The following is a 71,166-nucleotide window of genomic DNA, read 5'->3' on the forward strand; positions in this document are numbered from 1 at the left end:
CCTCTCCAACATGCGAACATATCCTTCAACTCCCTGCCTTCAACTTTCTCTCCGACAAATACATACCAACCGAATAAAAAAAATTAAATGCTTAATTACACTGGGTCACAACAACCCAGTTCTACCCGAGCTCAACAAATCACCACCGTATGTTTACGATCCACACGCAAGATGCGTTTTTAACGTCAGCACCTTAAAAACACCCATATATATTTGATGGTTGTGGCCTTGGGGAATTTGGATTTATTATTATTATCATTATTTTTACGAAAAGTGAATTAATTCATAACCAGTCCAAATTAGTTGTCTACACCACACACATGACAAGAGTCACATCATATCCACTTCATTCCAATCATAACCTACCTTATATAACAAAGTCCAATCTCATCCGATCCAACACATGAGTACTTCATAAAACAATGCATTAAGGTACACACTGCAGGCTATTGGCAATAATTTGATCATTGTTTGGTTGTAGTCATGACGGCAGTAGTGGCATACAATGATGGTAATGAGTAGGTGGATTTTTTGCCAATCCAATTGCTAACCGCACCATACCGATTTTATGACAATTGGTAAGGGCACAGTATTGTACTGAACCCACCCGTAGAGATGAGGGCGGCAGTGGGGGCAACAAAGAAGGTAGGGGCGGTTGCTCTTGGGTCGCTACCGTGGTTGCAATTTATTTGTTCGCATACCATGAACGGAAAACATGAACAGTCGGTGGTTTCTTGAACCTCAAGTTCATCCTACTGGTAGAAATAAACTCTAGCTTACCATTCACTTCCACATCTGCTAAACCTAATTGCAAAGGAAACAACATTTTTACCCTTACAGCAGCATTATATTTGGATCATCTCAATAGTTCCATACGTTCATATGTTGCAACTTCCGTTCTAGCCTAATCTTTCGAGACAACTTACAATACCGCAGAATTAGTGATGGACACTTGCCAATTAGTTACCAATGTCATTAGAACATATCAGTATCTCCTCCTTGGACTTCGAGAACGGTTGAATTCCGGTGACCTACAAAGAAGACGAGAGGAGCAATCAGTTAATGTATGGATAGCTAAAGCCCATAAGCCTAACAATTGCATGCTTGGAGATTAGCTAGTGCAGGAAACTAAAATATTCTGAAAGATTAAGTATGTATATAAATCATTCTTCTCTGACCAACAATTTTTTTAATCAGCGCAGAAGGTGGATTCAAATTTGGGTTCTCTTCCCAATATTAGGAAGAGAAAAGTCATTAGCCCAAGAATCGGTCGGTCATCTGACTAATAATTGCTAAGAACGGCACGAGCTTCCATTACAAGTGATAAGATAGAAGTTCTTCTGTTCACAGAGATGAGGTAAGAAACTAGATGTGGCAGAGATCAGGAATTAAAACTCGAAACTAAAGAATCATGTCATATTGATCTACAATTTTAGTTTTATTTAGCAAACATGACAAATTAATCTAATTATAAACAAACAATCGAAAAGAAAAACCAAGGCCGTGAATGACATAGCACAAAATACTCAACGGAAAACAGACCTTAAATTGCCTCCAAAGGAACCAGTACTGAAGGCCCAATCACCAGATATGGTTTGACCAAAAAGTTTGGCACCATTCATTCCCGATATTGCTGCCTTAGCTTCCTCAAACTTCTCATATTCAATCAGCACATAACCCTGAAACCTTTTAGCATCAGTAAGCAAAATACAAGTATCATACATTTCCTTGCCTTTTTTATTTATTTTTCAAGAGGTATGTATGTTAATCACCAAAAAGAAGTGCCGTTGGGGATATAGAGTCCACCTCAACAATGCATGTATAAAAAGCAAAAAAGATATACAAACGATAACAACGAACAACAAAAGAGTAAGCCCAAATCTGACCCTTCCCCACATATTTGACATGAATGAGTGAGCAGCATCATGCACGAACGAAGTATACAATTCATCCAAATAATTCAACATTTGGATACGAGAAAAAAATTAATCCCTAAACCAAATCGACAATTACACAAAAGATTCACAGGAAGCAATTAAATATACAATTGCAGATCACATATTTGAAAACATAATGTTGGTAACTTACGTAACTGACTCAAGGCAGATGTTGTTTACAGATTTAGATGACCAATATATCCAACAGGATCAACAAAAACAATTAACTTTTTGATAGGCACATACATCAACTTTCCCTGTTCAATTCCCTGTCCATGTTCCAGCAGGCACAAGATGAAAAGGGCAAAGAGAATCACTCTATCTCCCAACATAAACCAGTTTCAGATCGCAATAAGAGCTTATATTAGCTATATTTCGAACAATACATAAATAAACATATATGATATAACTGAAGAATCAAAGAGCAGATTGTTAAATCTAAGAGACCTTACCACAATCTCGATCATTTTTATACAGCCAATAAGAACAGGATACAGGCATACACCAACCCGTTTCATTAGGTGTCAAATCTAAAAAAGGGAAAAGAACTGCACACACAGGTGGTGAACTGTTTGACTATTCTATCCATGCTGGGATAAGGAAAACAAATCAGTTTCAACTAATTTCTGTCTATATACTTATTTTATTGTATTACTCCCTGACACAATCTACTAAGTACCACAAAAATCCTCAAAAGCAGCTCTCTAAATTACCTAAACAACTATTATAACAAGAATAAACCCTTTTATCATTCTTTATATGCAATAATAAGTGGGCAACTTCTCCAAAGGCTGTCTAATTGTATGAACTCCAGTTCATATTTAATGAATCTTAAAAGACACTAATGAGTCTGGAAAGAAGTTAATTTGAATACCATCTGAAGGGCAATGAAAATATAAAGTAAACAAACACACCTCTTAAGGCTTCAATCATATACAATACAGCTCGTTATGCTCGAACAGAAGCATCATTTAGGTTTTGTATGCAAGAAAAGTAATTAAACAACTTACCTTAACAAATCCAGTGCGACGGTCAAGATTCAGATGCAAATCCTTGATTGCTCCATAGTCGCCAAATACATTAAAAATATCATCTTCCTGTACCTCTTCATGTATTCCAGTGATCAATATGATCCATCCTTCAATAGCTGCACACATAATAACCCCAATGTCACCAAGACATAAATCCAACCTATTTACTAAGTGAAAGAAAAGGACAAACAAATCTGCCGAATGCCAAAAAAGTACACTACCTCTCTTCTTGTTAATCACCATCAAGAAGGAAGAGACAAACACAATTAATATTCGAAGAACATAGAGGTCCTGATTGGGTCCTTAAGCATTCTTTTTTGTGCACCCTGCCTTTTCGAATCATATGAAGCACTCTTTTTCCTCTTTGTAGAGTTGCATAACAACCTTCAACCATAGTTGTATAGGACACAGTGATAGTTCTGATCTCCTTGGAACTTAACTAACGATATGTTATTATATGGTTTTTGCAGTGAATGAAACTAACTTTTTTCTTAATAAACAAGTGGCTTTCAACAATTATTAACATCCACTTGATTACAAACGATATTACTACTCTAAGCTAGACGAGGGGAGGGGATAGGATCTTAACCTGGGACGCAGTGGGTTAAAGAGGAAGACCCTATGCCATGGGGCAATCCACCACTTGCTAGTCAAACCCACTTACTTACGAGCGCGCGCGCACACACTAACTCTTTCAAAAGAAAATGCAGCATAAACATATGCCCTAGTTTATTCAATGTTGTTACTAGAATATGCATTACTTAATTACCGTCATTGATCACTTTCTGAGCAGCCAAACAGATCATCAAGCACTCGCACACAAAGAAAATGCATTACACAAAATGAAATAAATAAACGCCAGAGAGAGAGGAACTGACAGCGTTGAGGAGCGTAACTCGGAGATTGGGAGGCATTGCAACGGGGGAAAGAAGGAGGGTTGTTTGGGTGGTCTAGGTCTAGGGTTTTGGACGGGGCCCTTAAACCTCCTCTGCCTTTGATTCTCCTAGGCATCGCCTCAACCACTTCCTCCTCCATTGGATCGTCCTCGCAGTGGCCTTCCATGACTCTCTCTCTCTCTCTCTCTCCCTCCTCTCCTCTCACTCTCACTCGTCACTCTCAGAGCTGAATGCTTTGCTCGAGTGTAAATGTGGCAACTTATTCAATTTTTACTTACTAACCCCTCAAGTTTTGAAAACTACACGAACGCGCCTCAAAGTTTAAATTAATAAAGTTCCATCCTTTTATCCACACATTCTACCTCGCCCTTTCGCTCACCGTGAAGCTAATGGGCACCGTATCTCGGCCACCGTTTTTCAACCCGACCCGCCCCAAGAACCAAATTGTCTGCGGAAAACCCAACAACGGCGACTCATCCGCCTTCCAAGAGAAGAAGCAGGTCTCCGTGGACTACGACCACGGCACTCACCACCTCTCCACCCGAATCACCGGCCTCACCAAAAAACACATCCCCAAACGCCACCGTTTACGAGTCGAAACTGAGCGTTTCCAGAAGGACTGGGCCGTCTCCGACGTCGTCGACCGCCTCTACAAGCTCCGCCACTGGGAGGACATCGAGGGCTTGCTCAATCGATGGGTCGGGCGCTTTGCTCGTAAGAACTTCCCTGTTCTCATCAAGGTAAAAATTTCAATTCCGTTTCGGAGCTGTTTATGTTATTGATTTAGGGTTTAGAGTTTGGGGTTTGCATTTGTGTGTGAAATTTGGGTTGCTTGCTTTGTTTGTTTAGGAAATGACAGAGAGGGGTTCGGTGGAGCACTGTGTGCGAGTGTTCGGGTGGATGAAGAACCAGAAGAACTATTGTGCTCGCACTGACATGTATAATATGATGATCAGATTGCACGCTCGGCATAATCTTGTCGATAAAGCTCGCGGCTTGTTTTTCGAAATGCAAGAGTGGAGGTACTTCTTTTTGTTTCTGTACTTTTTACTTTCGGCCTCTCCCATTTGGTTAGAGTTTAGGTGAAGACTAGCACAGTTAAGACAGAGGAGGAAGGATAGCAGTTCAGATAAAAACCGAGTATAATGTTCAAAAGTCGAAACCCATTGTGAATTAGTGAATTACAACTAAGTGAGCAACGGCGACATTGGCTCCATATAATCAACAAAGACATTCAACTTCTTAGTTTTATCAAATTTGTTGTCTTTATTCACAATAACTAGAAAGTTTGCGATAATGAATTTTTGGTAGGTGCAAGCCTGATGCTGAGTCCTACAATGCTCTTATCAATGCACATGGTCGAGCAGGTCAATGGCGTTGGGCCATGAATCTTATGGATGACATGTTGCGTGCAGCTGTGTGTATTTTCTGTATTCTTCTTTCTAATCTTAGCGTGTCTGATTTGATGTCAGCAACTTTTATCTTGTCTTTGATTTCTCAAATGATGCATGGGGAGAAAAGTGTGCAATATTACATATCATAGTCATAGCCTATGTTCCTTTTCTTGGCAGGGCAAGGGAGGGGGTAGGGAGGAAGAGGGAGAGAAAGCATTGTACTGATTTGTCTATGACTCTTGAGTCTTTGGACTTTCATTTTGCTGTCCATTTAAAGCCTTCATGTTGTTTTGAGTCACATATGTCTTTTAGTGCTTTAAATTCAGACGGACTTTGAGTGTTGATTGAGTTACGTCTTCGCATGTTCAATTTTTTTCTGGAGTGAATTTTCTTTACCTGTTACACCCTGCAGCTTAATAGCTCTTGTCGATATAAATTAAAAACCAAGGTTCTTCTGGAACACCTTAACTTTATAGGTCAAACCATCGCATCTTGTTGGGCTAGTTAGATGACATGGTTCTTGTTGCATTCCAAATTTATTTGTAATGTTAATCTACAGATTAAGGTTATGAAACAATATATCATTCCCGAATCAGAATCAATAACCTTCCCTTCATCCAATGTACAGTAGATTTGATCCTTGTTAGTTGATATCATATCGTCATTGATTTTCATGAACTTATCTTATGGGCAGATCCCTCCTAGTAGATCAACATATAACAACTTGATCAATGCTTGCGGATCTAGTGGAAATTGGAGGGAAGCTTTGAAAGTATGCAAGAAAATGACAGATAATGGAGTTGGGCCTGATCTTGTGACTCACAATATTGTTTTATCTGCATACAAAACTGGGGCTCAGTATTCAAAGGCTTTATCTTATTTTGAACTTATGAAGGGAACTAATATTCGTCCAGACACAACCACCCTTAATATTGTTATATATTGCCTTGTAAAGCTTGGACAATATGGGAAAGCCATTGATATTTTCAGCTCTATGAGAGATAAGAGAGTTGAATGCCGTCCTGACATTGTGACATTCACCAGCATCATTCATCTGTATTCTATGTCCGGGCAGATAGAATATTGTACCGCTGTATTCAGTACAATACTTGCAGAAGGCCTAAAACCTAATATTGTTTCATACAATGCACTATTGGGTGCATATGCTTCACATGGGATGAGCGAAGAGGCGTTGTCAGTTTTTAATGAGATAAAGAAAAGTAGTTTCCGGCCAGATGTTGTGTCGTATACATCTCTACTCAATTCATACGGAAGATCCCAACAACCTCAAAAGGCCAGGGAAGTTTTTGACATGATGAAGAGAAACAACTTGAAGCCAAATCTTGTGAGCTATAACGTGCTGATTAATGCCTATGGATCTAATAGTTTATTAGCTGAAGCGGTAGAAGTCTTGCGTGAGATGGAGCGAGATGGAATTCATCCAAACATTGTCTCAATATGCACACTTTTGGCAGCTTGTGGACAATGCGGTCAGAAGGTGAAAATTGATGCCGTGCTTTCAGCAGCGAAGCTGCGAGGCATTGAATTGAACACAATTGCATATAATTCAGCTATTGGAAGCTATATGAATTTGGGAGAACATGAGAAAGCTATAAACTTGTATCAATCTATGAGAAAGAAGAAAGTTAAACCGGATTCTGTTACATACACTGTGTTGATAAGTGGCTGTTGTAAGATTTCAAAACACAGTGAGGCACTAACATTTTTTGATGAAATGGTGGATTTGAAAATTCCTGTTTCCAAAGAGGTCTACTCATCTGTTATCTCTGCCTACAGCAAGATGGCAAGTTTTTGTTTAGCCAAAGTTACCCCTTATTATATTGTTGGTTACTTGAGAGCAACATCATTAATTCTTTTCTTTTTATTCATTACAATAACTCAGGGACAACTTACGGAAGCAGAATCTATATTCAACTTGATGAAAATGGCTGGTTGTGCGCCTGATGTAGTTACATATACTACAATGATGCATGCGTATAGTGCCACTGGTAAGATTGTATGTTAAACCTCTGGCATTCTTGGACACTAGTAGGATGAAGCACCCATGGAACTAAATCTTTTAGTGGTCTTTGTATAACAGAGAATTGGGAAAAGGCTTGTGTTCTATTCCAAGAAATGGAAACTAATGGCATCCAACTAGATGTCATTGCATGCTCAGCTTTAATGAGAGCTTTTAACAAAGGAGGCGACCCATCCAGGGTTCTTATTCTGGCTGAAATCATGCGAGAAAAAGAAATTCCTTTCAGTGATGCCATTTTCTTTGAAATGGTATCGGCCTGTAGCTTGTGAGTCGCTTCTTCTTCTTCCTTTACTTTCTCTATGAGTAGTCGTCTGCACATTTCCTTGTCCTTCTCTATTTTTTAGTCTTATTAATAGATTTATCTGTTCTCAATTTGAAGACTTGTCTTATTCGTTCACTGGACTGATACAAGTTATACAACATTAGCTTACATAAAATGGAATTGTTCGTTACGAAAATTTCCCATCTAAGTTGAATTTACATTACGAATACAAATACATTCATCTCTATGATACATCCTGGAAAAATTGCTTATTTATGTAAATTAGGAAAAGTATCTTGTGTCCATGTTTTGTATTACTATTTTGATGAGTAACTTGCCTGAGCATCATATCTGTCCATTTTCTATCCTTGCCATATTTTAACTTCATCTCTGTTCCCAATTATTAAATTTGCTTCAATGAGGCATTATAGTTTCTATGCTTTTGTCATAAATTCTTTTTTCGTATTAGGTTTCTTTTACCTTTTTTTTTTTTTGGACAAATTTTTGTGTTAGTTAAGAAACTGAAAATTTGAACTTTGAATGAAGATTACAAGATTGGAGAACAACAATGGAATTGATTAAGTTGATTGAGCCCTCACTACCTAGAGTTTCAATCGGACTTGTGAATCAACTTCTGCGTATTCTTGGAAGAAGTGGAAAGATTGAAACTATGATGAAGGTACCTAGAATTTCTCTAGTATTTGATAGATAAATGTTACAAAGCACACTACATTTATGCAAGCACCGATTTGCTTTCATCTATCCTTTTTCTTTTAAACTGAAGTTATTGGAAGTTAAATATGCACTATTCTGTAAACTCTGATTATGAATAGGTTTTTTTTCTTTTATCACGGTCAACCGTACAGTTATTCTACAAGATAGTGGCATCCAGTGGTGATATCAATTTTGATACTTATTCAATTTTGTTGAAGAATCTCTTGTCTGTCGGAAATTGGAGAAAATATTTTGAGGTAATCTACACATCAAACTTCCATTTATGCACTTGTTTTAGTCAAGGTGAATGCTGTAATAGTTTGCATCATGCTATTTGTTGGTTACACACACATGATACGAAGGCCAAAAGTCCAATTACATTGGCATCATATTGAGACAGTACTTGTTCTTACTTTATGGTGCTCTAGCAAAAGTTCTGCATGTTATACATTGAGTCTCGAAGATAAGAAATATAAGAAATTACGTAGTGAATCCATGTGTAAGAGTTGGGTGGAGCACTGTCTTAGAACAAAGATTTGAACTTCGTCAAACTGAAACCACAAATGTGCCGTGTTTGCATGCAAAATTTAATTTTTGCTTGCTTCTATAGGCTGTAAGCTATATGTGCTATATGTGGCCATTCAACAGTGTAATGCAAGATTCACCTTACACTATCTCATGCTTATGTCAAACTCAAAGTCCAAACAATATATTTGCGCAGGTACTACAATGGATGGTGGATGCTGGAATTCGACCGTCAAGCCAAATGTACCTTGATATATCATCTTTTGCACACAAAAGCGCTGGAGCCGAATATGCTACTCTTATAAAAGAAAGAATTGGTATGCACATGAATATATCCTTTTACCGAATTTTGTTATCTTGAAGCCTATACTTTGTTTATGCCAGTTGAAATATTTGGAGGAATTGGTGTTCCCTTTGGGATGTGGTTGGGTAGGTAGGTATGATATATATGGGTTTAGTTAAAACATGAGCAATTCGATTGCGTGAGAATTTTTTTGTGTACCTGTTTTTCATAGTACTAGTTTTCTGGTTCTGTGATCAGAAAACAAAAGTTGTGCGGTAGCTGTTCAGTTTGTTGAGCGTGCCAATGATGAATATGTTTACAACAAGCTGTGTCATAACTGCTGCTTTCACATTGTCGAAGTAACTAATTTTACATTCCGCTGCAATATCTTTATCTGCAGCTGCTGCTTTCAGTCTAAGTGGTCTACATTTTTCCTTTTGCTCTTTATCTTCGCAAAGTCCTTCACGTCACTTATTGAATGATTAGATAACTAAAATCGGGTTATGAACTTCTGCAGAACTTTTAAAAAGAAAATCTGGTTACCAAGATTCGACAAGCGAGCCCTGCGATACACAGTCCACCTCTTCGCTGATAAGTAGAACGAAGGAAGAGAACCACAGGCTGCTGGAGTCAACAATGGCTGGTACGTATGCAGTTGCCGAGTACCATCTGTAACATATTTGATAGGCAGAAATGCAATATAGGAGATGATGTGTAAGTTTTGTAGAGCTCGTCCGAGATGAGAATGGTAGGAATGTTAGTAATTGCCTGATGTACAGCCTGTAAATGAATTCTTGTTCCACATTCATGTGTATCTGTTTGGACAGAACCAAATTGCAGTCTCTCCAACCGTTTCGATGTAAACAGATTCAAGTTAAAGTGGCATAATTTGTAATCTCAAAGACTCAAGGTGATGTAGCATGATTAATGGTACCGTAGATTTCTCGTTACAAACGCTTTGAAATTTTAACAATCAGAATGCTCGTTGGATGTCATTACAGCGTATTTGAGACCGTCAGTCAGTGATCATACCAAGTAGAGTGTATTATGGCCAAGAAATTCGGATCCGTAATACTCAAAGGTCAATCTAGTGAGGAACGAAACACATTAAAAGGAAACTTCAAACAATTAGTCTGGCCTTGCCGATTGACTCGGTTGGCTCTCCGGTGGCGCCTCCTATGAACCATGTGGCGTCCGCGGTTAACGCCGCTGCTACACAGCATACACTTTGAAAAGCATCCTAAATTACGCAACTACCCCGCTTCTCATCCTAGCCGTTACAACCTTTTCAACAATTACTTGCCGAAACATCATGACTGCCATCAAGAAAACAAAACAGGGGTACATTCGTAATTGCACCTCCCCTTCATCTTCTCTCACTGTAGCTTTTCCCCTCCACGGTGATTCACTGAAACGAACACAAACAAAACCCAAACAACTCACTCACACTCAGGCACTCATCTCTCTCTCCATTTCTCTCTCTTTAAGGTTTTAGTTTGGGTTAAACTGGAGTGGTCCCAAGACCGAAAGCGGCGGCAGTGGCGGTGGGGAAGCAGAGGCGTCGGAGGAGGTGATGGCGACCGATCAGCTAATGGTGTACAGAGGGGTGAAGAAAGCGAAGAAAGAGAGAGGATGTACGGCAAAAGAGCGCATCAGCAAAATTCCTCCGTGTGCTGCTGGAAAACGCAGCTCCATTTACCGTGGAGTCACTCTGTAAGTAAGCTCCTCTTTCTCTTTCTGTTTGGTTGCTGAGAAAAAAAAGAGAGGAATTTTGATTAGATTTGATTGGGAATTTGGGTATGAAAATGTAGGCACAGGTGGACAGGTCGTTATGAGGCTCATCTCTGGGATAAATATTGTATACATGTGTAATTTCTGACAAGCATTTGATTTCTTGGATTGTGCATGCAAATGTTGGCGCATGATGATTCGATATATATTCCAGTTTACTCGGGTAAGTTGGGGGTTCAGTTTGTCATAGATTACTCAAGAAAGTGGCAATTTCTCGTGTAAGCTATCGGTTTAATTATTAATCCTTGAGTAGCGTAAGGAATTTACAGGGGCCTATGACGATGAAGAGGCTGCAGCTAGAGCTTATGATCTTGCTGCCTTGAAATATTGGGGTCCTGGCACTCTCATCAATTTTCCTGTGAGATTAATGCCATTGATTTGCTGATTTCATTTTATTGTTTTTATTCACTTGAAATTTCGTCCCTTTTTGGTATTTGGGTTAGCATTTGTTTTACTGTTGAGTATACCGTAAGTAAGAGAACACACTTAAGTTTTTCAAATCAGCATCTCTGTTCTTCATGCCAATAAGTAAATATTTTCGAGTTGTCAACTAAAATATTATATTTGTTCAAGTTAGCTCTTCCTTCAATTATTACACAAGGGATCTTGAAGAGATGCAGAATGCCAGAAGGTGTCAAGGGAGGAATACCTTGCATCTCTTCAGAGGTGTGTATATAGATTTTGAGTACACATTTTTTTAAAAGAAAATTTGAAAGTACATATTTGAATCTGAAAGCTTTGCATATTTCTAATTGTAATTCTCCTCCTGCAGAAAAAGCAGTGGTTTCTCAAGAGGAATTTCTAAATATCGTGGGCTTTCTAGGTATGCTTTACCTTTAAATGTTACTTTTATGCCCAATATATTAGACTCGTTTCTCATAGGACTTCTTGGCACATTATGTTATTCCTAAAGGATGCTCATTTATAAGTTTTGAGATTGAGCTTTGTTTCTTTTTCTTCTCTTTTTTCGGCGTCAACCATCCCAAACTGGGTTGTGGACAGAAGTAAAAAGCTTGTTGTATTTAATAGTTTGTCACAAGAATTCTACATAGAAAATTATACATCATTCAAACTCATTGAGTGATACAAGAAAAACTCAATCCACGAGTGGTTTAAATAATGTTTGTTATTTGTATTTTCTTCCATATCGTGTTCTTGGTTGTTAATGTTTATAGCCCCCATTTTGAACCAAACAAACCGTAGAGAACCTATCCATCTGGTGCATTGCATCAATACAGTATCAATTTTTTGTGTTGCTGATTTTCAGCTTTTAGAGAGGCAAAAATGTCTCCAAATTTGTGCAAAGCCAGTAATTTATATTGTGTTTCTTCATTCCGTTCTGAATTTTTATTCTTTGTACACATAACAGTCGTTGGGAGCCGTCATTGTGTCATATGGGTGGATCTGAGTACTTCAATAGCATACATTATGGTAAGTCCTAAACGGATGCTGAACTGAAGCCATATTTTGGATAAGAGGGCTCTGAAAAATCTGTTTCCTTGATCTGAATCTTCTGCAAAACAAAGTCGCATATGGAGGCTTTCGAATATATTATATTCCTTTCATCTGGATTACTACCTGAATCAGTGCCACTTTGCATGTGTCTTAACTCTTATATGACTTAAAGGTACAGGCATTGATCCAGCAACAGAAAGTGAACTTTTGGGAGCTTTTTGCATTGAAAGAAAGATTGGCCTAACGAGTTACATCAAGTGGTGGGGACCCAACAGATCTCGTCAAGCTGAAACTGGCATGGAATCGTCAGAAGAAACAAAAAATGGTTGTGTTGGAGATATTGGAGTTGAACTTAAAACATTAGAATGGGGAATCCAGCCTACTGAACCATACCAGATGCCCCGTTTGGGCATCTCTCATGTAAGTAAAAAGCATAAAGGTACCAGAGTCTCTGCCATGAGCATCCTCTCATGGTCAGCTGCCTATAAGAACTTGCAAGAGAAAGCATCACAAATGGAGGAAAACAATGCAGATAATGATGAGAATGAAAACAAAAATACCTTCCACAAGATGGATTATGGCAAGGCAGTTGAGAAATCCACAAGTCATGACGAGAGACTTAGTTCTGTATTAGGAATGAGTGGTGGAATGTCTCTCCAAACAGATGTGTTCCCGTTGGCTCCCTTCTTGTCTGCACACTTCTGACCAACTAAAATGCCATCGATCCCTTGGTAGATGGCATTCTTTGGAAGTCGCTTGCTCATGTTCTTCCTTCTGGAATTTCTTGTACGACTGAAGTTGGTATTTTCAGTTCAAGAATCTCTCTCCTTTTGTTTTCTTGTGTTCTGATTCCATGAGAAATAATAAGCCAATACTTTGCTTGCTCCATATGGTAATGCAGATTACAAAGACGGAGACAAGTTCAACTTTCACTTTATTTCAGCCCGAAGAATGATGTTGCATTTCCTTTTGCTCTAAAAGTTGGTGAAGTGCATGTTAACAGTTTCTTGACAACCTCTATTCAGAAGGTTTTACCTACGCATGACATGCTATAAACGCAGGGAAAAAAGTGCGCAAACATTTGATGTGGCCTTGATAACGAAGAGGTTTGTACTACATGGGGTGTATCTTTTTATAATGAAAAACTTTATTGTATGCTGACAAGCTGGTTTCATAGAATGGGTGCGTTTCTTGTTCTTGATTTGAATAATTTGTACAGAAAGCATGGTTATTTGTAAAAATGCATATATTTGAATCACTCTGGTTTCAAATGAATGATGGTAATGGAAAAGGTATGAAACCGTTGCACCGTAATCTGATCGAGTTAAGCTTACCATTCACGATCGATATGATCCTTGCAAGACTCTGAGGGTATGAATTGAATTGAAGCTACAATATTCAAATTTTTCATTCCTACTTTCGTAACCAAACAACCAGATACAATTAGTTAATCAATAGCTAGCGACCCGTCAGTCGTAACTACTATATAGTGTGCATTGAACAAAAGAATCAAAGCGTTCATCACATGATGGGGACCACAGAGTTTTGCATCAAGGAAGAAGAGCATTCACATTCTCACTTACAAACAAACCAAGAATCTTCAATCAACAAAAAGGAAACCATCTAGAACTACTGTGACTAACATCAATTTCAAGTTGAATTGATGCTCCATCGCATGTGAGTATGTCACATTTAGATTGAAGGGGAATCGATCCAGTGGAAATTATGGTGTGTTCGCCAACTTGAAGTCACAGTCCTCCCAAATCAAAAGGGAATCAGTATAGCCATTTGGTGAATTTGGAGTCTTGCAAGGAGGTGGAGAGTCAAGGTTGTCAGACTGCCAGGGGTTTCGATACTCAGGTATCTCTTCCAAATCCATATACTTCGAGGGACTCTGGGGCTGAAACAAAGAAAAACATGAGGGTTAAGAAAAGTCGAACCCAACAAGAGTAAATGCAGAAAAAAGTAATCTTCTTGGCAATGAAATGCAAAACTTACCTCAGATTTACTTGGCAGTGAAGATGCACATGAAGATGTAAGCTTCTCGGAAGAATCTGAACAAAAAAATGAATGATCTGATAAGTTGAAATGCCCAGGAAAATAACCAATTTCAAGAAACTCAACTATTTTTTAAAAGATGTAATACCGCCATGTACTCCAAGTGCCATCAGAAACTGACGAAACTGATGAATCTCATCAATGTCCTGTGCTTTCATGCACTCTTGATGATTGTGCAGAAACCCTTCCTCTGCAATATTATCAGGACAAACAGGCTGCTTTGGCATTACCCTCTGCTTTGTGTTGTTCTTCACCGGTGCAGCCCGTGTGTTTGAAATATCACGTAACGCGTTCCTGGTACTGGTCTGAACTTTATCTGAGGCTTTAGACAAGCCCTTGTTATTGCTTGCATCACCACAAATGATTACCTTGGAAGACTGCTTTTTTGATGCCTGAGTCAGAGCAGCAGGCTTCCCTGAATTCGATAAATCACCAAGCGGTTTCCTTCCACCAAGCCCGCCTTTCTTTTTTGTTTTCAAGGCATCACCCTTCCCCACAAGAGAAGCTCCTGCCATACATATTACAAGGGTTAAACTAAAACAGCCCAGCAAGAATTTCAGACACTAAAAGCATAACTAGACTCGATAATTACCCTTAGAGTGAACACTCAGATTCTGATCTTGAAACAAAGCACCGAGTGTTGATGCCATTGCCGCTTTTTTTTTTTTTTTGCAGCCAATTCAGTTTAATCTTCTGCTAACTGTAGAAACAATCCGAAAAGAGAGAAAAATAAAGGAAGGTAAGCATTAGATATAATTCAGAATACGGAACCGAAGAGAAAAGATACAATGCAGAAACACCTGTTTAGCATATTCCTTCTCACAGACAACTTAACGTGCAGAATGACCACTGATTATAACATGGCCAAAAGTAGGGCTTGAAAATGAAAAATCACCCGAAATCAAAATTAGGGCTTGAAAATGAAAAATCACCCGAAATTAATCTACAAGATTTTTACAAAAGACTCAAGAATTAGGCACCCAAGAACAAGGAATCCATACCCCCATGACCCAAAACAAAAATACAATTCTGGGTTACCTTGTTCATACTATTCAACTGCCAATTCAGCTACAAATCACCACCGAATCCCTAAAATCCTCCCTAACTCAGGATTAGGCATTCGCCCCCAACATTGGGGGTTTTTAACAGTTAAATATAGATAAATGAAGAAAGACTCGACTGAATTCATATATAAAATGAACCCTAATTCGAACCCAATACGATTACAGAAACCCTAAATTAGTTTTAATTGAACCCTAATTAAACCCAAATTAATGACAAGGAATCGGAAATTGAAAGACGAGGAAGTAATTACCAGTGAAAACAGACGAACTGAAAGAAAAAGTGAGAGTGGAATTTCAAGTGACTTCGTAGAATAGCGTCGGAGGGAGAGACAGATGAGAATTACAGAGGTGCGGGAAGATTTTCAAATTTGGGAATTGAGGGGGTTTGGGTTTGGCCATCTAAGTGTAGATGTTAGGGGTTCCAACGGTAACTTAGTGTGCTTTCACAATGTTACCCCTCATTTGGAAGCCTATCTACATAAATGACATAACCATGTTTATCCGTCGGATAATAGACACTTTGAATCCCTACCGTCCTTTCCAAATTTTGACATCGTCGCTACGTCTAATTTTCGTCCAAAATAGTTCTCCTTCCAATTTAGTACCTTATTTTTTTTCATTTGCCCTAAAAAAAAATTTCTTCTTTCCTTTTTAATGATATAATAAACTATAGAATTGAACTCTATGTTTTTTACCTTCGTTTACAATTGGTCTACAAGTTAAAAATCTGTTAAATGAAGTTTTTGAATTAACAAAGTGTGCACTATTAGATCATGTCATTAAGGTCTTTTATAATAAGTCGGAAAAAAGTAAGTGTGACACTAATATATTGAGCTTCTTTAGGAAGCACGTTCCTACAGTGGGATGTAAAAGGCCTACAAATCTAAAGTATGACTATCACAGTTATTGAACTCATATTAATGTAGCAGTAGTGTTATAGGTATCAAACTCAAGTTGTCTAATTCCTATATATAAGTATCACACTCACTCAAACTACTATGAAAAGCCTACTTCTGCCAAAAAGTTTGTTCGTCTTAACTCTTATGTGGCACACATGAATGAAGAAGAATGATGGGAGAGGCTGGAAGACATAAGGAAAAACGAGTGAAAACAACTTAATAAATTTTAGTTTTGGTTTTGTAGTTTTCATTTTATCTATATTTCTTCTACATCTCTCCACCATCCACTCTTTCATCCATTTGTTTTTACTCTTTTTCATCCCTCATTTTCTCATGTGTTTCCTCTCTACCATTAACAAAAAAAGTGAAAGACCAAAAACAAAACAAGAAAAGGTTAATTGCATATTTGCTGCCTTTGCGACCAATTAATTCCTTTCTATTAATGAAGCTTCCATTAGAAAAAAAAAAAAAAAAAAAACAAAACAAAAGAACAAAACCGTCCTAAAGTACGTAGAAAGGTCCTTTAATTGCTATGTTTTATGCATAAAGAAATATGATTTTTAGATTAAAATCATGAGTAAGATCAAAATCTAATTTTAATCCCTTGATATATTAATAATCTCATTTATTAATTATATTTTTATTTTTTTAATTATTTCTCTTTTCTTTCTAATTTTTAATGTATTAATTTTATTTTATTATAATTTTCATTTTCATTTCATTTATCCTACTATATTTTATTGTAAACATTTAGATAAACTAATTTTTGTTATACAATATATTTCAATGTACTTTGTCTTCTTCATTTAGGTACATTAAATTCATTACAATAAATTTATGTGCATACATTTAGGTACACACATTTCGATACATACATTTCGATACAAACATTTAGGCATTAATTCAATATAATACATTTTGATACTAACATTTTGATGCATACATTCCGGTATACACATTTATGTGACAACCCGTCCCTAATTTTACGTTTTTATTAATTTTAAAAGCGTGAATTTACAAAAATTCCCTAGAGGCAAGGACTTTGATTTCCGTTGAGACGGGTTGTCACATTTAGGTACATTAATTTAATACATTACATTTCGGTGCATATATTTCGGTACATACCGGTACTAACATTTAAATACATTAGTTCAATATAATACATTTTGGTACACAAATTTCTGGTACTAACATTTAGCTACATTAATTGAATCCTTTCAAGTTTGAAGAATGTTAAATAAAATTAATAAATTAAAAAACTCCTTTTTGGTCAAAAAATAAATTAAAATTTGTATATTAATAAATTTAAATATTTAACGGGAGACATTAAATAAAATGCACATTAATTATTTTGAATTAAAGGTACATCAAGGGATTATAATCAATATGTAATCTAACACTAGGTTTATTTTAAATTTCAATTTTCTTGAATGATTAAAGTTAAAAATAAAAAATAAAAACCCTTAAAATAATGTATAGTTGTAATATTCTGAGATAAGTCTTGAGAGGAAGCCCATAAAAGACCTCAAGGTCCAAAGATCAAGTTACCAAGCTCATTAATCAGCCCAAGAGTTTTTGTAGACCGAGCACCGTCACCTCCATGCGCCAATTGATGAGTCGAATTTATAATTTTTACTTTACCCTATTATTATAATGTTTTGGTAATTATTTTGGTAAGATTTTGATAGTTTGAATTATATTTTCAATGTAAGACTTCTGAGTCTTTATTGAGCAAAAAATAATCAAACGGGTGAATTTTGGAGTGATTCCAGTTGGAGGACGTTTGTGAGTTTTTCAACTTATTTGTGTCAAAGTTTTAGATTTTTTTTTGCCAAGCACTTAATTTATGGCAATGGAAATAAAGGATCAGTGCACAAAGTCATCAATGTGACGTTTTGGGCTTATTTGGGCTTTTTGTCATCCAAGATGGTGGCTTTTGGCGATGTGCCCTTATGCAAATATGTTCAGGACATCTCAAACTTAAAAATGAGTCACGATGTGCCTGTTTTTGAAGGTATCTAAGGCCTTGAATGTGGGAAATCTTTGAAGGGGCAGATTCTCCACATTAGTGTAGGATTATGTTTTCTAGTTTATCGTAACTTATTTTGTTTCCTAGTTTCATTTTATGACATTTTCTAGGAAGGATTTTTCTATTATAAATAAGGCTTATTTAGCCATTAGGGTTCTTAACGCACTACTTCAGAAAACTTGGCTTAGAGAGCTTTTGACGATTCAACTTTATTTTACAAGGTATTTTCTATCCATGCTTTTATGTAGTCTTTATTTAATTGTTTATGATATTATGCATGTCTACTTTGAATTAGTGTTTGAAACTATCTATTTGTCTTAATACTTTGCGACCATTAGGATGTTTAATTAAGTAGTTTGATGCAATTCGGTCAGAATACCACTGGAGGACTGAGTATGGCTTCTTGTGGTTGATAATTGTAATTTCACTTAAGGTGAATATCACGCTCTTAAGGGTTGCTTGGTTTTTTAAGAGCAACTCCACCCCTAAAGACTTTGCGCCAGCACCCAACTCATTTATCCACTTCAGTGAACAGTAATAGGCCAAAGCATCTCCATCCCGAAAAAAATGTGCTGGCACCCAGTCTAAAAATGCACTGGCACAAATGATATCCACCCCTACAAAATGCGCTGGCACCCAGTCCATTTAAAATATTAAATAATTTTTTTATAAAATAATAAATTAACAAAATAGTTTTAATTTCGGATAGGATTTTTAATCAATCTCGTCACGCCACGTGTCATTATCCGAACGTACTATTTTGTGAATAGATTTCCGTTAAGATTTTCAACCAATCCCGACAATTCACGTGTCACTTCCTATTTACAATAATTTAGGCAAGATTTCGATAAGATTTTCAACCAATCTTGTCACGCCACGTGTCATTATCCGAACGTACTATTTTGTAGATAGATTTCTGATAAGATTTTCAACCAATCCTGACATGCCACGTGTCACTTCCTGTTTACAATAATTTACCCAAGATTTCGATAAGATTTTCAACCAATCACGTAGTGCCACGTGACATTGTCCAAAACCTCATCTTCTCTTTTTTTGTCCATATAAACCCTACATCCCTACATCCATCCTCACACTAAACTCAATCCTTTTTTTTAGCTCAGAATTCTTCTTTATCGTTTTCAAATCTTGAGTTCTTACAATGTCTTCTTCAAGGAGAGTGTATAAACAGTTGCAAGAGCAGCAGAAAAGGTTGTTGGCACAATAGGAAGAATTGGTCAATCTTGACGAAGGTGGAGGTGGAGATGAGGCCTTCGCAATGGAGGAGGATGAGGATGATCACCATAGAAGGCGGAGGGCCTCACATTCCCGCCGTATCATGGAAACTGTGGGTCAGATAGCCAAACCCAGACGTGCGGCAAACATCGATAGAAGAAGGGAAAAATGAGGTAAATATCTCTTGGAAGATTATTTTATTCCCAACAGCGTTTTCCCTGATCATGTTTTTAGACGTTGTTTTAGAATGCAACGAAGTTTGTTTGATAAAATCATGAGTGCTGTTTGCAACCATGATCCATATTTTGTGCAAAAAGATGATGCTTTTCATGTTCTAGGTCTTCTTCCTGAACAAAAAATTACGGCTGCCTTGTGAATGCTTGCATATGGAGCATCTACAGATCAAGTGGATGAGATCACAAGGATGGGAAAAACAACAGTTCTGGAGTCCTTGATGCAGTTTTGCTCTGCAATTGAAGCCCTTTACACCAATGAGTACCTTCGAAAACCCACGCCAAGGGACATGCGGAGGCTTCTGAGGAAGGGTGAGATGCGAGGCTTCCTTGGCATGATTGGAAGCATCGACTGCATGCACTGGACATGGAAAAACTGTCCAAGTGCGTGGCAATGAGCTTATGGCGACAGAAAAGGAGCCAAAAGCATCATTTTGGAAGCGGTGGCTTCTTTTGATACATGGATTTGGCATGCTTTTTTTGGTGTTCCAGGAGCTCAAAATGACCTAAATGTCCTTGCCCAATCTCCAGTGTTTGACGAACTACTACAAGGAAATAGGCCGAGATGCACATATTGGGTTAATGGTAATAAATACGAGGGACCATACTACCTTGCAGATGATATTTACCCAAGGTGGTCAACATTTGTCAAAACAGTGCCACATCCATAGAGTGAAAAAAGAAAAACACTTCGCAAAGTGTTAAGAAGGGTGTAGAAAGGATGTCGAGCGTTGTTTTGGTATCCTGCAAGCTCGTTGGGCAATTGTCAGGGCTGCAGCTAGAATGTTTGATGTCGAGGCTCTTCGATCCATCATGATGACATGTATTATTCTCCACAACATCATTGTTGAAGACGAGTATGATTATGATATCGTCGATGAATAGGAGCCGGATCCGATGAACAACTCAAGAACACAAATCTACTATGCTCATGACCGGACCGAAGATCCCGTGCAACGCGAGCCGTTGGAACTGGATGGACGTTACAATGAATTGGTCATTCAGCGGTACACTTCATTGCAAGAGCCATACTAGCACACAACCCGCCAGAATGACTTGATTGACCACCAGTGGGGATTGCATGAAGGCGAAGATAATTAAAATAAGGCTTGTGGTTGAAGAATAAAGTGTATTGTTTTTTAAGTAATCTTATTTAGTGTGTTTTTTTTTTTTTTTTTTTTAAGTTTATATGGTGAGGTTATGTAATTTTATTTTGTGTTTTTTTTTAAATGTTTATTTGGTGAGTTTATGTAATCTTATTCAAATATTTAAATAAAGTACAAAAATTACATAAGAAATAAAATAAAGTTCTAAAAATAAATAAGAAATTACATAAGAAATTAAATAAAGTTCTAAAAATGTTAAGAAATTGCATAAACAAATAAATACAAAATTATACAAAGTCTGTGGAGTTAGGATATGTGGTGCTAGGATCTTGGTTGCTAGGATTTCTGTAGCTGGAACCCCCTTGACTTGTTTCGGCATCTCTTGCACGCCTCCTTTGCACGACATCTCTTTTTTCTGATGTCCAAAAATATTTTGAATTCGGAGACAGTCCTACTAGAGACTTGTTCATAGTGTCACGATCTGCTTGAGTCATCCTTTCTTCTCTAAGCATCTCATTCTCTCGATGAAGTGCTTCTCTAATAATCTCGTTCTCTCGATTAACTATTTCTCTTTGTCTCTCAGCCGCCGCATCACGAGCCTCAGTAGCTGCTATTATTGCTGCCATAACAGTAGCTTTTTCCTCATCTCTAGCCTTTTCCCATGCCATGTTCAGTTCACCTTGGCGAGCAAGTTCCTCCATATATTTAGTGTAGTCATTTTTGGAAGAACTACCTTTTTTCTTTGATGCTTTTTTACCTTGAGGCCTGAGGGACTGACAAGTCGGTTGGGTCTCCGGCACTTCTTCAGGTGTCCCTTCCGTGTCTTCAAATGTGTTGGCTTCTTGTTCAGCCGTGTCTGCTTTTGGCGAACTGTGTAGACCCATACCGTGTATGACAACTTCTGTATCAGTTGCCACAATTTTGTATCTAGGGCAATCTTTGACAATTTGCCAACATTCCCATTTGTTGAATGATTTGTTACGATTCTTTGCATTGTAGAATGCTTGTGCTTGTAGTGTCTATAAAAATGTGGGATAAGATAGTATTAAAAAATACGGGTGTAACACAAATAAATAAATTAAAATATTGATGGGCGTGGAATGCATATAAATTACATAAGAAATTACATAAAAATAACATAAGAAATTAAATAAATTAAAATATTGATGTGGGTGGAATGCATATAAATAAATAAAAATATTGTTACCTGATCCGCTAAACTTGTCCCACTACGCAGATTACCAGAAGCATGAGAGATGGCATTTTTCCAACAAGTAAAGGATGCGTTGAGTTTTTTCCAACGACCTTGAAGACCTTGACTAGATCTGGCATCTTTTCTATGTACTGTAAAGCAACATATTATATTGCAAAGATGTATTGATGCAGAAAGATTATTAAGGTGTTAGAGAAATAAGGAAGAAATGTAGAGAGAAAGAGAAATGTATTATTGTAATGTTTTTTCAATATTACTCAATTACACTCACTACATTTGTTATATACTAACTCTACAAGCTTGTTCAGTAAGACTTGTTATAACTGCCTTAACCTCCTTATAACAAACCTACTAATCCATTGACACATGGCACACTATCTAACCATTCATTATATATTGTTAACATCCTCCCTCAAGCTCAGGAGGAGGATCACGAAGGCTGAGATTGCAACAATGAGCACGAAACAATGGTGCAGAAAATCCTTTAGTCAGAATATCAGCGAACTGCTCAGTAGACGAAACAAACTGCATATGAAGTAACTGTTTAGCAACCCTTTCCCGAACAAAATGAATATCAATCTCAATATGTTTGGTTCTTTGATGCATCACTGGATTGCAGGTAAGAGCAATGGCAGACAGATTATCACAGAACATTGTTGAAGGAGTCGATATGGCAATCTGCAGAAATGCAAGAATCTGCTTTATCCAATCGATCTCAGTAGCTGTTGTAGCAATAGCGCGATATTCTGCTTCAGTAGATGATCGAGAAACTGTTTGTTGCTTCTTGGATGACCACGATATGGGATTATGCCCTAAGAAAGCAACAAAACCAGTTGTGGAGCGTCTGTCATTGGGATCCCCTACCCAGTCAGCATCACTAAATGTATTCAGCTCCATCTCACCTTTGACATATTGAAGACCATAGTGTTGAGTCCCTTTAAGATAACGTAATATCCGTTTGACAGCCAAGTAATGGGACTCCATAGGGCAATGCATGAACTGACAGACTTGATGCACAGAAAATGCAATGTCAGGGCGTGTGAAAGTGAGATATTGTAAAGCACCCACGATACTTCTGTATAATGCAGGATTAACAAATGGTGTTCCATCATCCTTGAGGAGCTGATGATGAGGCAAGCAAGGAGTGGCACAGGGCTTTAACAGATGCATCTCTGTCCTTGTCAATAGATCATTAACATACTTGTGCTGGGAAAGAAATAACCCTTCTGCAGTTTTTGTAATTTGAATGCCAAGAAAGTAGTGGAGTGATCCCAGATCCTTTATATCAAACTCTGTTGCCAATGCAGCAATGACTGCTGGAATGAAAGTTGTTGCACTCCCTGTGATGATTATATCATCTACATAAAGAAGGAGGATGACAACCCCAGATTCAGTGTGTTTGACAAACAAAGAAGTATCTGCATAAGTTGTTTGAAACCCCAGAGAAGGCAGAAAATTAGTAAACCTCTCATTCCATGCCCTTGGGGCTTGTTTGAGACCATATAGAGACTTGTGAAGTTTGCATACTGAGGAGGAATAGATAGAATCCACAAACCCAGGAGGTTGGGCCATGTATACCTCTTCGTGCAGGATTCCATGCAGAAAAGCGTTTTTGACATCAAGCTGTCTTAAATCCCAACCAAACTGTGCAGCTAAAGTAAGAACAAGCCTCACTGTAGTAGGCTTAACTACAGGGCTGAATGTTTCACCATAATCTATCCCTGCCTCTTGATTGAACCCCTTGGCTACAAGCCTAGCCTTGTATCTTGAGATAGTTCCATTGGCATGCCTCTTGATCTTGAAAACCCACTTACACCCCACAAGATTTCGATTTGATGGTAAGGGTACCAAAGACCAAGTGTGCTGGGAATGTAAGGCTTCAATTTCCTCCTCCATAGCCTTAACCCATACAGGAGATTTCAGAGCAAATTTGTAAGACACTGGTTCAATCTGGGATAAATCCACTTCTGTAGGCTCAGAGACCAGGGCAAGAAATGCTTTCTTCTTGATAATGCCACTCTTTGGTCTTGTTTGCATAGGATGTAAGTTTAATGGAGGAATAGGAAGAATGACTTGTAAAGATTCTGGGGAACACTCAGGAGCCACAGGGATAGCAGAGGAAGTACACTGAGGTGAAGTGTCAGTAATGGGGTAGCTTGTGTCTTCTGGTGATGGGGACTGAGTTGGATCCAGTAGATATGGAGACTAGAGAAATCTGGCAGTGGCAGAGTTAGGGGTAGCATGAGGACTATACACAGAAGTGGGTGATGGTGCTCCAACAATAGTATTGTTATTAGTAATAGACACTGAACTCACTGGAATTGGAGAACTAGACCTCTGGGAATTGAGATATGACTTAGAGCCAAGAGAGGAATATGGGAAATCACATTCATCAAATAGCACATGTCTAGAGATATAAGATCGCTTGGAGGTAACATCAAAGCAAATATAGCCCTTGTACTTAGATGCATATCCCAGAAAAATGCATAAGTTGGTTTTAGGTTGCAGTTTGTTCCTAGTATAAGGTTTTAAGAGTGGAAAACATGCACAACCAAAAATCTTTAGGTGTTGAACATCTGGAACAGATTGAAAGAGAACCTCAAATGGGGATTGGTTATTTATAGTTGAGGAAGGCATCCTGTTTATAAGGTAGACTGCAGTTTGACAAGCAAAAGACCAGAAGAATGCAGGTAGAGATGTAGTCTGTAACAATGTGATTGAGGTTTCAACAATATGTCGATGCTTTCTTTCTGCCAGGCCATTTTGCTCTGGAGTATAAGGACATGAGATGTGGTGAGTGATTCCCTTGGCTATCAAAAAAGATTGAAACACAGTACTTGTATACTCCCCACCCCCATCACTTTGTAAGGTTTTAATACTGACTGCAAAGTGATTAAAGATGAATTGATATAATCGAATAAACACAGAACATACTTCACTTTTATTATGCAAGGGAAACAGCCAACAATATCTAGTGCATTCATCAATGAATGTCACATAGTATTTGTATCCATCAATAGAAATACAGGGAGCAGGGCCCCATACATCACTATGCAGTATTTCAAAGGGAATTACAGATTTTGACACAGACGGGGAAAAAGGTAACTTGCTGAATTTGCCTTGTAAGCAAGAGTGACACAAAGAAGGTAATAGATCAGAAGAAACTGGAATATTTGATTTTCTAAGTATAGTGGAGACAATAGAATTGGAGGGGTGACCTAGTCTGCTATGCCAGAAACTGGAATGCACTTGCTGGCCAAGAAATGCAGCTTTAAACCCTTGTTGCTGAAGCACAGCTGGTCTGGATATTGGTATTGGATATAACCCATTACTACACTTCCCCTTGTACAGAATCCTCCCTGTGGCTTTGTCCTGAATCCAGAAATAAAAAGCATCAAAAATTAGTGAACAATTGTTATCAAGACAGATTCTGTGCACAGATAACAGATTCTGAGTAATTCTCGGAACATATAACACTGAATTAAGCTTCAACTTTTGAGTAGGTGTATGAATGACAGATGAACCAGTATGTGAAATTGATAAACCTGCACCATTGGCAGTTTGAATGGTCTCTGTGGATGGGAAAGACGTAGCCAATGAGAGATTCTGCAAGTCTGCAGTGAGATGATTTGTTGCTCCTGAATCTGTAAGCCAAAACTGCTGAGAAGAAGCATTTGATGTTGGAGTGGATAATGAGGAGTTGACATGCATTGCAGACATTTGAGGGGTGGTGCCAGACACATTTGCATTACGAAAATGGAAAAATTGGGCAGTGTGGTTCTTTTTGCCACAAATCTGGCATCCTTCAGCTATAACAGCCTCAGTGTTCCGGAATCGACATGTATCAGCAAGATGACCAAGTTTTCCACATATTTGACAGGCTGACTGTGAGGGAGACACACCAAGAATACCAGAAGTAGAAGTAGTGTAGACATTTCTAAAGTTCCCAGATCGAGAATTAGGATTATAGTTGAATTTACCTCTGCCCTTATGCTTGTTGTAATTGTTCTTGAAGTAGATATGTGGAGGATTTGTACCAGAAAACCCCGAAGACTGAGTGCTCAAATACCCTTGACTCAAATTTGCAGGACTCCCTTGATGAGAACTACCAGTATACCTGTTGGATGAAAAAGACGAGTTCTTGGAACCAGATTTAGAATTCTTGGCCATCATTGCAGAAAGGAATGGTGTAACAGCAATATTCTCAACCATTGCTTCTTCAGCAAGCAACTGAGATCTCAAGTCTTTGAGAGAGATTACACTGTCTCGACCTCGAATGATGGATCTGATAGTATTATATTCCCCTGACAAGCCATTGAGAGTTAAGATGACAATATCATCATCTTCGAAATGCACTCCTGCATCAGTCAAATAATCGCGAGCTTCCTTAATGCGCTGCAAGTACTGGGATATGGAATCAGGGCCTTTCTTGATATTCTGTAACTCAGACTTCATTTGGAATATGGTGGCACGAGAAACAATGGAAAATTGTTCCTTGAGTCGAATCCACAATTCTCGAGCACTTGTGCTGCCAATGACACAAGATACCGCCGATGGGGAAAGTGTGACAGTGATGAGCTGCATCAAGGCGCGATCATGCATTTTCCATACCTTGTATTCATCTGTATCAGTTCTGGATGAAGAATCCCCAGAATCAACATTAGACTCCCCAGACCCCGAAGATAAAAACCGTGCAGGACAGGGAAGAGAACCATCCAAGAACCCCATAATTCCATGGCCTTCAAGGAGCGATTGCATCTGAAAGTGCCAGGTGAGATAGTTAGACTCATCAAGTTTGACAATAACCGACGTAGGAACAGTAGAAATAAGAGAGGTGATTGGCGATTGCACAATTTGTAGTTGAGTGGCAGTCACCATTGCAGCTTGTGAAGGAAGAAATTCACACAGGAAATATATCGAACACTTGGCGGGCACAATTGTAAAGAGGAACAATCGCGAGATAGGGAAACTTGTAGAGGCCCGAAATCAGAGAAAAACACACAACACAATACCAGAGAAGAAGAAGAAGAAGATCTAGAGCAGCGGAATGAAGAAAACCAAGATCGAGATAACCGTGCAAGCAAGAATTGCTCAACCGGCGAATGATACCATGTAAAGCAACATATTATATTGCAAAGATGTATTGATGCAGAAAGATTATTAAGGTGTTAGAGAAATAAGGAAGAAATGTAGAGAGAAAGAGAAATGTATTATTGTAATGTTTTTTCAATATTACTCAATTACACTCACTACATTTGTTATATACTAACTCTACAAGCTTGTTCACTAAGACTTGTTATAACTGCCTTAACCTCCTTATAACAAACCTACTAATCCATTGACACATGGCACACTATCTAACCATTCATTATATATTGTTAACATGTACATCGCAAAACGATTTCGTAATTTTACTCCACATTTCTCGCTTATCCATCTCATTACCCGTAATCGGGTCATGAGTAGTGTGAACCCAACATTCACACAACGTAACATCTTCAATGAGCTTCCACGAAGTCATTTTTTTCTCTCAAAGTGTACAAAATATTCAAATGTAGAAAGTGTAGAAAATATTGAAATGTGGTGTAAGGTGGAAGATGAGGGTTAGGTATTTATAAAAAAAAATAAAAAAAATAATTTTTTAAAATTTTTCTGTATTTTTTAAAAAAAAATTCACAATTTTTAATTAATTTTTAATAAATTTTAATGTTGTAATTAATCTAGACCGTTGGATTTGAAAAATAATCAAATCCAACAGCCAACCAGCTGCCACGTGGCCAACGGTCAAAATTATGACCATTGGGCCTTTTTTTTTGTTTTTTTTTTTTTGGTGAAAAAAACGTGGACCGTTGATCTGTGATCGGACGGTCCATTTTAAAAGTCAAATTTAAATTTTTTTTACTGTTGGAAATCCAATGACTCTGAGGAGGGCCACGTAGCCCTCATCCGAGTAAACGCAAGTGGCCTGAGAAGCGGGCCCCGCCGCCTGCAACTTTGTCTCCTACTCCAGTCGCGAGTGTTGTGCACGCGCTAGCCAAATAGGCCGGCTTCTGGGTCTGTCCGAAATGGGCTGGTCTGTTGCCTGGCTTGGGCTGGGTGCCAGGCTGTTTTGCGGGCTGGAGGTTTTGGACAGGGTGCTGGGCAAGTCCACCTCCGGTGGAACTGCTCTAAAAGGTTTTTAAAAAACTTAATGAGTCTTGCATGTTCATATTTGATCTAATTATCACAGACGGATTACATGTTTAATATTGATTGAATATCACGAGGATAATATGCATAAAGAAAACCTAACATTCAAAGTTACATCTGTAATTCATAAGTAATTGATAAAATTACATATGATTGTTAAGGTGACGGGAACTTTAGTGTCATTCTACCATTGTTTTGTCAAAACTGTGTGTTTTCAATTTGGTTTCCTTAAAATTATTTTCTTACCAATTTCTTTAATTGTTTTTATTAAAATTCGTTTTTATTATTTTAAATTTCAATATCTACCTTTTCTAAATTTTATTTTAAAAAATTAATTAAGATTTAGTTTCAACATAAATTATTGTAAATAATTTCTATAAAGAACGATCTTGTATAAGCATTCTTACAAATATTTTTATCCATACTTTTACAAATAATAATAAATAAATAAACTAATAAAAAGGGCTTGAAAATTTTGAATTTTAACGATAAGGACAAAATAAAGGATAAAATAAATAGTACCAGAATTAATTTTTTAATATAAAAATATAATTTTTCATTAAAATTCCTTAATAAAAATCCAATCACCGATTATCAACATGCAAGGAAAGCCTAAGGTGGGACCTCTGTCAAACCTAGTGCTCGGTCTGGTTACGTTCCAATCACTCAAGGACGAGTGTTGTGCTCGATAGGTTTTCGACGTGGAAAACCAAGCAAGTATGTCTGTTTAAAAGTTACTTTTTCCACACGTGTCAGCCAAAGTAAAAGAGAGAGTTAACCTGCGACAAGTTCCACTCATACAACTCATCGACCAATTAGGACGGTCCAAAACTTAAAGGCCCAAAGACTATATAAAAGGAACGAATACTCCAAAGTAGAGGTCAAATCCAAGAGAGAATTTTAATTACTTTATGAAAAGCATCCTGGTAACACAACAAGATTTATAGCATACTTCTTTAGTGGAACCACTTAAATTTGTTCATGTTCGTATCAGTTGCACTTCTACACCCATCAAAGATTGACGATACTAGTTTTTTGTTGAACTCCTAGTTTTAAGCGTTAAAAGAGACCTATTTAATGATTTTATGTGTTTAAGTTCAACTGATTGTTATTTCTCTGGACTTGTTTTTGTAACAATTATATTGTTTTAGTTTTCATTTTTTAAGTAATGAAAACTTGTTTAATAGTGTTTTAAGCTTTTAGAAAATGAAAACTGAAAATCAAGATTTGAAAAACTCGCAAGTACCTTTCAGTTTATATATTTTTGAAAACTGAAAAACAATTAACAAATACAAAAATTATAAAAAGTTGAAAGCTGAAAATTAAAAATAAAATAATTATCAAATAACACCTAAACATGAAAGTGTAAATCACATGCTACTCACCTTCTTTTATCAACTGGTTGAATGGCAGGTTTTGCTAATTTTTTGTTTTGTAGGTATTACAATGTTAATCATTAATTATTTGAAAGTGTAAATCACATCCTATTCACTTTTTTGATCATCTGGTTGAATGGCAGGTTCTGCTAGTCTTTTGCTTGGTAGGTACGACCATTAGTTATAAAAAAAGTTATAGCAATGGGGGACTTTCAACCGTGGATTTGATGTTTACGTCCCCATCACCGCACTTCATTGTTGGTTAAAATCTCACTTATAAAGAATTTCTCAAGAGTCACTCAGTACTGCGATCGGATGATATTCTTTTCTACTTGAAAGTAAGAGGTCTTAGGTTCAAATCTAATGGATGACGAATTTGACACTAAATTAAACTACTTATTGTGTGGCTTAGCCGAACTCTCTCTTCTCTTAATGTAAAAATATCGGTGTACTTAACAAAAGAAAAAGAATTTCTCTGGAAATTGGGTACAATCAAACTTCATATTCTTTTAATGTTTTATTTATGAGGGAAGGGAGGAAAAAAAAGCGCTGTAGATAAGGCAAAAAATTTAAAATAAAAGAAATGTTAAGCGGACTTTCTTAAAGTGAGATTGTTCATTGACGCTCTGTCACTTTACATTTTAATGTCAATTTTCATACCAACATTACACAACATTATGCCCAAAGCATGATATGACAAATAGTCCATGGAGAGACCCACTTTAGAGAGAGTCCCTAAGCATTTCTCTTAAAATAATGTGTCGAAATCTTACCCTATAATTATGAAAGACTGAAAAATGAACATTGGTTATGGAATTCATGTACTTAGTAGAGTCACTCATTTAACTGTGATGTATGTTGTAATGAGAGTGATCATACAATAATCAATGTACTTAATATAATCACTCATTCAACAACCATAATTGACAATAAATAGGTGACTGTACTAAATACATGGATTTACGATAGCCAAATCCTAAAAAAAAAAAAAAATGTTAATCCTAATAAAGGAATAATACATAGAAAATTGTATAGGTACTCTAAAAATCTAATTGTGCACTCCAAACTTTCGATATTTAGAAGAAAAAAAAATATTCTTACGAGGAGTACACAATTAAATTTTTAAAGTGACCAATAACAGTTCCCAATACATATTGTTGAGAATAACAATTACCTCAAAATAATAATTAATAATATGAATTTGAAAGAGAATTAAACAATAACATTGCATGGGTCATCAACTAATTAATATCAATACTACAATTAATATGTAGACGCTCCATGATTCATACTTTGGAGCCAACTGTAATTTGCAAGTCATAAACACAGTAAGATTTTTTATGTACTCGAAACATAAGTAGGTACATTATATGTCATAATACAACTGGAAAGATAATACATTTTTCAATGTCATCCACTTATTATAATACTTTATGTATCGCCTTTGTATTATATTCCGAAAACCCTGAAAATCTCTCATAGACACCTTTATACGTTCAGATGCATATGATATGGCTTTATCGTGCTTATTTAAACTTCACTTTGTCGTACTTTTCTAAAATTCGACCCAAGTTTCCTTGAAACTCTACTCAAATACTAGGAAAATGAGTGTCCAACAAAAATGAAAAATGAGTGTTAAGAGAAAAATAATTTATAAAAAGTAATAAATAAAAAAAAGTATTCTTAGACCTACTCCAACTCTTGGAGTAAAACTCAAATTTTAGGTTCTAAACCTACCCAAACTTGCTCCAACCCTGTTGGACCAAATTTGAGTTCTAACCCAAAATTCATTTTTGGGACAAATTTAGGCCAAAATTCCTGTTTGGGTTAGTGGGCCAGTATGTGTGTTTTTTTTAGTTTTATATTTATAAATTCATTAAATCCAATGACCAATATCTAATATGATCAAATCCAAGGGTAGAAAAAAAAAAGACCTAATGGTCCAAATGCAAATCCAACCGCTAGAATAATTAAAAAAACATTCTTTCATATGTTTTATATTCTTTCATAGTGTTATAGTGTTCATAAAATTTAATTAAGATAGTCTACATAAATTTTCTTTTAAAAAAAATTACCTTAAGAAAAAAATTATCCTAAATTCATTATTTAATAATTTCGGGCTAAAATTTAACCCGTAAGGGTTGGAGCAGAAAATTTTTTTTTGGTTAAAACCTATTTTTTTAGGTTAAAATTTTCATGTTTTAACCAAGAGTTGGAGATGGTGTTAGAAGTTCAGTAAATTATTTAACATGTACAAAGAAATAAAATATGAGAAAATAAATTAAATATCTATAGAAACAAAGGTGTTGGTTCTTTTTTTTTTTTTTTTTTTGAGCAAATGAAACAAAGGGGTTAGAAAAACACAAAATCACTCTTGATCATAGAATAGATGAATTGAATTTGCAAACACGCACCCACATCATCTTTCTGTCACAATTGGGCCTACTAAACAGGGACCCGCACACTTGGGCTGGGTGGGAAACTGGGCCCTACAAGGAAGCTTCCTTCTTGAAGGTCCCTTACACGTGTACATTGACCCGATGTAGTCTACATTGAGAGAATCTTGATTCTTGAGTGGGAATGTTATGTGATCCGGCAAAGCCACGTTGCCATGTTCATACCAGGGAAGTCGGAACACTGGAAAGAGTAATGCTAGGTTGACTTTTTTTAGGTTAAATTTGTAAATTATGATGTGTTAATAATAATAAATAAGCTCATTAAATAATACGTACGTAATAATTTAATCATCAATAACAATCACATCTTATGGTTTATAAAAACCTCAACCTCTTATATTAGTACCATAAAAATCTCAACAGCTTATGGTCAATAACAACCACATTTTTATGGTACTAACATTCTAAAAACTATATTTACATTGAGGATTTGAGTTTATTATTTATCATATAACATACAAAGATATTATATTTTTGCATTAGTATTCTAGTGAATTTGATGGTATGAGATGAAAGGTCAAGCGATTACGGATTCCTAGTACTTTACAAATATTTTTTAGAGGTCGTATGAATATATAGTGAATTTTTAAAGAAATAACAGTGTCAAACATATGGTATAAAAAGTATTGGTTGAGTAATACACAATCTCTTTATTTATTAAATGCTAAGTGGCACAACCAAGCTCCAAGAACAGATGGTCTTTCTTCTTGGTTTAGAGCTTATGTTGTACAACATTTGCATAATGATGGTGGTCTTCTCTCCTTCATCACCTGCCCATACCGTTGGGTGGTCCTCAGAAGTCCTCACATGCGTTTCTTTGAACTTCTAGATGGTCTTGGGACCACCTTGGTCCATACATGCATCCATTTATGCCCATCGGTATTAATAAAATAAAAATGTGTATACATTTTGGTTCAAATTTCTTTGTTTTACTGTGAAATGATGTGTAGTGGTTATCAATGTTAAATAAATTGTTCTCATATTAGAGGTTGACACAAATATGATTTTTACATGTGTTCTCTCTAATATTTTTTTGATAAAGAAATACGAAAAGTTTGTATGAGATTGTGTAAAATGACTTTTGTAATACAATATATTGCATTGTGATATATCATAGTTAGTGTTTAAAATATCGGTATCGAAGGAAATATCAATATGAAAATTTGCGTAATACTGACAAATGAAATGATGAAAATTTAAAATGAAACTTCAGGAATTGTCAAACATTGTTTTGAATGAAATATAAGAGATTATCCTATATTTAACAAATGTGTCAAAAATATCGACGATATCTGTCGATTTTAGCATAAACTAAAAGTTTATCTGATATGAGGTGAAGTTAGACTTCACACCCCATTTCCTCATCTTTCTATGATTTATTTGAATATTTACATGAAAATATCGACAGTATCAAATAAATTTTAAATACTTATAGTAACCAATGATATATAGAAATACCATCATAATTATATATATTTACGTCACAATGAAAACCAATGAGGCCCACAGCCCTAGTGACAATGAAGCTTAGAATTTGAAAGACCTAATATTTTGTCTTCGAGATTATCATCCTACAACTACTGCCTACAACGTCATCTTTTATGTTCATGGTTTTTTATAGTTAATTATGCATTTGGATACTTTGATTAATTTATTGCTTTATCTTCTTCGCTGGGACTGGGAGATGTGTTTACTACTTTTGGCGGTGGGTTGTACCCAAGTGGTCAAACATGACGCTAATAACTACATATGTTAAGATGTTGAGTTATATATATTATCTATTGATTTAGGTTTGAATTTTATAAACAAGCATCAATTGAAATGCGTCTTGAAACTGTTATTTAGTCTTTATTTATCGTTTGAAACAAGTTTTGTCTCATTTGCTATTAAAAATGACATTTTCAACTTTTTTAAGTCTTATTTTACCTGATTCCGCTAAAGGATTGTTAAATTTAAGGGTATTTTAGACTTTTTGCACATATATTTACCTCCAATTCACATACTAAACCAATCTCAATTCCATGTTTGACAACTCTAATTCAAAACCTCATGAGTTAGGCCCTTTTAAAAATAAATTATTTAATCAACAGAAAAATTTTGAGCAACAATGTGAAAATTTTAGTTGCAAATTGTGCACATTTGCTTTAGATGATTTTTTTGGTTTGAAAAGTATTTTGGCATGATAGCTTAATAGTGTTGTGTGTGTGTGTGTGTTTATTTTTTTATTTTTTATTTTAATTTTATTTTTTCAGATCATATTTTGTGCAATTGATAGATTTTTTTTTATATGGGTGAAACTTGTGGTTAGTCCAGTTTCGATTAGAAAAATATCTTGAAATAAGCTGACCATGTTTCCTTTATGTTGTAATGAGTATTTTTCAAGTGCAAGGTTTCGAGCCAATACATGAATGTCTTGCAAGTGAAATAATGGTAAGAACAAAAATGTTACCTTATTTTGTTTGATATAATGATTTTGTTGTTCGAGATTTTGTTGATTTAATAACTTATTTTAAAAAATGCCCAAAACTCATGGGTATATAATAGAGTCGTCACAAAATGGAATTGAGATTGGTTTAGTGTGTATGTTAGAGATAAATGTGTAAAAAATATCCTTGAATTTAACAGTTCTTTAATGGAATGGGGTGAAGTGAGACCAAAATAGTTGAAAATGTTAGTTTCAGGGAGCAAAATGAAACAAAACTAATTTCAAGGATCATTTCAACTAATAAGCCAACAATTTATAAGGTATACAAATTTTTGGTTTCTCTCACTAGTCTCTTGTAATCTAAAGCAAAATTTTATATAACAATACAATATGAATACATTCACCACACACCATGATATTTGGTATAATAATACAATATTACATGTAAATCTTTATGTACATAACATTACATGTTAAACTAAAATATTATGATAACGATAAAACCGTATCACGTAAGTTACTATTGGGACAACGTATCCTTATTCATCTTGCGGGTGGGTAAACGTCACTCTCAACCCTCAGCGGGTATTATACGTTTTTTCAACGACAGAACTGACCGGGAACGGGAAGGTGCCTCCGCCGCCCGCCCAATCCAAAAGCACTCAACTCAGCCAAACGCAAACGTACAATTTTTCCACCAAGTCCACTTTAATATTCCCACCCCTCGAAACAAACACTTAATTTTAATTAATTATTTCTAAAAACTACAAAAATTCCTTGCTTTTGTCGTTACGATTTCTTTTTCATATTTTCATATTTGATATTTTCTTTACTTTTCCTTCGTCTCTTTCACCAACCCTCCAGAGAGAGAGAGAGAGAGGATAGAGAAAGAGAGGAGAGAGAGAGAGAGAGAGAGAGAGAGCTGCTCCTGACACTAAACAGATGTCTAATTTGGACTTTTACTCAAGCATTTCCCAGTTGCCACCTCCTCCCTCGTAGTCAGCACCCCCTCTCTACTTTTGTCTCTCCGTCTCTCTCTAAATTCTGAAACGCAGAGAGAGAAAGCAGAAAACGAAGAGGAAAACCGGACTCTGTACGGTTGCGAGCTGCTAGGGTTTGAACATTGCATCGGAGATGGGGACCGGACGGAGGCAGTTGAAGATTATGCTATGGAAGAATTGGCTTCTCAAAGTTCGTCACCCTTTCGTCACCTGCGCTGAGGTCTCTCTCTCCCTCCGCATTCCGTCTACTTTTTGTTTCAGTTTTTGAATTTGTTGTAGTTTTGATCTTGATTTATTTGCTAATGTTTCCAGTCTTGATTTTTCTTCTATGCTTTTACGTGATCATCAGAAATTGGGAGTTCTTTTTGTCTGTTTTTGTTTGATTTTAGTGTGTAATTCGGTCAGGAATTCGTAAAATTTTAATAATCGCTCAGCAGTTATAGCCCCATTTGTTCTGTAATTCATTTCAATTTTTGTAATTTTTGTTTTGGGTGACATTTGTTTTCCTATTTTTAGGATAATTTCTAAATTAGAGTTGTGGAGAAAAGCTCGAGTTATCCGACCGACGACTTTAAAAGAACTACATCTTAGAACGATTATATGTAATGTTCCGTAGAAATAGAAGAGTAGGTAGGCGGTGAAATTCAAGGGTCAAGTGATTCCAGAGAGTGAAATTCTCTCTATCAGATCAATCATGAGGGTTGAGAAATTCAAGATGATGCGGTTCATAAAATGAGAGTGAATGAGTACTCTAAGAAGTTCATGTACTTATAGGCACTGCTACGTTTGGACGAAATGATATACGAATGTAGCATATGCGAACATATTTACAAAAGCTTTGCATCGATATCTACTAAGAACCTATCCAACTGATCAAGATGCACAATTAGAATCACATCCATACTATTTTATGCCTTTTGGAAAATATAATTTTTTTTGTTGTTTTATGTGGTTGTTTTGTAAATGCCAGATCATGAATCAGTAACTGCATCCCGTCTAGATAGCTAAATTGTGGAGTGTGCATATTCATTGGATACTTTTAGGATAGAAGGGTAAATTTTACAGAAGAACTGATAGACACTATGCCATATGGAACCAGAATGCTGGACAAGATGTGAGCATGTTGTATTGGATGTATGGGAAGACATGAAAGGATAGGATTTGAAATGAATTTAGAAGGTTAATTAGCACATATTCCGGGTTGTCTGTGTTCATCAAAGTTCAATGGATGCACCATTTAGCAGAGTGACTTAATGAGCAGAGAGGCTAGTGCTAGGGGAAAAGGAAGACAAGAAAGAACATGGGTAGTGGTAATTAAGAATGATAAGGTAGAGTGTGACTTAAAAAAATATAGCGTAAGGTTGGAGAACTAGGATTCATGTACTATTTGACCTCAAATAGTTGGGATCAAGCTATGTTGTAGTAAGTTGTTGTCATCGAATTTTTTTTGTTTACTTTATTCTTCTATGCTTCCTTAATTTTAATTTCAAAACTAAATGATGAAAATCTACCATTTTCCTTCTGAGTTTTGGTTACAAAGTGGCAGTTTTTCTGGCTGTGTTATCATGATTGTTCCAACTAGAATAATTTTTCTGCTTATATATCTCATTTCTTAATTTTTTTTGGATAAAATTTGTGTATAACAGTTGATAAAATCTATCTAAAAATTTCTAATGATTTTCTGCCAGATATTACTTCCTACAGTGGTGATGTTGTTGTTAATAGCTGTGAGGATGCATGTTGATACACAGATTCATCCAGCGCAGCCGTAAGTGTTGACAAACTTTGGCTAATTCTTGTATTGTGTTTATGTTTGTAGTGTCCATGCATGCATGTCGTGTGTGTGCTGCATGCAGTTATGTGCTTGTTACCTGATTTAGTACTATGTATATTTTAAGGGATGTTTTACTTTGAGCAATACTCTCTCAAAAACCTATATGGATGTTTCACAAAATTTCTTATTTTGTTAGAAGTATTACTGCTAAGTTTTACAATGCTTAACCAGGTATATCCGGAATGGGATGTTTGTGGAAGTGGGCAAAGGAATGTCACCTAATTTTGAACAAGTATTGGAATTACTGTTGAATAAGGAAGAGTTTCTGGCTTTTGCACCAGATACGGAAGAAACAAGGTCAATGATTAACATAATGTCGGTTAAATTTCCCCTCTTGAAGGTAACAATTTTTAACATTCTTTTGCATGCTACTTCCAGATTTTGTAATGTGTGAATGTGTTTCTGTGCTAATGTTTAATTGGATGCATTATTTTCTTTAATGCATCCAATTTTTTACACCTCTTCTCTATTTCACAATTTATTTTCAAAATATTGACATTGAATTCTTTGCCTTGTATGAATTTTATTTTACAACTCTAGATAGATTGGATATTATTGGTTCAGACTTTATTTTACCCACAGTTAAGTATCAACGCTATACTGATTTCAATCAAGCAAAATAATATTGCTAAACAAACATCTTGGGTACTATACCATCCTGCTCTAGTTTTTAAAATGGTGTTTTCATGTAGAGGAATGCTTCATCTTCAGAAAAATAATTTTGGGGCTAATATGACATATGGTTCTTTTTTTTTGTTTTTTTGTTTTTTGATAAAGAACGATTGTATTAAGATCAAAGGTAACAGGTAAAGAGGTTGGTCAAGAAGATCAAACCAAAACAGAAAACAAAATACTGTTGACATATGGTTCATTCATCAACAAACTAATGCAGGCAATTCTTGATTATGTTTTATCTCAAATTCTAAATCATAGCATTGGTTCAGACACACTGGAAACTACTTGGACACACATGATGGTGAAAACTAGGTTTTCTGTCACAACTCACAAGTGCATTATATATTCTTATTAGTAGTTTCCAATGATTGATCCACTGTTAAATAGTTGTGAATTCTACTGTTTTTCATTTGTTAGAAGAATCTCATTTTCTTCCACTTTTTAACTGTACATTTAAATGTAAAATTCTGGCTTTTTATTGCCATATAGCTTTCTTGGTCATTTTAAGTGAGGCCTTTGCATAGATTTAGTGTTCTTATATCAAATAGAGAAATGAAATAACAGCTTTTACAATGTGTCCTCCTTTAATTTCCTTGGCAAAGTTTTCATGGCTCAAGTTAATTAACGCACATTTCATACAGCGTGTTTCTAGAGTTTACAAAGATGAACAGGAGCTGGAAACCTACATACGCTCAGATCTCTATGGTACCTGCAATCAAATCTTGTAAGTCATACTTTTGTATCACAGTACAGATGAAATTTTCTTAAAATGTTCTGTTATAATTGGGACTGACGGACTATAAAAGACTAGTGAAGAACTACAAATTTCAAAAATTATTTTTTTGCTTACTTTCTAGTCCGGCTCAAATGTTTCCTTCTTAATCTCTTACATATTTTGGTCACTTGGACTGCATGACTGTAGCTTTTCCTGCATGCTTGATTGATGTGAATAAGCTTTCATTCTTGTAGATATTGTTACTAACTTGGTGCATTATAGTTTTCCTCTTCTGAATTTGCTTTTGGTTTCCTGGATATGATGCACACATCTTCATGGATTTAGATGTGAGGTCTATCATACATGCTTGATTTTGAAATGATTTATATGATGCACAAATTAAATCCTGTTATGGTATTCTTTTTTGTGCACCAATATCCCCCTTAAAAGGACCTAGCCATCTGACTTATGCTTATAGTTTGAAACATCTTTTATTGCTGTACTGTTTCGCTTAATTGCTGACCATTATTAGCTGGATGGCTTTTTGGTTTAATGAATTCGGCCTGTTTGTTCTATGAGAATTGCATTATTGAATTTGGCTGTGTGAGTAAATTCCACTCTTTGTTTAGGAATTGCTCGAATCCAAAAATCAAGGGAGCAGTTGTATTTCATGATCAAGGTCCTCAATCATTTGATTATAGCATACGTCTTAATCACACATGGGCTTTCTCGGGATTTCCTGATGTCAAATCCATCATGGACACGAATGGCCCCTACCTGAATGACTTGGAACTTGGTGTAAATGCTGTTCCGACCATGCAATACAGCGCTAGTGGATTTTTAACTGTAATGTTGCTTCATTCATTGTTCAGTTATTGATTTTTGTTTTCTTAATTTCACTGGTTCCTTTAGTTGTTAAATGGAGCTTCTTCCTAACTATATGTCAGTAGCAGGCTTTTAATGTTCTACAAAACTTTTTGTAAATCAAAATATACGAAGAAGCTCGTTTACAAGTTTAACGATTATTATTCAATGATAGTTGCATCTTCTAAATTTCTTCCATAATAAATATGTTTACTATTTTTCTTCACAACTTATTTTCCGATTCAGCTTTGAGGAATCCCTTTTCTTCAATTAAATTATTGGTGAAACTGCATCAACTGTATTTGTGAAAAAACCGCATCCATTTTTCTAATGCCTTTGTACAACTGCAGCTCCAGCAAGTACTGGATTCATTTATTATTTTTGCGGCCCAACAATCTGACACCAAAGATATAGAACTTCCTTCATCGCTGTCATTTGGTGAACCTTCCTTTCTAAACGTTCCATGGATGCATTACAGCCCATCAAACATTCGAATAGTCCCATTTCCAACTCGTGAATACACTGATGATGAGTTCCAGTCCATCATAAAAAGTGTGATGGGTGTATTGTACGTATAGCTTGAGTTTTGTATATCTACATTTCTTTTATAATTTTGTATTATCTGTGTTGGGACTTGGGAGTCAATATTTGTTAGCTCAGATGTTCTGACAAGCTCTATTTGGTTGATCTGGAACTTGGATGATCAGGTATCTTCTGGGATTCCTCTACCCAATTTCTCGGCTGATCAGCTATTCGGTGTTTGAGAAGGTTTGGTAACTGTTATTATAACTTTAATTGGTACAAAGTTGATGATTTTCTTAGTCACCATATTGTTTCCATTTATTTATATATTCTACCTTTGTTAATGTATTGGGCCAGTGTCGTTTTTCATCCTCTATGTTGATTTGTATGTTTTGGATTGAAATCTTTGGACTGCAACCCTTTTTTGTCGTTGCAATGTTTCAGGAACAGAAGATAAAAGAAGGTCTTTATATGATGGGTCTAAAAGACGGGATATTCCATCTCTCATGGTTCATTACATATGCTTTGCAGGTTGGTTCTCTGTTCTTTTGTATTTTTGTTGAATTTCCACTTTGCATGCTCTTTGCATTTGTAGTAGAATTTTTTAATGCACTTCAATTTCGAACTTTCAGTTCTTTGGCTTTTCATAGAAATCTAACTATTTTTGCATGGCTCTACTATTTGCCGTGTCACACAATGATAGGGTCTTAGCATTGATCAATTTACAAGGCAAGGAAGTGTGTCCTTAGATTGCTTAAGCACATAGTGTTAATGTAGCATATCAGTAGTGGGTTGGGTTAGATCGTGAATATAATTAGGTACACTAGACCAGAAGATGGAGAAATTAGGATTACTTTTTTTTCTTCTCAACTTTGAGCCCATTTGCGGGCTCTAAGGATTGGGAAACTGCATTCGATGGTCAACTATAAGTTATATTCCTTCCTTAATCTAGTTTAAGTTCCATTGGCGAAAGAGTAAAATAAAAGAACTTTGGACTTTCCACTGCTTTCTGATTGTTTGATTTCTTCTGCAGTTCGCTATTTCTTCTGCAATCATTACAGTCTCCACTATGGATAACCTTTTCAAATATAGTGATAAGTCAGTTGTGTTCATTTACTTCTTCTTCTTCGGACTGAGCGCGATTATGCTGTCATTTTTAATCTCGACATGCTTCACACGAGCAAAGACAGCTGTTGCTGTTGGGACGCTTGCTTTTCTGGGTGCTTTTTTCCCTTACTACTCTGTCAATGATGAGGCTGTCCCTATGTAAGTACTGAGCTTTGTACATTTCTGTGGTGCCTCTCTCTCCTTCCCCTTCCCCCTCCCCCTTCTTAATGGTCTGCAAATCCTGTAGTGCAGATGGGTTTCATATACATTTTCTCTTTCAGGATATTAAAGGTTGTTGCTTCTCTGCTTTCGCCCACGGCATTTGCTCTAGGGTCAATTAACTTTGCTGATTATGAGCGTGCTCATGTTGGCCTTCGTTGGAGCAACATATGGCGGGTAGGTTGTGTATTTGTGTCATTTCCTACCAAAATTATTTTAACCTCTATCAATGTGTTCTAATTTTGAGTACTATTATCGTTGTAGGCATCGTCTGAAGTGAATTTTCTGGTCTGTCTACTGATGATGTTGCTTGATGCATTGCTCTACTGTTTAATTGGTCTTTATCTGGACAAGGTATATATTTTGGAATCCCATATTTTACTAGAGTTTCCTAAATATTCAAACAGATGGATCTATAACATGTCAATATGCCTTATAGGCTAGAAATGTGGATGTGATCAGCTTCTAGAATATTTTATTGTTCAAGGAAGTTAAAAATAGGGAAAAAACTACCAACATTGTGATCTAATATTGGCTTCATCTGGAGAACGAGGTTAAATCACCCTTGTTAGTTTTAAAAATAGATCGTTGTTCCATTCCTTGATAGCTTAATCTTTTGAGAATCCACTGGTTGTCTAAGAATCTTGAACCACCAAATGTCCATTAGTTATTAATTTTCAACGTATTATGTTCAATTATATTTTAGATGGTAAAGATTGAATGTAAACTGTAGAATCCTCTTGAATTCAAAATTTGCTTATGTGATCAGGTCCTTCCGAGGGAGAATGGAATTAGATATCCATGGAACTTCATTTTTCAGAAGTGCTTCTGGAAAAATTCAAGCATTAAGGAACTTCATAATCGCAATTCCAGTCTAGAAGTTAATAGCCATGACAAGGACTGCAAGAAGGCAAGTATTTCTGGGAAAGATAATGCCAGAGCATCTGTGGAAGCGATAACCTTTGACATGAAACAACAAGAGCTTGACCATAGGTAGGTCTGTTTAATTTTTGAATTCTTGGGAATTTATTTTTTGACAAATTCATTATTCTGTTCTTTACGTTTTGTTGTTTACTTGTAGATGCATCCAAATAAGAAATCTGCATAAGGTTTATGCCAGTAAAAAGGGGAAATGCTGTGCTGTTAACTCATTAGAGCTCACCATGTATGAAAATCAGATTCTTGCTCTTCTGGGTGAGTGTTTTCAATATGCTACTTACCATTATATTGACATTTTAGGTCTATCCATGCAATCTGGGTGTGCACAAACATATTAAGCAGAAGCTGTGGTACATACCAATTACCAAATGAGACATAAATAGTCATTTCATAACTGTCATTGACTAGAAAATGAAAACAAATAAATAGAGTTTTATAGTCCTTGATGCATCATTTTGTTTGTATTGATTTCAAATTTTGTCAATGAAAGGACACAACGGGGCTGGTAAAAGCACAACGATATCAATGCTTGTTGGCCTTCTTCGCCCTACTTCAGGGGATGCTTTGGTTTTCGGGAAGAATATTGTTACAGACATGGTAATCTTTCTTTAACAAGCATCACTAAAGCATTAAGCAGTGGTAAAATAAGGGATTAAAGTTCTGAGGTGTCCTCATTCTTACTCAACCCTAATTGACTCTCGTACAACATGATTGAAGAAGATTACTGTCTCTGTGATAAGAATATGACATGAGAAGCTGGCCGATCATTAGCCAACACGTTGTAGGGTTCAGGCCAGGAGGAGGCTGTTGGGCCTTGTAGTGTTTGCACATTAAATGTCCACTTTGGAAGACTATTGGATATCCATTTTTTTCAGAAAAGAGGACGACATTGACTCTTTTCAATCCCCAAAGAAACACAAGCCAAACTTGAAATCTTTTAACTATTTGATTATTGTCATAGATTCATAAATCATTTCACTAATATTTGGATACACTCCGTTCTTTATTTTCCTTGATCTATTAATTGATTCCATAGTTTCCAGTTTAGCTAATCTTTTGCAAGGATGATCCATCAGTGGGATGTAAAAACTGGACAGTTTGGTCCACTTTGAAGTATCTTCCTGTATATATGTCTATGTGATACCAAAGGCTTTCTTTTATATCTTTCTTATCAAACACCTTCTGCTTGCTTTTGTTAATAGTTGGGAACAGTTCAAAGGTGTGTGATATTTTATGTTTAATATGAATGTGTAGGATGAGATACGAAAGGAATTGGGGGTGTGTCCTCAAAATGATATCCTTTTTCCAGAATTGACAGTAAGTGAGAAGCATGCTCCGTTGTCCATTTTTGAATCTGATAATTCCTTTGAAGCTACTAGCAAGATTATGCTTTATCTTCTACATGCTAAAAAAATTTGCTGTAAGATATCTTATGGGTACTTTAATGTATTTTATGTGAAGTAGGTGGAGTTCATCAAATGATTAGATGCTTAAGAACTCTAACTCAATCTCCCAACCATTTGATTTTGTTTCATAAGGAAAAAGTAACCATCTCCAAGTAGTTATATTGTATTTATTGGATGCTGATTGTTGCAAAAAATGGTTTTCCGGGTGCTTAGAGAATCAGTTCGTGTTGTAATTATGTTTTGATGAGTAAATCAAAATATTAAGTCGTGAACAACAAAACTCTATAAGCTACCTAAATTTCACACTAGGGGTAAAAAGATCAGATTTCTAGCCAAAAAAAAAATCTGACAAGGAAGACTTCCTTATTTCTACAGTGACCGAGGCTGCAGGGGCTGACCAAAAATTAACTTGATCCTATAGTTCATCCACAACCCTGAATAATCCAAAAGAATCTATCTATCTCATCTCATTTTTATGACCCTCAAACTGCATCACCCTGCAACCGAAAGAATATGGGGTTGATACTGATAATTTATTGACGCTTCTTTTAATTTTCATATCATATTTCTTTCAGTTGATGCTTTTGATTAATAATGATATTTTGTGATACATAGAAACACACACATGCAGTGATATCTGATTTTAATATTTTGTCCAGGTGAGGGAACATTTGGAAATATTTGCTATACTGAAAGGTGTGCAGCAAGATCTTCTGAATGGCGCTGTTGTTGATATGGTTGATCAAGTAAGTTATTATTGCAGAGCTGTGTTCTTTCATGGTTCTGCTTGCTAGTCTGAGCTACTGGTTCTTCTTGCCACTGAAGCATCACATACAGCACAGTATCTTATGTTTATACATTCTGATTCCAGAATCTTAGGCCCTGTTTGGTATCCTTCTGGGATCCAATTTCTTTGTTTTTGAAGTTTCATGTGCAACAAACATCTGTTTTTTCTTACTATTTGAGTTTACATGTTTATCCTGTGACAGAAGTCACAGTACTAAATTTTTGGTCCCAGTATTTTCAGAATATTTGATTTTATCAATGCCATTATAATGCCATGCTACCTTTATTTTATTGTTCTATAACATTCTTATGGGGACAATTTTTTGTTTCATAATCAATTTAAGAGATTTGTTTTATCGTATGTGATTATATCAGGTAGGTTTGGCTGATAAAATGAACTCTGCTGTGAGGGCTCTATCTGGAGGCATGAAGAGGAAGTTGTCTCTTGGAATTGCACTGATAGGAAACAGTAAGGTGGTGCAAAATTTCAATGGCACTATCTTGTTACTTTCCCATGTTGGAATGAATCGGAAAGTTTTATTGTTTCCATTTTCAGGTTATAATTTTGGATGAACCTACTAGTGGAATGGATCCATACTCCATGCGCTTGACATGGCAGCTAATAAAAAAAATCAGAAAGGGAAGGATAGTGTTACTGACAACGCACTCAATGGATGAAGCTGAAGTACTTGGAGATCGTATAGCCATCATGGCTAATGGTTCCTTGAAATGTTGCGGAAGGTTTCACTCGTTCAAACACAGCCTATAGTGTTAGAGTTTGTTATTGAGTTATTTTTTTGACTTAGTTCTTATCTGAATCCTTGTTCTGATCAAGTTACATATTCTCTGTGAGTTAAGAAGCATGGTTTTGGTATTGGGTTGAAATGTGCCTTTTTAATATTTGGGATATGTATTCTGTCCGCTTAAAAGCTCGACTATATGTACGTATAGAACTCACTATCTGGAATGTTCCTCTGTACTTCACCCATGCATAAAAAATTTAATGCATATTGCTGTGAATATGCTATACAATTTTCTCATGTTGAATTCTCATTTTTCACAGTTCCCTTTTCTTGAAGCGTCAGTATGGGGTTGGTTATACTTTAACCTTGGTGAAAGTAATGCCTCTATTTCTGTTCATCTTTTGCTGGATTCTGTTGATTGGTATCTCTTATCATTGCACCACTCTAAAATGCTATGCGTTGTTATTCTTTTTTATGTCAGTCGACACCTACTGCCTGTGTAGCTTCTGACATTGTTTACCGCCATATCCCATCAGCAACATGTGTGAGCGAGGTACTCATCGCATCTATGACTCAAGCATTCATGCTGATTTAATAAAAGTACTTGACATGCTATTAAATCAGTGATCATTTACAATAATGTCTGTGTAGCTTTACTATTTCTTTATTGACAAAAAATAGTTTTCTTACTTTTGATTGTTCCCCTGCCCTTGGTTGGGAGGGAGGGCAACTGATATAGGTGTTTACTTCATTATAGTTCATTAGTTAACAAATTATTATGCATATCTAAACTGCTAATGGTACTGTAAGTTATATGTGGGGTTTTGTATCCTGTGCAGGTAGGAACGGAGATTTCCTTTAAGCTTCCTTTGGCATCCGCATCATCCTTTGAATGTATGTTTAGGGAAATTGAGAATTGCATGAACCGATCTACGTCAAACTCAGAAACAAGTTCTGGCGAGGAGAAGGACTATTTGGGCATTGAAAGTTATGGAATATCTGTAACAACTTTGGAGGAGGTATTCTTGAGGGTTGCAGGATGCGACTATGCTGAAGCTGCTAGTTTTGAACGGAAGACTGGTCAACGGTGTCTTGATTCTTTGATTTCTCAGTCTTCTCATGATTCTGCTCCCAAAAAGATCTCTGAGTCAAAAAAATCCTTTGGATATTATAAAGAGATTCTTGGGTTCTTATTTAGAATAGTGGGAAGAGCCTGTGGTTTGGTTGTCGCTACAGTTTTAAGTTTCTTAAACTTTGTTGGTGGTCATTGCTGTAGCTGTTGTTTCATTTCGAGGTCAACTTTTTGGCGACATTCTAAAGCATTGCTCACAAAGAGGGCGATATCTGCTCGCAGAGACCGGAAAACAATTGTTTTCCAGCTTGTTATACCTGCAGTTTTCTTATTTTTTGGTCTTCTGTTTCTCAAGCTCAAGCCACATCCTGATCAGCAGTCTGTTACATTTACAACTTCATATTTTAATCCACTATTGCGAGGTGGTGGTGGTGGTGGTCCAATCCCTTTTAATCTGTCCTTGCCTATTGCAAAGGAGGTTTGTCAATCACTTTGACTTTCATTGATCCTTTTTTTTTATTATGCTCATTTTGTACCCTACAGAGTTATGGGGGTACCCCTGTCAAATGTTTTCTCATAGCTTGCAAAACCAATGGTCATTTCTGCTTAAAAGCTATTGTTTGTGCAGGTTGCACAGTATGTTAAAGGGGGTTGGATACAAGAATTCAGACCTAGTGCATATAGATTCCCTAATTCAGATAAGATATTGGATGATGCAGTTGAGGCAGCGGGACCAACCCTGGGACCTGTTTTACTTTCAATGAGCGAATTTTTAATGTCTAGCTTTAACGAATCTTACCAGTCAAGGTGTGTTGAACTGAATTTAAAGTTTTTCCTTCTCACAAATTTATTGCATTCCCCTACCATACCTCCCCTCTTCCCCTTTTTATAGGTCTCTTGAAAATGAGGTTTTCACGAGTCTCCCCTATACTAATTTTTTCTCTAAATTATGTGTCTAATGTAATATGTTTAGAATAAGTACCCTTTACCCTACACAAGAAGCTTGCATCTGTAAGAAAGCATAATATTTGTTCTGGAACTCAATCTAGTGTAGATGAGATATATAGAGCAGAATAGGTGGGCCCTGTGATGGTATAGATATATTTCATCTACCCATCAATCTTGTTAGCATTGCAAGTTGATTGAGGTAGATATTTGGTCATTTATCAAAGATGGGACACAAAATTGTGAAATTAATAGTGCAAGTCATGATCCTTTCGGCTACGCATGTTGGTTTCATTAGCAAATTAGCAATCCTATAATTTCACAAGTTTTGCACATGTTCTCTTCAACTGTAAGTTCCATCTACATTTTTCCACAACAATAATGCTGAATGAATGATTTCTTGTGACAAAATCAGTAGCTGAATTTCTAGTTGACTATAATGAGCTTGGAAATTCTTATTTACGGTCTTTTGCTTCACTGTAATGTGTGCATGATGTAGGTATGGGGCAATTTTGATGGATGATCAGAATGATGATGGAAGTTTAGGGTACACTGTGCTACACAACAGTTCCTGTCAGCATGCTGCCCCAACCTTTATCAATTTAATGAATGCTGCAATTCTTAGGCTTGCTGCTCGTAATAAGAATATGACAATCCAAACGCGTAATCACCCTCTGCCAATGACAAATAGCCAACATCTGCAACGTCATGTATGTTATTTCCATTCAGTAATATTCTTAAGATTTTGTTTTCAAGTTCACCCTTTAAGCACTAAGAAAGTCATTCTCACTCTAGAAATATATATATATATTTTTTTTGGCTTCAGTGTTGATTGAATAACTACTTTAATTTTCATTTTGTAACATTCGGAATAAGTGAGACTTATTTGTGTAATGGAATGTTCAAATTCTCAAAGTTGCTCCTCCTGTCCTTTGTCATAACCAATTTATTTAAGTATGGTGATGCCAGGATTGTTTTCTTCAACTATATGTTATGATTTTGTAGTTTGAATTATGTAACACTGATTGGATTTTCCAATGTTAAATATGGGAAACGTAAACTGTTCAATTTTGTGGCCATTAATGGTGCAGTTGTGGTTTTAAACCTCTTCATTCTTTAGATAGGGTTCAATTCAATTACAGATGGGAGGATCTGTGAATTTTCACATTTACCTGTGTTCATTTTGCAGGATTTGGATGCATTCTCAGCTGCAGTTATTGTTAGTATTGCATTTTCATTCATTCCTGCATCATTTGCCGTTCCTATTGTGAAGGTAATGTGACATACCTTCAACAGTCCACTTCGAATGTGTTTGCTTCATAATTGAGTGATTTACTGTACTATTTAATGCTAGTCGTTAGGACATGGTTAATTGAAGTTACAGCTGTAAGTGAAGATGCCTTAGTATTTACTCCATATTAGTGTTGGCAGGCGTTTAATTGTATATGTAGCGGAAGCGGTAAAAGATAATCCAAATTTCTCCAAGAGAATTCTAGGAATGCAGAGTAGAACTCTAGTTAGGGATACCAATGAAGAGTCTCTTCATAGACGTATTGAATTCATACATATTGAATGCCTTCACCAGGCTACAAAGGGTCTTATTTATAATCTTAATCCACTAGATACATTTATGATGGATTAAGACTATTTGTGCATTTAGGCCAAGCAATAAATGCACATTATGAAGATAAATTGTACCAGCAGATACAATGTACATCACAAAGCAATGACCCTTCATGTACTACATCATTCTAGTACAAGAAAGTAACTTTTTATTGATGACAACTACAATGACCTTGACCACTACAATGACATAAGGGCTATAATAAAGAAACAACCACAACCAACTCCCAGACAGCACTATGCCTACTTGTAGCAAGCAACTGCTAACCTGGCTTCAACTGAAATAGATTCCAATATTGATGACAAAAACTTTATGTCAATTAAACTACGTACCTACCTAAGAGTTGTTCAATGTAAATTTGTATGTTCTATACTGCTCTGAGTATTTCCTTACCCCGGAAAGTTTTTTTGGTTGACTGATGCAGGAGCGTGAAGTAAAAGCCAAACACCAACAACTGATTAGTGGGGTATGTTTCTGTTGGTTAAATAACCATTCGCTTGTACGTTCGTTACTGACTCATAAGATTAACCAAATTGTTTTATATTCATCCTCAGGTTTCTATTCTTTCATATTGGGCTTCTACTTTCATATGGGACTTCATCAGCTTCCTTTTTCCTTCATCGTTTGCAATAATTCTTTTTTACATCTTTGGTATGTCTTTGAACTTGTAGTTCTTCACACTTTATTCTTGTACGAATTTGAACTTCCAACTTCAGTTCATCACTGATATTTTTTGTAAAATAGAATGTCGTCATTTCTTGTGTTAAAATCTGAAAATTGGCAGCATTCAAAATGTTTATTCACAATTTTGTTTGTTTGTTTAGTGTCTGCTGAATAAGAGATTGTTTTGATACAGGATAATATAACATAACATAATCTACACGAACAGAAGACACCAATTAAGGGCATTAAGCTCCATGCTTATTCTATATTTTCTTGAGTTCCATCAAACATTGGTTATATCTTCAGGTTTACTTATTTTACGAGAAAACTTTATATAGGTCTGGAGCAGTTCATTGGAAGCGGATATTTATTGTCAACAGTTGTCATGTTTTTAGCATATGGATTGGCAATTGCATCATCCACATATTGCCTTACATTTTTCTTCTCTGACCACAGTATGGCTCAGGTGGTGTATTTTCCATGTGTCATTCTCTTATTCTCACATTCAGACATTAAGCTTGCAACTTTTGGTTATTAACGTTGTACTTATATGCTTATTCATATCCAGAATGTGGTTCTCTTGGTCCACTTCTTTACGGGACTCATTCTTATGGTTATCTCATTCATCATGGGGCTTATAAAGACAACAGCAAGTGCAAATTCTTTTCTTAAGGTTGTATTCCTAAACACATGTAACTTACCTTTTATTGGTATTCTTCTTAATGCTACTGCTTTTATTACTTTAATACTTTGATTTACACTTACCACGTCTAACTTTCTTGTGAAGTTTTGGGTTTTGTGGAAAACATATGCATATATATAATGAACACTCTGCAGGAAGATTAGCTAGTCCTTTTAAAATTTACTTCAAAATGTTGATTCATTTGGAAAAGTAGGACTAATTGAAATGTTGTACTTGATCTTACTATTGTTTCCAAATTATTCTGTTTTAATTCGTAAAAGCATTTTATTGGTGTGAACCATCTAATATTTTAGGAGCAATGAGTCTAGAATTGTTTATCAACTGATGAGGGATATTCTAGAAATTTGAGCTTGCCTCTTACTAAATGTCGTGATTCAATATAGAAAACTGGGTACTGATGTCGTGTCGATACAATCTTATCTTCCTAACATTTAGATCTATGCTTCCAGAACTTTTTCAGATTATCTCCAGGGTTTTGCTTTGCTGATGGACTTGCGTCACTGGCTCTTCTCCGGCAAGATATGAAAGATAAATCCAGCAATCAGGCCCTTGATTGGAACGTTACTGGTGGCTCAATTTTTTATCTTGGTATTGAGGTATGTATCTTGGCCTTGTGCGGGAAACTCTTCAGCAACTGTCTGCCGGAAAAGTAATATTTCTTGAGAAGTGGACGTTTCAGTAGATATATAATGGTAACAAGGAATAACAATAAATAGAGTTTTGGTTTGCTCAAGTGTTCTTCTATATAGAACCATTCCAATATTTACATGTCAGCAAGATGAAACCCTACACTTGAAACTTTGCAGAGTCACATTGTTTTCCATTATGTCAAAATGTAAGCTGTAAATGGATGTGCCTTGTGGAATGACCAAACAAAGAAATTGAAGCAACACATGTTGTTTATGTATAAGATTATGTTACACTATCCTAACAGCTTAAGCCATTGGGATATGATGGTAATCAAACCTATAATCAGACATCCGGGTCCTAGACATCCTGGATTTGGAGCCTCCCACTACAATCTATATGAAAGTAGGAGATCTTGGGTATACATTCTTGTGGTTGCAGCCTTCTGTACAAATTGAACTCTACTTTTTAATTTTTGTAACTTATTAATTTCTTACTATTTCGATAGAAAGTTGTACAAGGTTGCTGAGTACCTTTAGCATGTGCTGATTCAAATTTCTCACTTGTGGCAGAGCGTTTGTTACTTCCTTTTGACACTTGGGCTTGAACTCTTACTTTCTAACAAGTGGACACTAGCCACACTGAAGGAATGTTGGAACAAAATTAGAAGCATCGAACATGGGACCCCAAGTTATCTAGAACCCCTTCTGAAGAGTTCCTCAGATGTTACTCTTGACCTTGATGAAGATATCGATGTAAAGAGAGAGAGAACTAGGGTGCTTTCAGGTTCCATTGACAATGCCATAATTTATTTGCGGAATCTTTGGAAGGTATTTTTATATATGCTTTAAATGATATTGGTGGTTCTTGGAATTTGATAGTGATGATTTACAACCTTGATGGTATAAGCAATATTTGTAAAATTTCAGGTGTTTCCAGGAGGAAAGCATCATAGTGCAAAAATCGCGGTACATTCATTGACTTTCTCAGTTCAGGAAGGAGAGTGTTTTGGTTTTTTAGGAACAAATGGAGCTGGAAAGACCACAACTCTGTCAATGCTGACTGGTATGTAACCACTGGACACCAGAATATCAGATAATTACTCTTCTGTTGAAACATTTAAAATGCATAATATTGCCTACTGATTTGTTAATTGTTATTTATACTCATTTTTTGTGTCATAAATTTGTAATTAGTGTTTAGTTTTCAACCAAAGCTGAGGGAACCATGTCTTGAGGGAAATAATTTCTGCACACCCTTTTTTATTTTTCTTTGCACCCGTCCTTTTATGTCCCTTGATTCTTCTTTGCTTTATTTGATCCAATGACTAAGGATAAACATGGGTGTGCATGGGGAGAAAAAGGGTGTGTGGAATCATCTCCCTGAATATATTATCTTAAATCGAGTTCAACTCTTTCCTACCCTTTCAGTGTCTTCTAAGATGAATATCATTATTTATATTGTTTCATCAATGCATCCATAGCTCTCCACATGAACCTGACAATATGTGATTTCTGTCAAACACTAGTAAAAAGGTTTCTCTTTTGCATTGCTTAATATTAATTTTCTGGTCCTGTGTGCTTCTGCATTGTTAATCGGCATATTTCCAATGTTGAATTATTATGTCAATTCCTTCGTTTTGATTGAACAATTTCCGTGCAGGAGAGGAATCTCCAACTGATGGCACTGCTTATATATTTGGAAGGGATATATGCTCTAATCCAAAGGCTGCTCGTCGACATGTATGTGTTAATTTTTCTTCAAATTTGTGCATTAGTGTGCGAGAAATATTAAATTGTGGGATGTCATATTTGTTTGTGCAGTGTGCGGGGTGAGTATATAAATTTATATCCAGGGACTTTTTTTTTTTCCATTGTCTTCATTTATGGTAAATCCTAGCGAACGTTTCTCACTTTGTATTCAATTTCAGATTGGATTTTGCCCACAGTTTGATGCTTTGTTGGAATTCTTAACTGTTAAAGAGCATCTTGAGCTTTATGCCACAATAAAAGGAGTACCAGATCACCGGTTGGATGATGTATGTATATCTGAAGTTCATAGAACCTTTTTGTTTTGGTTAGGAGTTCATAGAACAAAATTTTTGTTTAGCACCTGTCTTTAATTCAGATTTATTTTTCCTATTTGCATAGACTTTAATGAATTAGAATTTCACATTCAAGTTGTATCATGCTAAATTCCAAGGCAAATATTTTTCATGTCTAAATATGTGGAATGAATTTGGCATTCTACCGTTGATAGTTTTGAATAATCAATCAATTGGTGGACCCTTAATCCTGAAACTTTTTGGACAGGTTGTAATGGAAAAGTTAATGGAGTTTGACTTGTTAAAGCATGCCAACAAACCATCATTTTCTCTCAGTGGGGGAAACAAGCGTAAATTATCTGTCGCAATTGCGATGATTGGAGATCCTCCTATAGTCATTCTTGATGAACCGTCAACAGGTATACATAATTGTTCTTACTCTAACATCTTGTTAGCCTAGTCCTTAAACAATTTATAGTATAGGACGTTGTGATCAGTATCTTCAAATTTTTTTGTTCCCTGTTTATATGATGAAACTGCCTTCAAATTTGTGGCATAATATTTATGAAGCTACTGAAGATGACTAAAAGGGGATGAGTGAGATTCTTTGTGTGGTTCATATGTGATCTTACTATGGCTGTCACTCATAAGGTAACTGACTAAGAAAATAAATCTCAACCTAACCAACCTTATTGAACGCCAAAGCATCAAGAAGCAATTATCGGAGCCATATGAGGGGGTGATAGCAGGTGGTTCCAACAGCTAGCTAGGGATGTCAAGAGAGAACCAAAACCGTTTCTTTCATTGGAAGTTGATGAAGATTCTCATTGTTGCATTCAAATTACAAAGAACACATTTAAATGTTTCTGCATGAAAGTTGGTATAGGTTGTGCTGCTCAAGGCTTGGAAAATGTCTTTTAACACAACTAATTCATCTTGAATTATGTTTTATGAAATGTAGAGGATACTCCTACTAGGTATGGATTGTGAAGTACATGTATACTAGACTCCCCCCCCCTCCCCCCGGGCCCACGTTGTTTCTACTTAAAATATTGTGTGCACCATATAAAAGTATTTGCTTTTTATTTGGGTAGAGTTAGAATTCTTGCTGACTATTAATTGTACTAGGTATGGATCCAATTGCCAAAAGATTCATGTGGGAAGTGATATCTCGTCTATCAACCAGACGAGGAAAGACAGCAGTAATACTTACTACGCATAGCATGAATGAAGCTCAAGCACTTTGCACTCGTATGGGGATCATGGTACCTACTTACCTTACCACTCTACTTGAAACACTACTCTACTGTTTCTACTGTTGAGATCACTGTATCACCACTATGATGATTTTTTTTAAGGTTGGAGGCCGATTAAGATGCATTGGTAGTCCCCAGCATTTGAAAACTCGATTTGGAAATCATCTTGAGCTAGAGGTATTTCTCTCTTCTTTTCCTTATTTCCCTTCATTGTAGAGTGGGGTGGTTAGAAAAGAATTATAACAGGACATGATATATATGGGCACATTGAAATATTTTAAACTTTGTTGCCTGCTCTTAGGTTAAACCTTTTGAAGTCAGCTCTGTGGACTTACAAAATCTGTGCCGAGTTATTCAAGAATGGCTGTCATCTGTTCCATCCCATCCCAGGAGCTTACTTGATGGCCTTGAAGTATGCATCGGGGCAGATTCCATTCTGGCTGAAAATGCCACAGTGGCAGAGATTAGCTTGTCGCGAGAAATGATAATTATGATTGGACGATGGCTTGGCAATGAAGAAAGAATAAAGACACTAATATCTCCGCTGCCAATTTCTGATGGGGTGATTGGTGAACAGTTAATTGAGCAGTTGGTTCGAGATGGTATGAAGGATACATGCACTTATTAACATCTGTTCGTTTAACTCTGAATTTTTTTGGCTTTCTTACTTGGTTGGAAATTTTGGATGGGCATAGACTGCTGTACAATTTTTGCTCTATTTTCGTGACGGTGTGATGACATGAAGATGTCAGAAAGGTCCCGGGGTTTAGGGCTTAGGGTTAAAATTTATTTCTTTGTTGTTTCTTCTTTGTCTTGCTATATTTTTCCTTACTCATGGATTTTGTGCAGGGGGTATACCATTGCCAATATTTTCTGAGTGGTGGTTGTCCAATGAGAAGTTTTCAGCAATTGATTCATTTGTCCTCACATCATTCCCTGGTGCAATATTCCAGGGTTTTAATGGCTTGAGTGCTAAATACCAGGTACAATTTATCTTATATTAATGTTAAAAATTGTTGTTCTTGTTGATTTCATTTGTGTGGATAATGGAATTTAAAGAAAAAAAAAAAGAATAGATCTTAATCTCTGTTCTGCTGTCTAGTCCATATCCATCAAGCATTCAATGGTTTGAAAGACGTACTTTGGATAATGCAAACTTTCTCATATTCCGGATACTATTAGGTCCATAACATAACACGCTGTCTAAATGCTCAGACTGTGAGCCCGTAACTAACCAATAGGTGGTCCACATAGGAACAAAAATACTGTCTATGAGTGTGCAAGTGCATGTCGGCCACATAAGAATTAGAATAGCTTTCATAGTGGGTCGGTGGAGCCTTTGTTCATTAACACACCATAGTGGTGTCTTCATCTTTAGTTTTCTGAACTTGGTCATGCAATGTTAAATGGTAAAGTCACGACGGAATTGAAAATATTTGGCACTACGTTTTAAAACCATTATTATTTTAGGGTTAGCTTTCTTAGCTTGTTTTCTACTACCCTGTGGTATGGGCTATTCTTGTCAATTGTCTTTTATGAAGTGTACCCAGGTAGTGTCAGTTTGTTGAAATAGTTCTCAAAAATGTCGTCCACAGTTACACATTGCCTACTTTTGTTGGTTTTTTCACCGTTTTCATCTCCAAGAAAAGTTTTGAGAATTTGAGTTTCACAGAGGCATTCTCAAATCTTGAAAATGCAACCTTCAATTTCTTCTTTTGTTTTGCAAAGCGGTCCTCCTGAAAGCCGTTCAATAAAATGCTAGTTGGTTTACTACAGTTTTCAGAAATAAAATGATAGGAGAGGTTGGACCGTAATCCATTCATATTCTCCACCCTTATCCCTGAATTCTTGATTTCTGGTTAGTGTGGGGCAAGGTACGTCTATTTTGAAGTGTTTTAGATGCCCGAGTACCCTTTCCACCTCTCTACTTAACGATGGCCAGTAGGATGAATGTTGATCGGGGATCTCTAGGATTCACCAGTGGCTCTAACAAGATTAATATGCGCGTATGTTAAGTATGGATAGCAACTTGTAATTTGTCTCAACTTTTATTGCAGTTGCCATATGGACAGGGCCTCTCGCTTGCAGATGTCTTTGGGCACCTCGAACGGAACAGGTGAATTTCATCATGTCTTTTCTGTCTGTTAATATTTCCTCGAGCTCAATCTGACCAGTGTTTACATTCTCTCTTTTGCAGAAATCAACTTGGCATTGCGGAATACAGTATTAGCCAGTCCACTCTTGAAACTATATTCAACCATTTTGCGGCTAACTCGTGAGATCCTAACCGTCTATTGAGGCAAATCTAATTTGAACAGTTTGACAGCACTCGGCAAATCACTCAAAGGTTGAGACCATCAGATCAGAGACTGTAAATATCAGAAACGGAATTTGTACATAAGATCGAAATTCGGTGAAACGTAATTTGTTGCGAAATTACAGATTAGAGTTATACCCATTATATCATACTTGACGACATGACTCACAGATGCGAGGAATGCCCAAAGTCGTGCATTCTGTTATTACTTAAAACCCTTACCTAGTAGTCAAGGGGTGACAGCTCCTTTGTGTACATTAGAAAGAGTCAGAAATGCACTACAAAGGTGGTAAAAAGAGGAACCTTTTCTCTCGCCCCCCCTCTCACCCCATATGGACATAATGTGTTATCTCACACCTTCATCAATATATTTCGTGGTCATCAGGATGTGTTCATAAGCGTTCCAGTTTCAGCTTTTTCGGACTCCTTGAATTTTGCTTCGATGGAGTCAAGGGAGCGTAAAACTAAAAATTTTAAGCAAACAACCATTCAAGACCCTATTAACTTTTATGCTGAAGCAACTTGCGCCTTTGTTTGGTGTTGAAGCTTCTTCAGTATTGGTGCTAAAATACACAATTATATTAGCAGAAACATGAAAACCAACCACCACTGTATGGCAATGAATTTTCACAGGCTTCATATAATTAATATTTTTCACCAAGCCACTTGTAGTCGAACCAGTAAAATTAGTCACGCTTCTGATTGGAGAACGCCAAAATAATTTCATTGATTGGGATACGTTTATATGTAGATATTGTTTTCCTTGTACAAAAAGTATAGGCTACAATCTAGGCTTACAAGTTAGGAGACAAAACTAATACAATATTTACAATATTCCTAAAATATATTTGACTTCCTAATACCATTCTCAACCCTTCAACGCCACCGCATCAGCCACCACGCAACCAAACCCCACCCAACCACAACCACACCTAACGCCTAGATCCCCGTTTCTCCACATTCCACATCAACCCCCAACTCCACACCTTCATTGTTCTCAAATACAAAATATAACCTCAAAACAGATGTTCATAGTACATTATTTGGGAGGACGTAAAAATTTAGGTTGAACTAATCCATCTCACATATATGGAGGGATTGAAGAAACTTCAATTTAAACCAATATTTTAAAAGACAAAGGTGTGGGCGAGGCGTTTGATGGATAGCCCTGCCCAGGCGAAAGCCTTGAGGTGTGAGGTTTTTTAATATATATAAGGTAATTTAGCCAAAAGTCAATAAAAACTTTACTATTAAGCCATCTATCAATGACATATTTTTGTTTTGGACTTAAACATCGATACATTTTTATTAATTAGGCATGGGTCGATGATGCCATATAGGCTTTAAGTCATTATAAATAGTTAGAATTTAACTATTCTATCATTCTCTCTCTATAAATGTCATATGGGCTTAAGCTATTATAAATACGAACTTAGATTTTCTCCAGATCAATTTTGTGGAGATCCTTTGGACCAATGGATCTCATCCAATGATACAAATCCAATGGCCAAAATCTTTTATCCTTCATCTTTTCCTCTCAACTCTTCTCTTTCTCCCTCACTTCAAAGCTCTCAACCTCAAACCAACAAAAAGAGGGGTCGAACAAACCAATGTCTTTTGGTTACAAAGATCTTTTTCATAACTATGGAAGAATTATGGAGACAAAAATCTCAAAGATGAAGAAGAAAGAGATAACAAATTAAAAGCTAAAACAATAAGGGATAGCAAAAAAATAAATTAGACTTAGAGCACAGATGACTTGCAATTGAATTTGGGGTTTGTTAACAAAGGTGGGGTGTGGGGATGCGAGGGAGAAAAATTAGTGGAGGGGGAAAAGAGGCGGCGAACGAGGCTTTGGCCGTTGGATTTCTATTCCAATGGAACTGATCTTGAGAGGCTCTGAATCCTAAATAGTTAGAACATGTATAATCTATCTCACTCTCCCTCTCTCTCTCTCTCTCACCCTTCGTTTACATGGAGGAGTCTACTCAATTCAAAAAAAAAAAAAAAAAAAAAAAAAAAAAAAAAACAAAGAAAAAAAGAAGAACCAGGAAATGGACACTGCAAATGTAAAAAAAATAGAACTAGAAAACGGACATCGCATTACAGTGTCTGAATTTAATTGTAAAAAAATAAAGTCAGGAAATGGACACTGCTTTACAGCGTTTGAATCTAAATGTAAAAATTAGAAGTCGCGTTAGGTGTGAAGTGTAGGAGACATGTCAGTGACGGAAAAAATACAACCAGGAAACAGATACTGCAATGTAGCGTCTAAATCCAAAAGTGAAAAATAGAAACAGGAAACGGACACTGCATTGCAGTGTCTAAATCCAAATGTACAAATTAAGGAACATGTAGGAGGCATGTGAGTGATGGAAAAAACGAAACCAGTAAATGGACATTGCAATGCAATGTTTGTGTCCAAGTAAAAAAATAGAATCAGGAAACATGCAGTGTCTGATTCGTAGTGACTTATTCCAAATATAAAACTATGAGAAAGTGAGTGTTAGTTGAAGTGGGTGCCAATTGTAGTGGCAGATTTTGTAATTTTTGTTTATTTTAAATGTATTTAAATATCACAATACATGATTGACCTATTTATAATTAAAAGAAATATTGTTGATCTATTGTTAATATTGCAAACTTTTATTGATTTTCACAAAATTACCAACATATATATATATATATATATAAATAATAGTCACAAACAAGTTTAACTCACATAACCAAGTTTAATCAAGCAATCAAATTAATCAATTTCAAACATCTACTTAAGTAGCGCCTGTTTATATGAGAGTTTTGGATAATAATATATAATAGTCACAAACAAGTTTAACTCACATAACCAAGTTTAATCAAGCAATCAAATTAATCAATTTCAAACATCTACTTAAGTAGTGCCTGTTTATATGAGAGTTTTGGATAATACTTGGGTGGGATAGATAGTCTTAAGAAAAGAGAAATAAGGAAAAAAATATAACCTTTTTAAAAAAGGAATAATATAACATTAAAAAAAGTATAATACAAATAAAAAGATGTTTTTTTTTCCTATGGCCAATCATGAGAATATTCAGGAAAATAATAAAAACAAAACAAAACAAGCCACTCAATACTACGGTTTGGTGGTATTCCTCCACTTGTAAGTGAGAGGTCTTAGGTTCGAATCTCGCGAATGGTGAGCTGAATTCCTCTCCCGCTTAGTGTAAATATATCGTTGTATTAAAAAAAAAAAAAAAACAATGCTTATCTAATATATACATCTAGTATATGAGGAAAATAAATATTAGAAACAAAAAGTGAAGAGAAAGAAGATAGTGGGGTAACAAAAATATCTTTAAAGTGGGGTTAGTTTAAAAAAATACTACAAATAAAAAAGTGAAGATAATGGGGGTAATAAATATAGCAAAGTGAGGTCAGTTTAAACATTAAAAAAAGAAAAAAGAAAATTAAAAACACCAACTCAGCCTAAAAAACCTAGCCGTCTTCTTCATCTTTTTCATCTCTTTCGCTGGTGTTCATTGCCTGCAACTCTAAAAAATTTCCAGATTTTTGCAACTTAAAAAAGAAAAAGGGACGCCTGATCGACGCCTCAAACGCCTACGCGTGCCCCAAGAAGCCTAGGCGAGTATTTCGCCGACGCCCATAAATAGAGACGAAAATGCTGCAGCCTCGTCTCTAAGGTCGCCTAGGCATGCCCCGAGGCCAACCTTTTAAAACAATGATTTAAACAAATAGAAGCATTTCAAATATGTTGTACCAGTTTACAATTCTGATGCCTTTTTTTTTATCCCCTTTGGTTCTAATTAACATTGCATGTATAAGAATTTACATACGTTTCATACATGAATAATTTAAACGTATGATCTTTTGATTAGTCTACCGAAGCCACTTGATTTTAAGTAGCTATAGCTAGCTTGTTTAAAATGTCACTGTATTTGAAATCTTTTTCTACACAAATAAATGGATGCTACTTTTTTATTTGCATGCTTGAGATAGTAAAACGCTTGCGTTTTTACTAATTTCAGCTCTCTTTCTCTTCCTCTCCCTCTCTCCCGCAACCTCCAGTCTCACTCCAAACAACTTTGGAACTCTTTCATTATCTTCCTCCTCTTTCTTAGCTGAGTCTCCATACCTTGCCACCAAATGGAGAAGCTCCTTGCACTTCCGTTTCATGCTCGTAAGCTCTGAGCACAAAACGCCGTTCTCCTGCTTCAGCCGTTTGTTTTCATCAACGAGAGAGCAAAACTCAGATGATGATGAAGTTGAGGAGGACCTTTGGTCTTCATCAAACTCATTTGGTAGTAGTGCAGCTGCTCCAGCTTTCTGGGTTACTGCATTGTTGATCGGCTGTGGCTTGGTGGCCCATGCTTTTCTTCTACGGATGTCACATAGCTGATCCTTTTCGCCCTTCCGGAACTTGTCGTTGCAGAACTCCCACCTGTTTGTGGCAACTTTGCGAAATCCCTATATATACGCATGGCATTTGATTACACATGAGGTTAATACCAAACCATTGTAAGAGTTCGTTACACTCACACACTCACACACACACACACACACACATTACATCCGCAATTCCCTACCTATATTAATTAGCAAAGATAGGCTTTCTACCCACATCAGTTTCCTAATGTCAACTTTTTTTGTATAATGAAGAGGGGAAGACCCATGTTTGGCTTTAATTTTTTTTTTTTTTTGAGCTTAATTTATAATATTTTTAAGAGTTAGAATTGAGGTACACATATTTTTTTGACACAGATTTCGTAGGGTTGTAATGTATTTTAACGATTTAATCGTTTGCTTTTAAGGTCTTCTTTTAAAAATCATGTCTACCAGAAATCACTCAAATTCAAAACTATTAACCGTTGGATTAAATAATGGTCATTTTAGTGTTTCTTTGTACAACCGTGTTCGTCTATTCTTCACTATAAATGAATGTCTTAATAGTTTTGGATTTGTTTAAATTTTTGTAAAAATAATATATGAATGATGAATTGAAATCTAAACTGTTCGGGATGTTGAAAAAGTTACAAATGGGCCCTATAAACTGTGTCAAATAATAGGCATCCTCCGATCCCAACCCCTTTTTAAAATAATTTTATTAAAAGAATCCTCTTTGTCAACTAAAGAGGATTGAAGGACTATTAGAGCATTAAATGCCAAAGAATTTTAAAATATTCAAGAGCATTATTGTAATTCAATTACATTCGCTTTCTCTTTTACCCTCTACTTTTTATGTTTATTCTCTACTGCAATAACTTTCTCCTAAGCACATGCATAGCACGTGTGAAGGTTACTAGTCAGATTAAAAATAAATGAAATCGATAAAGAAATTCTAGTAGCTCCTTATTTTGTATGCCTATTTTTGTGGATAGAGTATTATTCTCTAGAGGTACTCTAAGATAGCTTTCCCTTTTCTTTTTTTTTTATTAGAATTTAAAAAAAAAAAAAAGCATGATTGGAGAGATTCTAACTAACTTTTTTGTTTAGAGACATTTTCTTTCCAAAATTAAAAGAGATACTAATTTCAAACTTTTAATCTAATTCGTATAAATATTCAACAAAAAAATAGTATAAATAAAGAAAAATGATATGCACATATTTTTTTACCTCTACATGCCTTTTTGGAGAAATTACGCATTGAGTCAAAATATAAGGCTATATTTTGTAGAGCGAAAAAGTTTTTCATTTATTTCATGGAGGAAAGAAACTTATTTATGTGGCATGTGATGTCATGATCATTTTTTAAATTGTCTTTGCATTTACAATTGTACCCCTATATGTCTGAAAGTTGGATCTCTAACTCCTTACTTCTTTCTCTGTCTCCTCATTTTCTTACCTCTCTCTTCTCCTCCTTCGTCCTTCTCTATCTCTCCTACTTCTTATTCCTACTTCTCTCTTCCATCCTCTTCTTCTTCGTATTATTCCCTACATTTAGGAGTGTTTTTTCTTCTATGAGAATGATTGAGATTTTTTATTTTGATGTTTGATTATAGTATTGTTTTTTCAAAGTATTTGATTTTTTAGGTTTTAATGATTTGGATGCAGGAATTTTGAAACTGATCTTGCACAAATGTAGGGATTTTGAAACTAATATTGCAGAAGTCCTGAAATTTTGAAACTTATCTTGCAGACTAAAATTTTGGAAATTGATCTTGCACAAGTGTAAGGATTTTGAAACTAATATTGCATAAGTCTTGAATTTTGAAACTTATTTTGCAGACTAATTTTTTTTTAAACTTATCTTGCATAAGTGTTGAAATTTTGAAATTGATCTTGCAGAAATGCTGGAATTTTGAAACTGATTTTGTAGAAGTGTAGAAAATTTTGAAAATAATTTTGTAGAAGTGTATGAATTGTGAAACTGATTTTGCAGAAGGGCAGAAATTAATTTTACGAATCTAAAATTAGTTTGAAACTTTTATAAATGGTTTCAGTTTTTAGTTTTGGCTTAGTTAAGTAAGTAACATGGCTGAAATTTTAAATTTTGATTTGTTCGTTTTTGGACTGGGTTTGTTAGGTGGCGATTGTCTCTCATTGAAATGATTCAAAATTGGTGAAAGTCTATAAAATATATTTTGTATTTTTCTCTGGGTAAGTAAAGAAAAAAAAAAAAAAAGTGTGTGCACAACTTTCTACCTTAAAGAAAAGTTCAAACCGCATTGATTGCTTATCATTGAACATTGGCAAGTTGCCTTTTTCTTATCTTGACAGGCCCCTGTCAATGTCATACCACATTAATTTATTATTCTTCATGACTTAGCCGGCTCCAATTAAATTAAAGATTCATAAAATATGTCAATTTCATGTTTTGGAACGTCGTGAAAGTTCGGATGTAAGACTCAAAACAAAAATGTTTTGTTTATAAAAATCATAAAAATTAAAGTTTGTTAGTCCATCTAATAAGAAAAAGAATATCATATAGTAGACCCTTTCATACTTGCCCCCAAAAAGTTTGACTAGAGAAAATTCAAGGAACTAGGTCAACTTGGCCAAATGCTATTTTTATTGTTATATATTTATTTTCTTAATTTCCTTTTTATTTTTTTTCCAATTTATCATGAATCAAATCACGTTTAAGGTAATAATTTCTTTTTTAATCTAACATATGCATGATTCTAAGAATAAATCTAACACATATATGTGGGTTAATAAATTTATACGTACATAAGTATTTAGCTGCCTGACAAAGCTAGAGAAGTTACTGTGCTTGAAGAGTGTTGGGAGGAGATCCCGGGCAAATTCCGCCGTCTGCCACACCACGAACGCCGACCCATTGTCGTTCCAGGATATCACGTCGTCCGTTGCTGGATCCTCCACCAGCATGTAGGTCTTCAACAGGAAAGGTGGCGGGCTTGACTTCCTAACATATTCTAACAAACCCTTCTGCTCATCACACACACCCTCCATGTACTTAGTATCTAATATTGGAACTGAACTACTTCTGAGAGAGAGAGAGAGAGAGAGAGAGAGAGAGAGAGAGAGAGAGAGAGAGAGAGAGAGAGAGAGATCGAGCTAGAAGAAAAGAAGAGGATAATTAAAAGAAGGAGATTAAAGATGATAAGGGGAGAAGAGAATGAGGGCAGTTAAGAACTCCCAACCCCAACAATAGAAACCCAACACGACTCCAGAGTTCATGAGAAATGCAAGGGCTTTGTTCCCCCCCCTTCTCCTCTCTGTGCTAAGTTATATAGAAAGAAATGGTTAAAACGTCTCTGCCAAGCCTACCCCCTCCTTATATACTCTGGAAAATTATTCATCTCACGCGTATCGCATTCGGTTATATACTATATAGATATGTATATACATGTATACGTGTCTAAATATATATATATATATATATATATATATTCATGTCTTATTCATATTATTACGCGTACTATACATGCACTTGACATACTTAAAGAATTAGGATCTTAAGACGTCAACCACCCGATCTTGATTATGGTCAAACTTTCATCACCATTTTGGACGGCTAGGGATAAAGGGTTTGGTGGTTACTGCTTTTGACCATTTGATTAAAGACAAACCATTATCTTGCCACGCATGTGCACTCTCAGTTTGATATATTCCATTAATTGATCAACCTAAGGTTCTAAAATACGCTATGCGCTAGTCAGGCGGCGGGTTAAGGTTTAGCGTCCATGCGATCTAAGTACATTTATTATATATCGTATAAATAAGTGCCTTCTTATACTTAATACATAATTGTATTGAGGTACATAAATTACAAAATAAAATGACATGTAGATTATAAAGTATTAGAACATATTGAAAACAAGGGGAGCAAACATTAATGAGTGGTCATCCAAGTAGTCAACAAGTCTCTGACATTTTATTGAAAAAAAATAAAACATAAAATGAAAGATCGATTTTCTTTCTAAGTGAGTGTCCCGATCTAAGTGGGTGCCTAGGAGTGTCTAAGCGGGCGCCTAGGCAGGCTAGGCTAACACCTAAGCAGGTTTGGACGCCCTTTATTAATTTTCAAATGCCTAGGGATTAATTGGGGCGCCTAGATATACTGCAAGTTGCTTGATGATTCGAATCGTCTAATTTTTAGATTATATTTAGAGATCAACTTTGCAAAAATCAACAAAGTAAAAATCGTTTTAACTGTTTGGCTAACATTCTCAAACTTTCAAAGGTTAAGCGAGAAACATGATTTGCCTACTTATTGGATAATCGTTAGATGACTAAATAATTTTGAACTTAGTTAATGTTTTGCAATTGTAATCTTTATAGGAAGACCTAGAAATATATGGTTCAGATCATAGACAACATTTTAAGATAAGAAAAAAGAGCCGAGAAGAATGAGAATGTTGCTAGCATTTCTCTTTGTACTATATTTATTGCCACATTGTTTTTATAAACATGGCGTATATATCAATAAAACTAAACTCTATAATTTAAGAGATGTGATCGACAATGTAATTAATAATGCAATACATGTGATATTGGTATGAAAAGTACGATCTAATACATGAATCAGTGCATGTGCAACCAAGCCATTTCATCACAGGATCATAATTGATTAATCATACGCATAACCTTATCAAGAAAAAATATATATCCGGTCACATTTTTGTGATGACCTTAATCGTTTTTGAACGGTCAAGATGAGTCGAGGTGGGTGCATGGGAGTGTTTTGTGATTGAAACACTTCACTTTCTCTCAAACAAGCTAGGTAGCTAGCTAGGGTTTGTTTAAGGTCCTTTTCAGGTGTACTGTACTTTCTAGACTAACCAAGTTTCTACACTCTTTATTTAACGCTGTCTGTTTCTGTCGTGCTACTTCCTCAATCCATATTATTTTCGTTCATTTTTCGGATTTTGGTTTCTTCCGCAATCATCTGATGCTTTTTTCGGGGTTTTTCTACGAAGGAAATGAGTTTTTGACTTTCTACTTTTCCATGGCTCAGTTTCTCCAAGTTGTTAAAATGCAAATCTACACACAAATTAAGCTCGTATAGAACACGCTCTAGTCATTTGGAAATAATATGATCAACGTGTGAATGGCTGATAAAGGGTAATTCTGCCCCTTGATGTGGACTTACTTTGCTTTTCTAAGGAGCTAGGTAGATTTGACAAAATAAAAAGCGTAGCTAGAAACTGCATATGATTTGTAGTTCACTTGATGAAGAATATTCGTTTTTTACTCGATTGTTTTGAACTTGATACGACCTTCTCCATATTGTTTGTATAAAAATATCAGATTTTTACTTCCACTTGCTTCTCATAATTGATACCAAGGAGGAGGTATATGTATGTTCTGAGTTAAAGTATGAAGAAGGAAATCTCGACATGTTAAATAAGTGAACTGTTAAAAGCGAAAAATGGAGTTTCTTTTTACAAGTATTATACTACTCATAAGTCATAGAAATAAACAAATAATTGTAAGGAGCATATACAAAGAACTTATTCGACCATTTCTTATTAAGATTGACAGAGAAAATTCCCTTAAACAATAATATAGATTTGAATATTAAAGGATGTGTTGTTTTACTAAGATATTAAATCAGATTATTTTAGTATATATGTGTATTTTGCAAGAAACATGTTAATTTGTCATGGAAGAGTATGATGCACGCCCTCTGCTAAGGAGTGGGGAGGTTGAAGAAGTCAGGGCATGCATTTGAACAATTAGGAAGGTTCTTTATCAGAGTTGGGCGCTGGGCTTTCTTGACTTGACCTTAATTAAATATGTTCTATTTTTCTTTTTTCAATAATAAATAAATAAGAAACATTTTGAAATGGAAATTTGTTGCTGGTTTTGTCCTCAATAGGCCCTCACCAACCACAAGTTCGCTTTTTCTATTTGAATGTGTAACTTGGTCACAACGTAACATATGGAATTTCAACTTTTATTGTTGATGTAAAAAGGTGACTTAAATTAATCATGTACAAACGTTACAGACATAATCCATGTATGGTAGCAATACTAATTTAATGGATATTACATTCCGTTAATTATGGAGAAGATTTAACATTTATTGATTCTATTCTAACATACACCAGCAAATTAGGCGATCTAGATCAGACGAGTTTGAAGTAAAGAACACCATGACGGGGCTAACAAGTTTTGGTAAGTAGGTCACCAGGCTAGTCAACAAAAGAGATGTAACAAACGTGTTGACTACCAAAGACCACCTTTTCACGAACAAAGTGTTAATCCAGCTCAATATGGTGAGTACGCGCATGATGAGTAGGATTAGTGGCGAGAAATGTGGCACTAAGATTGTCATAATGAAGTAAAATAGGAAAAGGCAACCGAACCCCATGCTCTTGAATCAGAAAACAAATCCATGTATTCTTGGCATATGCTTGAACAAGAGAGCAGTATTCAGATTCAACATTAGATCGCAACACTGTTGGCTACTTTTTAAAGCATCAAAAGATGAGATTGGTGTGAAGATAAATAAGATAATCAGTGGTGGACCGATGAGTGTTCAGACAACCCGCCCAATCAGCGTTAGAATAAGCACATAATTTAGAAAAGGCACGATGTGAGTCAAAGTGATGTCGAAATCCATAACACCTTTAATACATCGAATAATCTTTTTGGTAACAATCATATGAATGGTGTGTTGGTGTTTAGGCTCGAAATAATATTGTTGGGCCGAGTGTAGGTTTGTGCTTGGCCCAAAGCCGTTTCAAAAATACTATGGGCTGTCTGGTGATCCCGGGCCATTCAGCAGGGATGGTTGAGTCCTATCACAAGAAGAAGTAGTTCAGATAAGCGAAGGGGTCAAGGAAGTCCTAGTGCAATTAGGATTCTCGACCAACAATGAATAAAGCCTAAAAAAAGGGTGAGTTCAAAGTCCTAATGGGGGTACGGTTGGTCGAAGCAAAGTTGGAACGGAACAAGAAATCCTAATCCATATATGATTTTAACTCGATCTCAAGAAGGAGTTGGTGCTATAAATACAAGACATCATGTAACAATTCGGGACCTCCAATTCAACACACAACTGCCTTGCGCAAAACCTCTCAAACATCTTAAGATTTTTTTATTTTCTTTTTCCCGCCGACACATCTTCAGTTTGGATAAAAAGCACTGTGAAGGCAATTGGCAAACACTTTCAGTTTGGATAAACAGCACTGTTGCCGTAGAATCAGCCGACCGAGGAACACCTTTAGTTTGGATAAACAGCACTGCGTTGAGGCCAACTGGTTACCTATCCAAGCCTCGGTCGAGAAGGGTTTTTGAATCCTTATTGGTAGAGGTCATCTTATTAGCTTTCTCGGCGAAGTAAGGTGTTACGAGTTACGACATTCGGCGTACTGGACGTCGAGTGATTTTATGATTGGATACTCATAAGTGAGTTTCAGGGTTCGGCATTCTGACGACCGGACCACATTCACCATCAAGACATACATCACCTTTGAATACTTATGTCCGTACAATCTGGTGTTGATTCGACATGCTTATACTCTTACGAATATAATCACTGTGATCGAATCGGGCGCCGACGATTTGTGAACTTCGCAGAACTAGTAGCCTTGTCTTCAGGCTGGAGAATCCAAAGGCCAAGATTTGTTCCTTCCTCGGCCGCAGTTGCAAGATAAAGAAGTCAGCGATGCGTTCAACGCAACATCAGCAAATTTTACGCCTCGGTCGAGCTCGACCAACGAGTTGGCACGCCCCGCATTCAACTGAATGACGTAGTTATCTTATTAGTTACTCGGCCTGCGCACCACGTAGGCTTTGTAATTTTTAGGGTTAACATTTTGGCATGCCCGGTGGGACCGACTGCTAGACCTTCGGAGTTCATGACTATTGAGACACGATCCGTAAAGAAGAAAACAATCATGGAAAAGTCAACAACTGACTTACCAGTGCAAGGCCCTGGGCAAGATTTGTCTCAGGCACAAAATCCGATCATCGTTGCACCACCCAAGGCTACAAGTGCGACACGCCGAGAGAAGGAAATTTGTCTCTGCGGACAGCCTCGCAACCCAGAAATTCCTAACCAAACGGCATGCATTTTTGTTGAAGGAATAGTGGAAGATTGCGATGAAGATGGTGGGAAGGGTTCTGATTCGCCAACTAGGTCGTTTATTCGAAGACGACTTGATGAACAATATCGACAGGTCGAGCAGTCGATTGGCTAGAAAATGAATGATTTACTAGAAGCAATAAGAAGCAATAATGATACATAGACCAGGATGCTTGAATTATTGATCAGTAATGTTAGTTTTTGGCTCGTCAATTTGTGTCCTTTTCTGTTTAGGATTGTTTTAGGGAAAGGGTGCACCAATTCTTCTCCTAAAAGGGCTAGGAAAGAATCTTAGTTTCCTTATTCAATGTAGATTAGAAATCCTAGAAGTCTATTTGGAATTGGAAAGGAAGTCTAAATTCCTATTCCAGTTAGAATAGGAATTATAATCTGTAAAGGACATGTAAGCCAACCCTATATCTATAAATAGGGTGCGGCAAGGCTGATTTTCAGCAGAGAGAGAAAACAGCCAAACAGCAGAGAGGTTTGAGATTAGTTCTAGGGTTTGCATAAGTTCTGTAATCTCTATTATTAATTAAAGAAGCGGTGATTTGTCTACCTAGGGAAATCACAACTGGACGTAGGCATAAGTTCTGCTGAACCAGTATAATTCTTGTGTGTTTCTAAGTTTTCTATATTTGCTAGTTTAGTCTATTGCCGTTGGTTACATCAAAGAACAAGGTCCAGTGAAAGGGGTTTTTTCAACAATTGGTATCAAGAGCTAGGATCAAGGTGTTCTACGATGTTAAAAGGGAAGATGAATGCGGATCAAGGACCTGCGTTAAAACCCTTTGACGGCAAGGATGACTTCACGGACTGGCAAAGGATGATGAAGAACGTACTGATACAGCAGGATTTGGATGATGCACTTGATGGTAAGAAGCCGGAAAGCATGACAGAAGCAGCATGGAATAAGGTTCTCAAGAAGGCCAAGAGTTCCATCGAGATCCATCTCACAAGATCAGTTCGGTCACACATCATCGAAAAGATGTCTGCCCAGGAAGCATGGGAAAAATTGGAGAATGTTTATATGGGAAAAACCGTGTCCAATAAACTTTTTCTAAAGGATGAACTATTCGGGCTTCGACTAGAAGAAGGAGGTGATATTGAAGATCACGTATGCAGGTTCCAGAATTGCATAGCTAATCTTCAGAAAGTCGAAGAAACTTACAAAGATGATGATATGGCTATCATCCTGCTAAGGTCTCTACCTTCGTCTTTCAAGCACTTTCGAACAACTCTAATGTTTGGAAAAGAGTCCTTGAAGCTTGAAGACGTAATTCAAGCTCTTCAGTCATATGCTAAACTAGATGATATAACTGAAAGCTCTCAAGGCCTTTATGCCAAAGGCAAGGAGAGGGGGCGGGAAAAGACAAGAGAAGAGAAAACTGGCAACAGAGGTAGGTCAAAATCCAAGAAGAAAAAGGAAAAGAAGGAAGGTTGCTTCGAATGTGGTTCAGCCGATCATTGGAAGAGGAACTGCAAGATTTGGAAAGAAAAGAAAGCCAAGATGGAAGGAAGCTCAGGTTCCGCTAGTGCAGTCACCGAACATGAGAGTGACGGGGAACTTCTTTCGGTAACATCGGACTCCAAGGCTTTCAATTGGATTTTGGACACTGGATGCACGTTTCATATGTGTGCAGTAAAAGAATGGTTCGATACTTTCAAAGAAGTCAGCAGCGGGGAAGTCTTAATGGGGGATGATTCTTCATGTCCTGTAAGAGGAATCGACACTGTTCGAATCAGAATGTTCGATGGGATGATACGAGCTTTAGGGAACGTCAGCTATGTCCCTAGACTAAGAAAGAATTTGATTTCCTTGGGCACTTTAGATGAGGCTGGTTATGGGTACAAGTCTAAAAAAGGAAGACTCAGGGTAACCAAAGGATCGCTAGTGGTAATGCGGGGTGACCTACAACCCAATAAGTTGTATAAGTTAATTGGGACCACTATAGTCGGGGGAGCAGCTGTTTCTGTAAATCAAAGTATAGAAGACAA

At 36.2% G+C, this 71,166-nt stretch overlaps 5 protein-coding genes and 1 pseudogene across 6 annotated transcripts; 3 read left to right on the forward strand and 3 right to left on the reverse strand.

Annotated features, from left to right (window-relative positions):
- Positions 1–730: 730 nt before the first annotated feature.
- LOC137744743 (RNA-binding protein Y14) lies at positions 731–4,030 on the reverse strand. The gene is made up of 4 exons (XM_068484536.2): positions 3,847–4,030; positions 2,948–3,084; positions 1,543–1,679; positions 731–1,031 (listed from the first exon to the last, which is right to left on the reverse strand). Exons 1-4 carry the CDS (start codon positions 4,028–4,030, stop codon positions 986–988), a joined length of 504 nt encoding a protein of 167 aa, XP_068340637.2. The 3' UTR covers positions 731–985.
- Positions 4,031–4,253: 223 nt separating this feature from the next.
- EMB2654 (Tetratricopeptide repeat (TPR)-like superfamily protein) lies at positions 4,254–10,078 on the forward strand. Its single transcript, XM_088681199.1, has 10 exons — positions 4,254–4,604; positions 4,714–4,886; positions 5,176–5,281; positions 5,953–7,062; positions 7,162–7,267; positions 7,360–7,564; positions 8,108–8,240; positions 8,428–8,532; positions 8,997–9,117; positions 9,601–10,078. The coding sequence occupies exons 1-10, from the start codon at positions 4,254–4,256 to the stop codon at positions 9,756–9,758; spliced, it is 2,568 nt and encodes an 855-aa protein (XP_088537325.1). The 3' UTR covers positions 9,759–10,078.
- Positions 10,079–10,507: 429 nt separating this feature from the next.
- LOC137744482 (AP2-like ethylene-responsive transcription factor At2g41710) lies at positions 10,508–13,427 on the forward strand (annotated as a pseudogene). Its single transcript, XR_015954112.1, has 8 exons — positions 10,508–10,796; positions 10,895–10,949; positions 11,128–11,237; positions 11,464–11,540; positions 11,647–11,697; positions 12,244–12,305; positions 12,502–13,126; positions 13,231–13,427. The product of XR_015954112.1 is annotated as an AP2-like ethylene-responsive transcription factor At2g41710 (transcript).
- Positions 13,428–13,707: 280 nt separating this feature from the next.
- LOC137744742 (uncharacterized) lies at positions 13,708–15,828 on the reverse strand. Its single transcript, XM_068484534.2, has 5 exons — positions 15,703–15,828; positions 14,980–15,087; positions 14,476–14,895; positions 14,328–14,383; positions 13,708–14,229 (listed from the first exon to the last, which is right to left on the reverse strand). Exons 2-5 carry the CDS (start codon positions 15,035–15,037, stop codon positions 14,053–14,055), a joined length of 711 nt encoding a protein of 236 aa, XP_068340635.1. The 5' UTR covers positions 15,038–15,087; positions 15,703–15,828; the 3' UTR covers positions 13,708–14,052.
- Positions 15,829–35,228: 19,400 nt separating this feature from the next.
- On the forward strand, positions 35,229–56,842 carry ABCA1 (ATP-binding cassette A1). The gene is made up of 40 exons (XM_068486270.2): positions 35,229–35,831; positions 37,300–37,379; positions 37,617–37,785; positions 38,762–38,844; positions 39,465–39,681; positions 40,050–40,267; positions 40,407–40,467; positions 40,666–40,752; positions 41,255–41,487; positions 41,610–41,724; positions 41,812–41,901; positions 42,317–42,540; positions 42,629–42,741; positions 42,977–43,083; positions 43,741–43,803; positions 44,552–44,638; positions 45,054–45,152; positions 45,235–45,419; positions 45,742–45,796; positions 45,903–45,974; positions 46,261–46,971; positions 47,122–47,300; positions 47,938–48,148; positions 48,628–48,711; positions 49,487–49,528; positions 49,617–49,713; positions 50,064–50,191; positions 50,294–50,398; positions 50,878–51,024; positions 51,628–51,885; positions 51,985–52,120; positions 52,718–52,797; positions 52,986–53,093; positions 53,368–53,518; positions 54,228–54,364; positions 54,458–54,532; positions 54,657–54,957; positions 55,205–55,338; positions 56,413–56,471; positions 56,553–56,842. The coding sequence occupies exons 1-40, from the start codon at positions 35,745–35,747 to the stop codon at positions 56,632–56,634; spliced, it is 5,670 nt and encodes a 1,889-aa protein (XP_068342371.1). The 5' UTR covers positions 35,229–35,744; the 3' UTR covers positions 56,635–56,842.
- A 3,752-nt stretch (positions 56,843–60,594) lies between these two features.
- On the reverse strand, positions 60,595–64,416 carry HSFB3 (heat shock transcription factor B3). The gene is made up of 2 exons (XM_068486215.2): positions 63,840–64,416; positions 60,595–61,136 (listed from the first exon to the last, which is right to left on the reverse strand). Exons 1-2 carry the CDS (start codon positions 64,080–64,082, stop codon positions 60,648–60,650), a joined length of 732 nt encoding a protein of 243 aa, XP_068342316.1. The 5' UTR covers positions 64,083–64,416; the 3' UTR covers positions 60,595–60,647.
- Between the last annotated feature and the right edge of the window lie 6,750 nt (positions 64,417–71,166).

Source organism: Pyrus communis, chromosome 12, assembly GCF_041283825.1.
Source record: "Pyrus communis isolate YQ-2024b chromosome 12, ASM4128382v1, whole genome shotgun sequence".
Classification (NCBI taxonomy): domain Eukaryota; kingdom Viridiplantae; phylum Streptophyta; class Magnoliopsida; order Rosales; family Rosaceae; genus Pyrus; species Pyrus communis.

What these genes read in the sequence shown, in the direction of transcription:
- LOC137744743 (XM_068484536.2), bottom strand. Translation starts at nt 4,030, where the DNA reads ATGGAAGGCCACTGCGAGGACGATCCAATGGAGGAGGAAGTGGTTGAG. An exon ending in GTCGCACTGGATTTGTTAAG is followed by an intron (nt 1,680 to 2,947) that starts GTAAGTTGTTTA and finishes AAAAGGTTTCAG; the next exon opens with GGTTATGTGCTGATTGAATA. An exon ending in TCCTTTGGAGGCAATTTAAG is followed by an intron (nt 1,032 to 1,542) that starts GTCTGTTTTCCG and finishes TCTTCTTTGTAG; the next exon opens with GTCACCGGAATTCAACCGTT.
- EMB2654 (XM_088681199.1), top strand. Translation starts at nt 4,254, where the DNA reads ATGGGCACCGTATCTCGGCCACCGTTTTTCAACCCGACCCGCCCCAAG. An exon ending in ACTTCCCTGTTCTCATCAAG is followed by an intron (nt 4,605 to 4,713) that starts GTAAAAATTTCA and finishes TTGTTTGTTTAG; the next exon opens with GAAATGACAGAGAGGGGTTC. An exon ending in TCTCTGCCTACAGCAAGATG is followed by an intron (nt 7,063 to 7,161) that starts GCAAGTTTTTGT and finishes ACAATAACTCAG; the next exon opens with GGACAACTTACGGAAGCAGA.
- LOC137744742 (XM_068484534.2), bottom strand. Translation starts at nt 15,037, where the DNA reads ATGGCATCAACACTCGGTGCTTTGTTTCAAGATCAGAATCTGAGTGTT. An exon ending in GGCACTTGGAGTACATGGCG is followed by an intron (nt 14,384 to 14,475) that starts GTATTACATCTT and finishes TTTTTTGTTCAG; the next exon opens with ATTCTTCCGAGAAGCTTACA. An exon ending in CACTGCCAAGTAAATCTGAG is followed by an intron (nt 14,230 to 14,327) that starts GTAAGTTTTGCA and finishes TCTTTGTTTCAG; the next exon opens with CCCCAGAGTCCCTCGAAGTA.
- ABCA1 (XM_068486270.2), top strand. Translation starts at nt 35,745, where the DNA reads ATGGGGACCGGACGGAGGCAGTTGAAGATTATGCTATGGAAGAATTGG. An exon ending in GCGCTAGTGGATTTTTAACT is followed by an intron (nt 39,682 to 40,049) that starts GTAATGTTGCTT and finishes GTACAACTGCAG; the next exon opens with CTCCAGCAAGTACTGGATTC. An exon ending in GAAATCATCTTGAGCTAGAG is followed by an intron (nt 54,533 to 54,656) that starts GTATTTCTCTCT and finishes GCCTGCTCTTAG; the next exon opens with GTTAAACCTTTTGAAGTCAG.
- HSFB3 (XM_068486215.2), bottom strand. Translation starts at nt 64,082, where the DNA reads ATGGAGGGTGTGTGTGATGAGCAGAAGGGTTTGTTAGAATATGTTAGG. An exon ending in TCAGGCAGCTAAATACTTAT is followed by an intron (nt 61,137 to 63,839) that starts GTACGTATAAAT and finishes GCGTATATATAG; the next exon opens with GGATTTCGCAAAGTTGCCAC.